Source organism: Chaetodon trifascialis, chromosome 18 (genome assembly GCF_039877785.1).
Source record: "Chaetodon trifascialis isolate fChaTrf1 chromosome 18, fChaTrf1.hap1, whole genome shotgun sequence".
NCBI classification, from domain to species: Eukaryota; Metazoa; Chordata; class Actinopteri; order Chaetodontiformes; family Chaetodontidae; genus Chaetodon; species Chaetodon trifascialis.
Genome location: NC_092073.1, coordinates 7,233,092 through 7,305,180, shown reverse-complemented (window position 1 = coordinate 7,305,180; position 72,089 = coordinate 7,233,092). Strand labels below are relative to the sequence as shown.

At 42.1% G+C, this 72,089-nt stretch overlaps 2 protein-coding genes across 3 annotated transcripts in view; both read left to right on the top strand.

Annotated features, from left to right (window-relative positions):
• Positions 1-27,350, top strand: part of col11a1a (collagen, type XI, alpha 1a) — a 76,645-nt gene extending 49,295 nt beyond the window's left edge. For both annotated transcript variants that reach the window (XM_070986415.1, XM_070986414.1), the window contains exons 40-67: positions 1,094-1,183; positions 2,390-2,443; positions 4,624-4,731; positions 4,826-4,933; positions 5,448-5,501; positions 5,643-5,696; positions 6,276-6,383; positions 9,319-9,372; positions 9,454-9,507; positions 9,690-9,743; positions 10,284-10,337; positions 12,477-12,584; positions 12,984-13,037; positions 13,199-13,252; positions 14,279-14,332; positions 16,715-16,768; positions 17,996-18,103; positions 18,406-18,459; positions 18,865-18,918; positions 19,740-19,847; positions 21,039-21,092; positions 21,188-21,223; positions 21,312-21,365; positions 21,481-21,721; positions 22,317-22,429; positions 22,897-22,965; positions 24,802-25,035; positions 25,873-27,350. In XM_070986415.1, coding sequence (XP_070842516.1) covers positions 1,094-1,183; positions 2,390-2,443; positions 4,624-4,731; positions 4,826-4,933; positions 5,448-5,501; positions 5,643-5,696; positions 6,276-6,383; positions 9,319-9,372; positions 9,454-9,507; positions 9,690-9,743; positions 10,284-10,337; positions 12,477-12,584; positions 12,984-13,037; positions 13,199-13,252; positions 14,279-14,332; positions 16,715-16,768; positions 17,996-18,103; positions 18,406-18,459; positions 18,865-18,918; positions 19,740-19,847; positions 21,039-21,092; positions 21,188-21,223; positions 21,312-21,365; positions 21,481-21,721; positions 22,317-22,429; positions 22,897-22,965; positions 24,802-25,035; positions 25,873-26,019 — 2,388 coding nt within the window. In that variant the 3' untranslated portion in view covers positions 26,020-27,350. The remainder of the gene's footprint in view (positions 1-1,093; positions 1,184-2,389; positions 2,444-4,623; positions 4,732-4,825; positions 4,934-5,447; positions 5,502-5,642; positions 5,697-6,275; positions 6,384-9,318; positions 9,373-9,453; positions 9,508-9,689; positions 9,744-10,283; positions 10,338-12,476; positions 12,585-12,983; positions 13,038-13,198; positions 13,253-14,278; positions 14,333-16,714; positions 16,769-17,995; positions 18,104-18,405; positions 18,460-18,864; positions 18,919-19,739; positions 19,848-21,038; positions 21,093-21,187; positions 21,224-21,311; positions 21,366-21,480; positions 21,722-22,316; positions 22,430-22,896; positions 22,966-24,801; positions 25,036-25,872) is intronic.
• A 21,413-nt stretch (positions 27,351-48,763) lies between these two features.
• Positions 48,764-71,514, top strand: olfm3a (olfactomedin 3a). The gene is made up of 6 exons (XM_070985980.1): positions 48,764-49,332; positions 66,530-66,673; positions 67,136-67,291; positions 68,405-68,624; positions 69,811-69,917; positions 70,198-71,514. Exons 1-6 carry the CDS (start codon positions 49,264-49,266, stop codon positions 70,873-70,875), a joined length of 1,374 nt encoding a protein of 457 aa, XP_070842081.1. The 5' UTR covers positions 48,764-49,263; the 3' UTR covers positions 70,876-71,514.
• Positions 71,515-72,089: the final 575 nt, after the last annotated feature.

Below are 72,089 nucleotides of genomic sequence, written 5' to 3'. Positions count from 1 at the left end.
TTCACTTTTTTTTTTTTTTTTTTTTTTTGGGGGGGGAATTTAGAGTTCTCTCTCGCTCAGCTGCAGGCTGTGCAGTGTGGTACTTTATTTTAATATATAAGTCCAGACATAACTGCATGTGCACATTTCACCAGAGGGCTCAGAGGAAGAGGATGTTAAGCATCTTTAAGTAGGATGACCATTTCTTAAGTCCTCATTTACAAGTGCAGTGCAGTTCTCAAACACAAGATTTAGCTGTCATGTGCTTTGCATCCTCAAACCGATCTCGACAGCATCCCAACCCCAATTCGACACTTCACAAGCAGCATTAGAAGTTGTCTATGTGGATAACTCAGTGTTAGATAAATAAGAAAGTCATCTTAATTGGTTTCCAAAAAAAAAGTTCCGAGCTCTCAGTTTGTTGTTGCTAAGACGATGACACCATGAGGCATCACTGCTGCTGCAGCAGATTGACACAGTGTAAGGAGAGGCTAAACTGAAGCTTACGTTTACTTTGTTGTTTTCTGTGTCGAGGAGTGATTTTAAGAGTAACAGCTGCTCTCTGGAATCTCTTTAACTGCGATTTGTAGCAGCATATGAAAACATCAAAGGTTAAACCTTGTTCAGTTAAACTCATCATCCACCATTTTTCTGTATAAAAAAGTTGATGTGGATACCTCAACTCTGTACCAACCCACTGGCACAGCAAAAACTTTATGTTGGCAGTCTGGCATTGCCTCCAATCTTTGCTCATTGTCTGGGCATTTTGCTTGGATGTACATCGTGTAGACGACAGTTTTCTCCTTCACAAAGACACTCTTCTTACACCTGCTTGGAAGAATGCACCACTTGTTGGGCTCTTATTAATCTTGGCTTCTAATTTTCACACTAGAATACACACCAGCTGTTCTAGAAACGCCGTCAGATTTCCCAAACAGTGTAACTAAAATATCGAAAAATCCGAGGCGCAGCATCGCGCTTGCTGTTGTTCAACAGATTTGGGAATTTAGGCCTGTCATTGGAAAGAAATGATTCAAAAATGACAACGCTGTGTTGATGAACATATTATGAACCAAGCTTATTCTAACACAAACATTTGGGATTGTGTGTGTAGGGAGACCCTGGACCACAGGGATCGCCTGGCAAAGACGGTCCCCCCGGCCTCCGAGGCTTCCCTGGAGAAAGAGGTCTACCTGGTGCCACGGTAAGAGCCCCACTCCAGCTGCGCCCATTCATCATAGCTTCCCTTAACATGTGTTTGCTAGTGGAAAGTGACAGAACATTGTTACATAACAAATGGACCAGCGTCTATCTAGAGCTACTCACTTCATTAGAGACACCAGCCATGGAATTCAGTCCTAGCAATCAGTCCGGCGCGGCGGAAATCTAAAGCGACATCTTACAAATGAATAGGCGTGCCTCTGCATCGCTCTGCTGCCACTGACAGCACTGTTTTAACTGCCGCAATGCATCATGGGCCTCTTGTATAGAAGTAAGAAATTGTTGGTTAGGGATTCATTTGTGAGGTCATTCCCTGGTTTAACTCAAGGAATTATTTTTCATATTTCAGCAGTGGAATTTTTTGGGGGGGGGTGCAGCAAAGTTATTCTCTATATGCATTATTTACTCAATGAATTATTAAGTGGGAAATGTTGGCAATTAGACTGTGGTGGCTGGGAATGGATATACTATAGGGAGGGGAAGTGTTTTGCTGCCTGCATCCTCAAGGTCAGTCAGGCTCTGCAGGCCAGCAGCACCACTGATTGTTTTCTGCCATTGTGATTTAGCCCAGCACACAGCCAGAGCCAGCAGAGACTCATTACCCATACTGCCATGTGTTCTTTTGTAGCCCACTAGGGAGCTGCACACACACGCACATGCACACAACACACACATTTTTTGGGCATTAACAAACATACAGGAAAGCACACCTACATGCAGCATATTATACATGAAAACACATGTACATGTACACACCTTCACACACAGTGTACGCGCGACTTGTGTGTCCATATACAGTATGTGCACCACTCTCATGCTGCAGCATCCACAAGAGCACATTTAGAAAGGAAACGATATCTTCTTTAGATGTGCCACATGGTACTGAGCTATCGATGTAGGATTTTTTGGCCTTGGATTCATGCTGGTGGTCCACCAGGATTAAAAAATGCCAATAGCAATGATATTTCTTTAAGCAGTGGTCTGAGGTTAAAAGCACTTTTCTAGTGGTGTCTCGCTGGAGTGACAAACCATTAAAAGATGGCGGACGGTCCCGGCCGGATTGGCACCTGATGATGGAGCTGTTGAAATGCAGGCCTGGGGAGCGAATGCAAAGGCTGATTTAAAGTTGCGCAGGGTTTAACAGCAATGTCAAGGAAGTCCTCATGTGTTCTTTTCTTCTTCTCCTCAGGGCCCAGCAGGTCTGAAGGGAGGAGAAGGGCCCCAAGGTCCACCTGGTCCTGTCGTAAGTATGCTGCCACCTGTGATCAAAGTACCATTGGGTAATAGATGGTTTCTTTCCTCCCTGTGTTGGCATTTTAGATTTGATTTGTGTTACTGATTAGCGCGGAGGCTTGTACAGTATATTTCATGTTTTAGTGGAAAGCACCAGAGGGCAGTTTGGACCATTCGGAGAGGAAAAGCTTTAAAAAATGGCTTCAATTTACCCTTACTAACTGCTAGGCCATCTTTGTACTGGCTTTCCTTTTCATATCACCACCAGGGAAGATTTAGGCAACACTCTCAAACTTATGAGAGACAGTTAACATTTATTTATTTGTTTTAACTTTTATTGCCCCAGGTAAGGTTTGGTGAGCAGCATGCTCTTATTCAGCTTTGTAGTGCAGCTCATTCGTGAAATTATACACACTCAAACAATCCAGTGATGTGTACACCCACTGGAGCAGCTAGGTTATAAGTGCCTGGCTCAAGGACATCACAACTGTAGCTACAGAGGAAGGAGAGCAGAGATTTTAGGAATTAGAAGGTAAATAAGAACAGTTGAACTGCAGTCACAGTGACATTATAGGCAGACATGAGAGGAAATCTGACATAGTTAATTATTTAAAAGCACATATATAATACTTATAAACTCATTAAGCCATCACGGTCACATCATCTGTGTTTCATTTTTTAATTTTCCAATGAAAGCGTCACCAAATTTCCTCCCGTCCCGCTGCGCACAGCGATTTGTCACGGGAGCGATCAAGCGATAGAGTAGCCGGGTATCAAGACGGTTTGCTCCATTGCCTCCTGGCACACGGAGACAGACCTAATAAACAAACACACACACAGAACAAAGCCACACAGCCAGGAGAGCATCCATATGGTGAGTCACAGCGTGCAGTCTTTCTGGGCGATGCTCCTACACATCCCTCATCTGCCCCCGAGGTTGCATCCCGCCACTCTACGCCTCCAGTGTTCCTCCCACAGCCCTGTCAGACTGTCACAGAGACTCTAGAGCCTCTTCATAAGATTCAGTAATAAGGTCAGCATGATGTGATGGGCTGCTGCTGTCACAAGAGCTTTCTTTTTGCACCTAATCATGACTTTTATGTGTTTTTTCAATGTGCACACGCACATATTAAGGCAATAAAATCACAAAATACGAGCTGCTCAAAAATTCAACATGTTAGATCATCTAATAGGCCCTTATCATTGTCTCTAGACATACATTGTTGAAGTTGCAAATGTTTTGTGTCAGTGAGAGCAATATGAAGTGAATACATTTACTTCTACTTTTTCTTTTAAATGTTATCTTCTTCTCAGGTGATTTAAGTTGTAATTACAGCCCTGGGAAATGAATACATTCATAACATCCTAGTAACCTCCACACAAACTTTAGTTTGACTAATTTCTTTGGATTTAAGTGTCACTTCACTTAAAAGGGTAGAAAAACCACCAACATTTGGCATCAGCAACTACTATTCGAACTGTTTTAGGGATAGCAGTGAAAATTTACCCTGTAAATAACAACGCAAACAGCCTTCGGATAAGAATAAAAGTGCAATTGATTTAAAAAGAAATAAATAGAAAAAATAAAACCCCACAATGAAACATGATAAAGTCCAAAATCAGCACAAAATATCAACAAATCAGCCGCATTTGTATTTTGGCTGTACATTGACAGTTGTCTGGTAAGTCCATGTTCATGCAAGCACGCCATCAGTTAATTCACTGCAGCAGAGATATAAAAAACTAACTGTGAATGTCATTCACCATCATGTTTTATGGATCTACATGAGCACTGAGTTCCTGTATCTGAGTATTGATACACAGCAGCAGCCTCTTTCATTCAGAAATGCATTTTCAGCAGCAGGAATGAGATGCTCAGAGCGTAGAGAGTCACCAAGACGTCAGTTCCCCGACAGCAGATAATGCTGGCAGCTCTGCTTTTTTACAACTTAAAAGCCACCTGCTGCTGTGTTACTTCAGATTTCCTCTTAAAAGGTGTTTGTGTATGTAGGTGTGTATGTGTGTGTTGATCTTTTTGCAGTGGAGCTCAGCTGGGCCTTGCTTTGTACGTGTCTTAATGGCACTGGTTACTGTTCGACAGGCTGACAAACCAATAGAGTCCTTCTCTCCAGAATGAACCTTCTGCCTTTCATTTTTCACTCATCATCTCTCTCTTTCTCCCACTCACAGGGTTCTCCTGGTGAGAGAGGTCCTGCCGGTGCTGCTGGTCCAATTGGCCTGTCTGGTAGACCTGGCCCTCAGGGTCCTCCAGGCCCTGCTGGAGAGAAGGGAGCACCTGTAAGTATTTTTCTAGTTTTCCTTCCTTCAACCTTCAGTTCTACCCTTTTTAGTTTTCAAAATATAATTAAAACAAATATTTTTGTTCCCCTAGGGTGAGAAAGGGCCTCAGGGTCCTGCTGGTCGTGATGGTGTCCAGGGCCCTGTTGGCTTGCCTGGGCCCGCAGGACCTCAAGGTCCACCCGGAGAGGACGGCGACAAGGTCAGTCAGCCACACTCACCAACACTTGTCCCATCCTGTTGGCCCAGTAACAACTCTCCATTGCGTTTGGAGCCTGAACCAGATTGCCAATCAATCTTCATTCCCACGTTCACACTGAAGCCATCTGCATCAAAAATATGCATCTCTCGTTTCCTCATTGTTGCCTATCCATCTTCATAACCGAATGTGCCAGCAATCGCAATTAGAGGAGGTGTAGAAGTGAAATCGTGTTGCTCGTTTCATCTCCTGCAATCATTACGCCCCTTAAGGCCACTATCGGGGATTCTACCGAGCTGCCAAACATATGTCACTGCAGAGGTTTGCTATTCAATGGGCTAGATCCTACACCTCCTTTGTGTATCCATATAGTGCTGTGTGAAGATTAGACCTGCAAATAATGGTTGTTTGTGTTGAGCTCAGGGTTTTCAATGATTTTCATAAGCTGTTAAGAATAAGCTAAGCAGAGCTGAGGTGGCTGACTGTTTGTGTGTGTGTGCGTGTTTCTCTTTCCTAGGGAGAGGTCGGAGAGCCCGGTCAGAAAGGAAGCAAAGCCGACAAGGGAGAACAGGTGCGTTATGGTGATGCTGCGTGTTTTCTAAAAGGGGTTCCCACTTACAGAATCACACGCTAGCACCATTATCGCAATACGAGTGAGCTGTGTTTGTGCTTTTAAGGGATATTGTGGCAACTTGTTCTTGTTTGTGTTCAGGGTCCTCCTGGCCCAGCTGGTCTCCAAGGTCCCATAGGTGCTCCAGGTCCTGCTGTAAGTACAGCTTTCCTAAAAAGCATGGATGAAACATATCTAATGGACTACATGTGAATTTGTGATATCTGTAGCATCACAAAACAGATAGGCAGCTAGATATCCTGATTCATGAATGGTAGAAAATGCCATGGTGGAGTTGTTGTCTGCATGTCCCCTAAAATCCTTAATTTTGAATGAATCACAGGATTATTCCTCACAAAGACGTGCAGTACCAAACACTCGGCATTCAAAATTGAAAAACTATCTCACTTCAAGTGGAATCTCCTCTGTTACATCAGTAAACAATACAAACATTTATATGAATATTTCAGACATTGCACAACAGAACACTGTTTTTGCTCACAGAGCCTTGCAAGCTTGTAAGAATAAACATAACAGGAACATGCACTCAGTTAAAGTGTTAAACTCAAAAGGAAGGTCACTGTTTTTGTACGTACATGTATGGTTTTGATGGAATTTATTGTTGGCTGCACTGTGAATGTTTTAACTTAATTGTTTATTGCATGAAGTGAATGTGCAAACATTATTTATTTGAATATAGACCCCAGGAAGAGTAAGATAAGTGTCTTTTCTCAGGGAGCTGATGGAGAGCCTGGTCCCAGAGGTCAGCAGGGTATGTTCGGACAGAAGGGAGATGAAGGTTCCAGAGGTTTCCCTGGACCTCCCGGTCCCATTGGTCTGCAGGTTAGTACCATCTGCGCACACAATGAGCTGCATGGTGTCACAATCTTACAGTCATCCGGTTTGCGTCATCTAAACATCTACCAAAAACAGCTAAATACAAACAGTAAGTAAACAGCTTATACATGCGTTTATGTTACAGCAGTGCTACACAGTTACAGAGACCTTCAGTCAGTTAACATTTTCATAGACATATGTACGAGGAGGCAGCACCGATTATGTGTATGTATAAAAATGAATGGAACTCCACTGTACTGCCGCTGTACCTTGACTGTTTCACTTGTCAGATGATGGCATTTTTCTTCTGAGGTCTGAAGTGGTATAAGACATCCAGCCCTCTATGAGCTACAGTCACAAAGATAATGTTCAAAAAGACATTTCCTGGTGAGCCATATATGGCTGGAGAGATTAGCTCCTCAGGTGAGGGATCGCTTGAAGTTACACACAGTGCCATCCTAAATCCAGGGCATCAGTTCATATTCGCTCTATGTGCTTCATATTTTCATATTCTGCATGCTCCTGCGTGTGTCATATGTTTTGGACTCTGAAGTGACATTGTAATCTAAAAGCATTAGAAGGGCCGTTCAATTAGCGGCTTTGCTAATCCCACACTCTGCAATAATCACATGTTGCTGAGGAGGGAAGAGCTGATTAAGCATGCACAAGAGGTGGGAAGAAGAAAAATGCAATTAGTTTGTCAAACTGAATAGAAAAGAATTAGGATTCATCTTTTAATTTTTTATTTTTAGAGTATGCATAACCACTCACTGTATATATTTATTGTCAAATATCTTATTCATACACTGTATTTGATCTTATACAGTTTATTGCTAGGGACTAGAAGTCTGCAATAAAGTGAAGTAAATTCTGTTTTTTCAGTCGTTTACTCACTCATTCAGCCTGCAGCAGCAGCTGCATTGTCTAGTCATGACATACATAAGAATCAGTGTCATTGAGTTACTCTCTAAGCTGCGTGGGGTTACAGTACTGTGTGGCATTCATCCCACACCGAGCTCCAGTGCAAACACACAAACTCACACAGCTGCCCGTGTCGTACACTCTGCTTTAATTGGATCTGTGATATGTATTATGTGTTGGCTGAGCTTTTGGCCTTCCATAATTCCACCTTCCCTCGCTGACAGCAGCCTTCCTCCAGCACCACCTGGGTTAAGGAGGGCCAGCAAGGATTCTTTCTCAGACCAGCAAAGAATATCTGTGTGTATAAAAAGGCATTGTCATCACTGCTATATTTTATCTTGGTATGAAAATGATTCATAGGAGTGTAGAGGTGTAGGTTTTAAAGAAGGATTTAGTGTTAGCCGAATAATTTAAAGGGCAGATCAGCTTGATGCAAAAACATACATGTTGACTAATCTACACTACAACCAGGCTTAATGATGTTTTGCATCCCTGTGATAATACTGTAACGAGGTAGGACCTTCACCTCAGTACTAGCTCATTTGTTAGTAATTATGTGTTTTATTAGGAATCAACTTCTCAAGCTAAACACGTTAAGAGTTTACTGCAGAGATTGGGGTCATTGTCTTGATGAAATTACATAGACGGCCGCTCATCATTCCAAGGTACCATCCTATCTCTGCAGGATTATATCCAATGGACTTTTAATTGGGAGTAATTCGCATCCCATTGCGATTCCATTAATTGTGTAGACTGACCTGCTCCCATAGTCAGTTCCTCATCGAGCTCATTTACCATGCTGCATAATTAGAAGCACCTCTAACGATGTCAGACTCGAGGAGACCTTTACACAGATGAGATTTCTCAGCACGGCAGGAATCAGCATGCAGCTGCACGCACTTTTTAATACCTACGAAAAACACAGGGGCATGAACACATGCGCTTAGATGTAGGGCAATGCGCGCATACACAAACTAACAGTCAGCAAAGAGTCTTTTTTTTCCCTTTGCCCTGGTTGTGAGTATTAGAGGTTGGTGTAAGCGCGTGTAGAAGACGTAATTCTTTGATCTCCTCTTTTGCAAACGTTACGCCGATGACACACCGCCTCTGCATCAAGAACAGACACACACGCACAAAAAGAAAGCGGGGGGACAGCTATTTAACCACAGCAATTACTGGTAGAAGTGTCAGGGACCAAACACGCATACGAGGTCTTGACCAAGCTGCTCATTTAACATGCATGAGCGAGCTGGATCTGTGTGTGCACCTTTGAGTGAAGATGAACAAGCCGCCGGCAGCAAAAGGGAAAGCATTGGGTATTGTCTTGCCAGAATTGTACAATGAAAACATTTCACCTCCTCCTGAGTGTTTCTAAAGAGGCTTAAACCCCTGTTGTGCTTGGAGATACATCACTGAGTTCTTCACGACCAGCAGCCATTTCAAGAATTCCAGCTGAATTAGGCCCTTTAATACACAGCACATGTGCACGTTTTAATTCTCTTTCTCCACAATGTCTCATCCCTCATTCAAAGAGCTGTTGAAAGATTTGGCGTATTTCCTTGAAGGACTAAAATGGCTCCTGTCATCAGTTAGTAGTGCTGCTTCTGTTTCTGTTCTGCTTGTTGCGCAGTTTGTCTGCACACGAGTGGCTGTTTTTTTTTTTTTTTTTCTGTGTGTGTGTGTGAAGGTCTCCGGTTCTGACCTTGCTCAGCACATATTCATTGAATATTTCATCAAACAGATAATAGGACGAGACTGCGGTTAAAACATGAATTCAGATGATTCATTTATGCATGTTCCGGCCCACAGATATGCTTAATATTTCAGTGCATCACTACAATGTATTCTGGCAGTCAAATCAAATGTCAAATGAGATTTCAGGCAGGAACAGCTGTTGTGAAGGCACTTAACAGCACAAACAAAATGAAGTCATTAAGACCATCGTTGAGAAACAGCACAGGAACAGGGTTATTTTCTTTTCCGATAATGTCATTGTTTATTCGCTTTTTGTCATCCTCAGGGTCTTCCAGGACCTCCTGGTGAAAAAGGAGAGAACGGTGATGTTGGCCCCATGGTAAGACGTGCATCTGCTTCTTCTACGCACTCTTATTAGCAGCGTGATACACTTTAACAACACCGTGTTTCTTTTCTGCAGGGCCCTCCTGGTCCCCCTGGTCCCAGAGGTCCTCAGGGTCCTAGTGGAGCTGATGTACGTATGGCTCATTTAAATCAATGTGTATACGCAATGTTAAATTCCACGTTAAACTGTCATATAAAGTTAACTTTAGTGGCTTTACCTCGCCTATTTTACATCGCAATGCCTGGATATCATCAAATCCTCTCCCAAGGTGATGGAGGATGACTCATGTCTTTCTTAATTTCCTGCTGCAGGGTCCACAAGGCCCCCCAGGAGGAGTGGGCCCCATGGGATCTGTGGGTGAGAAGGTAAGAGTCAGAACATGGCCGTGGGTATTCTGCCCAAAGCGTGATGTTGGACTGAAATACTGCTCGCCTAGCCCTTCCAGACCGCCCAGCTGCGCCCCTTTGTTACCACCTGCAGTCTGTCCATTTCATATATCCAGGCCTTTTGTCTGAGTTAGTGCTTTGACACTATTAACGTCTATTTTACAACACTTCCAACGAGATTCGTCCATTTTACTGCCATTTGGCAGACGGCTGCATTATAAATACTTAATGCTACCATGGCTGTTAAAATGACTCTGGAATATGAAACATGAAGGGCTACCAACACTTTTAAGAGGGCACTTGGAAAACAGTAAGATTTAACACTCTTGTCTCAGCTACAGTTATAGACTTAGTTAAGTTAAATGTCTGCCTTTTGTTCATATTGATAATGTCATTAAGAGTTAGTGTGGAAGAACTGTTTTGTTAGACTAGCAGGGACTTTTCGGGGGGATTTGGAAGCTCTCCCAGTGTGAGAGTGAGGATTTATCTGTCCAGACACTGACATTTGTGTAACCACAGGGTGAACAAGGTGAGGCCGGAAACCCAGGACCATCTGGAGAGCCTGGAACTGGGGTAAGTGAGCTCGGTTTTTGTTTTGCGACTGGCATGGATAGCAGCAATGTCTCATGTTTGTTTGTCTTAACATATGTATTGGTCACCGTGTTTGTTTACACATATTCATCCTCATCAACATGCATTAGCTTCTCAGTTTTTAGCATACCACTCAGCCTTAGCGTGAATATTAGTCAGCGTATTTAAAAGTAGCTTGTCCTCATTTCACATGACTTTAATGTACATGCCACTCACTGAGGTCAGCCAAGTGTACAGCGCGGTAGGTAACAGTATCAGCATCAGCAGCAGCAGTATATATCTGTGGGTTATTCCCCGGGAAAACAGTTGCTTAATGGATAGCTTTAGGCAAATATAGTGCAAAATCCAATCTAACAAGAAGTTTATTTTCCTTCAGAGTGACACTGTGTATTCATCACAACGAAAGTAATTTAGACTGGTAGTTCAACTCAGCATGGCTCTTCTGCTTTGCACCCCATGTCCACATGGCCTGCCAAATTCAGTCTCTTCCCAGACTCTTAAGACATAATTACCAGGAGGATGCGCCTGGTGCTTCTGCCCTAAAGAACAATGATTGCAGCCTCCATGAAGCAAGTCAGCATCAAAACACCAGACACCCACTTTGCTGAGTGCAGCTTTTAGCTGTGGTTTGCTACAGTGGGGCAGTAGTGAAGGACTTTACAAGTTTTCTAACTCCTCTTCTACACTGTGTATTTAAGTTGTTCTGGTTATATTAAACTGTAGTGTTCAGATTGAATCTGAAAAGATTTTGAAAGATTGCATGTTAATTTACCATATCCATATAATTACCTGTGTTACTGCCAGACAGAGATTTATGACTCCTCTTTTACTTTTACCAAACACCCATCATTGATAGCTCTATTAGCTCTACTGCCTCATTTATCATTATTGAGGTGCAACAGCAGATTGAAAAGACGGCCTTTCCCCGGTGGGAGTGGCAGAGGAGCATGATTACAAGCATTCATAATATCCCCTGCTAGTTCCCCATCATGCTGCTGGTGTCATTGACATTTCCAAAGTCAGTGTGCAGCTTAAGTCCCCGTCATGAGCAGAGCCCAGCCCAATGTCTTTCACTTAGTTCTTGCCTTTTTGCATCAAAGTGAAACGTTTAGATCTGATGACACCCATCATCTCTACAATATAGTATTTAGACGTCATTATGCATATACATAGATACACGTGCAAAAATGATTTTACTTCATTATATTTAACACATTTACATTTAAATGTCATTAAAAGCTCATCTTTATCTTTATCCATCATCCATTTGAAAAGGAGCATACAATAATGATACACATTAAACAAACAGACCAGAAATAAATGATTAAAACACCACCAAGATGTGGATGTGACCAGACTGTGAAAAGTGTGTGTAGCACAAACATTAAATATAAAATGCATGAACAGTGATTAAACATTCGCTGTTGCCCGCATGTTTAAGGTGGTTTTAAAGCCGTACAGTAGATGAAGCTGCGGTTCTTTATCGTCTGGTAAAGAGTCCACTGAATGAACAGAAAGAGCTGACTGCCCAAATGCAAACCAGCAAACGGGGACATACAACAATCTCTTCTTTGAATCATCAGCAGATTTGCCACCAATTCACAATTCAGAGAATCTGCTGAATTCCTTCGAGCCACAAAGCAAAAAAAGTGTTGCGCCATTCTATCAGCACAAATAGAGCTACAGAAGCTGGAGGTTTCAAAGTCTCTTGCAGTGACAGATGGTGAAGGGGAGGAAAGGCAGATATGAAAATCATGTCCAGCATATTTATTCTCATTAGGGAGCGCGCTGCTTCTAGGAAACATTGTCTTATGAAACATTTTATCCATGCTTGAAATGCTCCACATTGCACCTGTGAGATTACTGGAAGTTGTCCCTGATATAAATCAGGACTGTGGAGGTGCAGTAGCACCATATCTGAGAGCTCATGGTGTTGAAAATGAGACCATTTCACACTGACACTGTTGACCATCTCTGCACCCTGAGATCAGCTCTGGACCCAATTTTTCTCAGCAGCTTCTGACCACAAGTCAGTTTTTAGACGTCATTCAATTCAGTGTAGACTCTTCCTCCTGTGCTACTGATGTAATAAATGCCCTCCCCGACCCCCCACTACTATAGGGACCTAAAGGCGAGAGAGGAGAGAAAGGAGAGGCTGGCCCCCCTGGAGCTGCTGGACCTGCTGGTGCCAAAGGACCCCCTGGAGATGACGGTCCAAAGGGCAACCCTGTAAGTCAGCCAGACACTCTCAGAATGTGCAGCGTTTTCCAGCACTCAGTCTAACAGGCTCAAATGTACCGCTTTAAAGGAGACCCCCACCAGCCCTGAGGCAGGCAATTTTATCCCAGAACATATTCAAGAGCTAAAAAGCCTTTTTATTGAGGGAGATGATATTTTATGCTTGCATGGTAATGGAATGCACCAAGGCCTTTTCTCATGGATTTGCAACATCATCATTAAGTCCATCAAATTGCCTTCAGTGGTTGTAACCAGGTACACCAGAACTGAATCACCATCCAAATTACTAACCATGTCCTTAACACCTGTATCCAGGGAAAATTCTGCTTCAGCTGCACTGCCTCAGCTTTCTTTTGCAACACTGATATATCACATTTCTCTCCCTTAAAGGGTCCTGTCGGATTCCCCGGAGACCCTGGCCCTCCTGGAGAGCCGGGAGTTGGTGTAAGTATGAAATCTTTAAGCAATATTTACCTCATAGACAGTTGATCATATAGATCTGTGAGTCATGTTGAATCCATAAATGAAACAGTGTGGTAGTTATTGTATAGGATAGATATTTTCAATGGCAGACGTTATCCAACCTGTACACCTCTGGTTTACAGGGCACTGATGGAGAACCAGGAGAGAAGGGAGAGGATGGTGAGAGCGGTCAGCCGGTAAGTCGCTGTCATTTCACAGAATTTGGGCCGAACAGATGATGCATGAGTATATATCAGATGCTGCATCCATAAGTGTGTAATATAACTGAAATATCTTCACAATCAACGATTTTGTCATGTACATGAGTGATCATGAGTATCTCTAGTTTATGCTGGTTTTATATCACACTAGTCCAGCACAAGTTTGCCTGCAGTAAAAGCTGTAATTATATCTAGTCAGTAAATAATTTAGTGCAGAATTTAAATTCATAATATTTACTCCATCCTCTTGGGTGTACGGTAACTGGACTTATCTGCTTTGCAGATTCATTAAGTATGATTAGAAATAAAAGCCAAACACTAATGTGCTGGCCCTGTGTAAAGTGCAACAAATCACAAGACTTATTAATATTTATGCATGTAAATGAGCCTTTATCATTGCCAAAGAAAATCACACAAAGTATTTTATTTACTCCATGAATGTTACATATTAGATTTTGTATTTATGAACTGTGATTGCATGCTCCTATGCCAGAGCAATACAGAGTTGAGAGGATATATTAAAATATGCTAAACTGTATGACAGCTCACTGTTCTTTGAGAGGAAACATGTATATGCTTCTATTATTCATATTTACATCTAACTTTCTAACTGTGAATAACTCTGCTTTCACTTTTGAGGACTGCAAAATGTTTACCAATGCAAATGATGAAAAAATTGCTTTGATTGCTTGCAATTAACTCAGAGATAATTGGATGAAAGTGTCTCAGGGAACACAGTATGTGTCATTTCAGGCAGTGCAGAGCCTCATCCAACTTTGGGATTTGGCATTACATGTCTTCTGGACTATCCTGAGCTCGAATATTCCCTAAATGTCAATGTGCTCTCTCTGTTATTGTCCTTTTGGCAGACATAACGAGCGATTTAGTGAGGCACGCTGTGCTCATCAGAATTCACATGAGCACTGACTCATTTGTTAATACAACTTGTTTTATTGTCTTTTAATGGTTTCCTCCATCTCCTGTTTGCTTGCTTGTTTTCAGGGACCTCCAGGCCCATCAGGAGAAGCCGGCCCGCCTGGACCACCTGGCAAGAGAGTAAGTCTGCGGCCATTAAAGCTAAAATTACTACAGTATTTTATTTATGTGTGCATCACTGCAATAATCCAGGATAGTGTGAGGAGCCTCTTGCTGGCATGTCATCTTTGTCTGTGAACTGTTTTGATGTGAAATCTCTTGCTGACCAAAGTTTTTGTCCATTTTAAAACCACAATCCCATGTACGTCTTAGCCCTCTTCTAAAATAGATGGAGTGCAGCTCTGGCTGCAACAGACCGGTGTCCCGCTTCACTGTGAAACAACTCCTCAGCAACTCAATCTTGGCAGCAAAGCAGGAGAGATTCATTTTCATTAAAAGTAGAGTGGGGAAAACAAAGTGGGAGATTTAAGGGGTCAAGCCGTTGCGCTGTCTCTGTAGAAATCCACCTCAAAGCCTATTGAGAAATGAATGGCAAGATGTAAAAATCATTCTTTTTTTGTCTTAGCAAGAAATTGGAAAGGCTTACCAAAAAAAAAAAAAAAAAGGAGCCGTCTATTCCAAACTCATTTACGACTTTGTGGCAGCGGGAAGAAGGCGAGAGAGATATAGGAAGGATGACACATTATTGATCCACAGCTGCTTGACTGACAGCCAGAGCAAAACAAAAGCATAACACGGACATGGAGGAGCTGTTATGAGGTTATGAGAGGAGAGGGGCTGCACCCCTCACGATCATCACCGAGACTTTTGTCAGCCTTTACAAGAGGAACCGCTCTACTCTGAGACCTTCTTCATGCTGCCTACAGCGGGAGGTCGGCTGAAGCCACTAAGCTGCTTTCTGAACGCGCACCTCCGAGATGCAACATTAACATATTTCCAGTGTGATGTGAATCTTGAAGGCCACATGAAAAGGAGGAGCTATTCGCCTGAATTTGAAAGAAAACTCACAATCTCAAGTGACTCACTGCATTTCAAAGAACGACTCGGAGGCTCGGTCCATCGGGGGGAAAAAAAAAAAAACATGTCATGCATTTTTAAACCCGGCTTGATTGCTTTCCTAATATACAGGATGAAATTTACATTCTGAGTATTTAGCATGGTATCAGCACATGGCGCACCTAAATGGCCGAGGGATTATGGCGAGGAAAAGGGCTATTTTATCACACACAGGTCTTTAATCACTTAGAAATACAAACGGGACCTGAGATGATCCCTGCTGCTCCCGGACAGGTTGCTCCTTTGAATGCATAATTCCACAGCGAGAGTTGTTTGGGATCTGCTGGCCCCCTTTGTGTCTCCTCAGCATTTTGCCTGCAGAAATTTGCAACAGTCCGTAAATCTCTCTCTAGCACAGCCGCTGATTTTGAATAAGTCAATTTAGCATGGCAGCAAATCATCAGATTTGCTTAATGCCTTAATACTGGAAATGTATTCAACATTGCCTCTTGAAGAAAGAAATATGAAAAAGTAATTAACCTTATCTAGCTTTAACTCTTTTTTTAATTAGGTTCAGGTCACTACTCTTTTTTTTCCCTTTGTCAGTAACTTGTGGCAATCTTATTCAATTAAGGAGAGTAATAATCTGTGTCTCATACACCTATGGCTGCAGAGCCAACGAAAAGGCAACCGTGACTGAAAGAACACACCTGCACTTCGCCGCCATATGTCGTGCCACAAACGAAAAGGCTCTTTGTGCCGAGAGAGCCTGCCACTTCGCTGCCAGTCAGAGGTACACATCAGGAGAAGATGAAAGCTCCAAGACAGGAGGCAAGCTCACATTATAGGCTCTCAGTCAATAGCACTTAGGCCTCAGTCGGCCAGATGAGAGTGGAATTTGGATGGAGAGCATTTTTGAAGAGGGACGACTGGAGGTGGAGTTGAAACAAATCATTGTGGGCCTGAGAGATCCTGACTAGAAAGAAAAGATGACCTGCCAACCCTTGGCGCGACTCAAGAAGGCTGTGTGAGTGTTCTCTGTGTGTTTCTACACGGCTGCACGATTGTATGTTTTGGTGGGCAGACAAAGGCATGCCCGAGCCATTCAAATAGATCCTGACGGCGCTGAAGTGCACGTTCAAGGGCATTGGATTATCACCCCTGTTCAGAGACAGCACCCACCCAGTATTCATCAAGTGAGACAACTGTTCAATATGATCCAATCTAATAAAGGTAAACTGAAATGCCAGGAGGCCCGTGAACCTGATCAAACCTCTAGTGCTGATGATTGTTCCGGTTTCAAGACCAACGCTTTTATACTGCATACACATGCAGAAAAATGAGCCAACATGCAGACGCGTTTTTACTGTGCTGATCTGCAAAGCCTCACAAGCAGTGTGAACGCTCAGTGATGAAGATCCGCTTGTTTGTACGCTCCCGTTGAACAGCTACTGTGTGTTGATGCTGTGTTGAAATGCTAAAGCAGTGTCCTGTCATCCTCCTCAGGGACCTCCGGGGGCTGCTGGTGCAGAGGGCAGGCAAGGAGAGAAGGGCGCGAAGGTAACGAAATCAATTCATCCTTTGCACAGTAGAGCCGTCTCAGCAAGTCCCTCAGCCCCCCACCCCGCACTCCCTCCCCCCTCACCGTACCCCCATTGTTCCCTGTCTTGAATTAAAAACATAAAAAAAAACACAGAAGTAATTTAATTTCCATCACAAATTAGATGGAAATTTATGGACGCAGCCTATTTGAGCAAAACTAAGATTCACTTGTTTCCTGCATTGTGCTGTGGCTTCATTTCAAGCCCGACAAAAGGAGTAAACGCTATTTATGTCTAGCCCTCAGGTTTTCAGACTTATCGTGCTTCTCCCTTTTTAGCGAGCACCAAGGCCTGATGAAGTTCTCTGAGATGGCATTTGTTTTCCACCAATCTCCTGGTTCGATCACTATCTAAGTCTATCCATATGATCTGTTGCTCTGTGCACAGCAGGAATCAGGTACCATCTAGTGCACATTGAATAGAAATTTACAACAGAAAGATAGCTCTCCTCTCTTCTCAGTGAATCCACTGGTTACTTCCCAGTGCACTGTCGTACTACACTATGTTGTGGTTCATTAGTATTATGAGCTGTTTGTATACTAATGCATGATCATCTTTAATGAAACACTTCAAATGTTTAACCATGAACTGCAGCTGTCTGACACTGTGGTTGGAACATTCAGTGAAGTAGCTCTGACTGCTTCGTATCAGGCCTGTAGTCTGTAAATACCATGTTTCCTACAGCTCTGTCTAGTCTCTGTGCACAGTGATGTATTATCAGATAACACCTGGTCAGCTGTGGCACACTTTGATCTTACGGTCATAATCATTCTCTCATGACCTCCCGATAGAAACCTAGCAGGACATAGCGCCATCTATCGCTGTGCCTGTGCTGAACCTCGTGTGGAGAAGCAGGAACACTTCATAACTGTTGTTTACACGTCCGCGTTTATCCCGTCAGCACGCTGCATTCTGTCTCAGCATAATCTAAAGCTAAAAGCCGCCCGCAGCTGAATTCTGGTGAAACTACTCTGAGATACTGAGAGACTCCAGAAAAAAACCTGACAGCAAGATATCAAATGTTGCTGCAGAGTTTGGAAGTAGAATTTTTTATTTTATACCATTGCCAACATTCACTTCAGGGGAACGCTACTTTCAGCCATCTACAGTAAGCTTAAATTCCCAAATTGTGTCACATTCTTCAGGCTGAGTCATGCTTTTACAATACTTGTATGTCTGCACACAGGGTGAGGCAGGTTCCGAGGGTCCAGCAGGTAAAACAGGACCGGTCGGACCCCAGGGACCTGCAGGAAAGCCTGGTCCGGAGGGTCTGCGTGGAATCCCCGGCCCCGTCGTAAGTCCAAGTCTTTCCCTATGAAACACTGCATTTACATTCAGCTGACATGCATGCTCAAACACAGACACACACCCGCAGTGTAAACTCATAAAAAGGTACAGCAAAGGCATGATGATAGACTTCATGGAATAATCAATACATCCATTTGGCTTATACTTTAGTTTCGCTTGTTTATTCCAGCACGCTTTTTTCCCCCTGTTTGGGCTATTAATCATCGTGCTGAGCACAGAAAATCAATGGCAGGCCAGAGAAAATACAGCAGGCTATAATGCTCACTACTATTGAATGGCTTTTCACAGGGTGAACAAGGGCTGCCCGGATCCCCAGGACAAGATGGTCCACCTGGTCCCATGGTTAGTATGCACAACATCTCCCTCTCTCTCGCTATTTATCTGTCTAGCTAGAGGACAGAGCTAGGCAAGAAGTTTTCCGTCTCTTCCAGTCTTTCATTTCAGTCACGTTAAACTTACTCCAAACCTACAGTCTCCACTGTGCTGAGCACACACGGCTGCTGTTAAATATCTCACCTGACCTGGATTTGCGTATTTTCCATGAAGGTGGAGTGTCCCCATAAGACACATCTGTAGTGCGTGGATGGTTTTCATCTGCTCTGCAGTTTTTCCTTCTGCTTTTCTCTCAATATACAGTAATTGAAGCCTTTCCTGCCTCTTTATTTGTTCCCTTTGCTTCTGTCTCTTCTTACCTTTTTTCTGTTCTCTCTGCGAAATTGATTTTTAACTTCTGCTATTGTTATTTAGGGTCCTCCTGGGTTACCTGGTCTGAAGGGTGACCCCGGCTCTAAAGGTGAAAAGGTGAGTGGAGACCTTTTTCTTGTGTCTGTGCCTGCAAGCTGGTTTCATTTCCCAGCCTCTAAATAGGCTGAAAGATAAACCTGAAAACAGTGAGGGGAACCTTTGGACAGCGATCTTGGCTCAGACATCAGTCGAGACTGCTCGCCACTTGCACAAAGCTTCCACGACTTTTGCGACTGATCAAAAGCAGCACATCTTTTTGAATTTCAAAGCAGCATTAATACTAATGTAGGCTTATGTTAACATTTCGGAAACAAAATTAATTTTTGGCAACTGCAGCTGCTGCAAGAGAAAAACTCTTTCGGGATTGAAAATGCAGCTGAATGTGATGTATCACTCTAATCTCTCTAATCGTGCTCTTTTCTTCGCTGCCACTGTCAAATTTGCTGGTGAAATATAACTACAAAGGATATTAAGACAGCACACATTGCTCCATCTAATTTGCCTCCCACACGCTGGCATGATGGCTTGAGAGGGAGCGGTGTTAAAGCACACAATCGAGACACGGAGGTCTTGCGTGTTGTGCGTTTTTGAACGCTGTCAAATCAGCGGGCCCGTTTAGAGCTAACCTATTTCAGATTCATCATCTTCGCATTGTGAAGGGTTGTTTTTGTCTGGTGCAGGAGAGACATTTCAATTACAATTTCCCCGGATTTGTATTCTCATGAAACACGTGCGTTTGAGTTTCGTGTATGAAAGCCGTTACAGTTCTGCCCTTGTCACACATGCGTGCACTACCTTGAAAGTTTGAGTGCACAAAGCGACATTGCTGTTATCTTTGACTGTTCTTTCGTGTGTGCACATTTGTTTTCGCCCCCCAGGGTCACCCAGGTTTGATTGGCTTGATCGGACCCCCTGGTGAGCAAGGAGAGAAGGGAGACAGAGGTTTGCCCGGGCCCCAAGGTTCCCCCGGTAGCAAGGGCGACGGTGTAAGTAATTGATGACTCCATCCGCACATTGGTCCTGGGGGCCATTTGCCCTCCACCCCTTGCCATTTTTTATCCCCTTTGCTGTTCCTCTGTGGCCACAGGTCTTGCCACAGTCACTTGCTGTTGATTAAAAACCACCGAAAGAGCCGCTGCTGTGCAGCTGGGCCCTGCACTGCAATATACACCTCTTCACTCACTATCTCCGCACACCAGCTCCTGACAGACTGTACTCATTCACATTGCTCAAAAGATGTTTGAAAAAGCCTCTGTTAATGTGACTTTGACAGATCTTATTTAAAGGTATTTAACTCTGTACACTTTAAACACTGTTTTTGGTGTCTAGTTTTCTGCTGAATTAGCAGGTGTTAGCAACATAGCATCCTCAACGCCTTGACCTGTACACTACAGATTTCCTTTTTACCACTTGTTTCCATTGTTGCCAGTTTCAGTCTATACAATGTCTACTGTGGTGATAGAATATTCTGCATTTTGGGAAACACTGCTAGGAGTTCTTCTCAGAACACCAAGGGATTAAAATACTTTTTTCAACCAGTGAGCCCCCCTCTTAAACACGAAGCAGTACTGAAAGGAGTTTCGAGCTCAGGCTCGATAAAGGATTGATGACAGCCTTCATCCATTTTTAAATAAACACTGCAGCATGACTGAATATGCTGTTCTGTCCTACTGTGGCCCTCAGCCTGCCCCGGTTTTGTGATTTAAGGTGATGAGTTGGATTAAGTATCTGGAGATTAAGCCTAATAAAATCGTAATGTCCCCTTTTGTCAAAGCACAAGAGCTTCTAAAAAGTTTTCACTCAGTTTACCCTTTCTATTTTCAGGCCTAGAAATAGGCCTTATATTGTGTGGCTTCATTTCCTGACAAAATTGAGCTATGCGATTGTGAATGGCTGGCTTCAGAGAAACAGCATCCCAGCAGGGCAGTGTTTGGTCTGCTCTCGATGGCTAAAGTAAAGACTTTGTCTCTCTCACTTAATAAAAATCTCCATAAGTCCGTGTGAAAGCTTCTTCCCATTATGCATCTGTTCAGCTCATAAACTAAGTATTCATTCCATGTTTCTGGTCCTTTGCCGTTATATTATAGCTTTTTCATTTTACTCCCTATTCAAGCCTCACAATAATACTTCTCTCTCCAGTCGTCCTTTAATATATATCTGCTTTCATCTTATCACAGGGTATCAGTGGATCTGCCGGTCCTCTCGGTCCCCCAGGTCCTCCTGGTCTGCCTGTAAGTCCTCTTCTGGTTCAGTCATTCATTTAGATTCTACACTGATGACAGAATGACTTTGCCAAATTGCTCTGCTTATGTTCTGTCTCACGCAGGGTCCTCAAGGCCCCAAGGGATCCAAGGGTTCAAGTGTGAGTACTCTTGGTGTGTTTAAAGGCATATTGTCACCGTGTGTAGAGGCATCTTGGATAATATGTTTTTTTCGTGATTCGATTCCAGGGTCCCGCTGGTCCAAAGGGAGACACTGGTTCAGTTGGTCCCCCTGGTCCTCCTGTGAGTATTTAAGACCATGCCTGTTTTCCTGTTCAGTGACAGTACTGTAGCCTTATGCAACATCTAAGGTCAGCCTTCTTGTGTGGAGTCTAAATCAGTTTTTCCCACCCTACAGGGCCCACCAGGTGAAGTAATCCAGCCCCTGCCCATCCAGTCACCCAAGAAGACCAAGCGCTCCAGTGACATGCAGTCAGACGCCGCCATAATGGACTACGGCGATGGCATGGAGGACATCTTCGGCTCGCTCAACAACCTCAAACAGGACATCGAACGCATGAAATACCCCATGGGCACGCAAAACAACCCGGCCAGAACATGCAAAGATCTGCAGCTCTGCCACCCAGAGTTCCCCGATGGTAAGCTGAACCAAATCCCAGGCGTTAAGCTTGAAAGTAAAGAATTTATCTGGAAACACACCTGTCCCATCAGCGGAAATCACAAAGTCTGGCCGCAGCAGAGAAGAGCCTCATAACACACAGTTCCTCTCATTTTCTTTTTTGGTCAAGACACTTGTTTTTCTGACAAACTGATGCTCAGGGGAGAAAAATAACTTTGTGTTGAAAACAGTGATAGAGAACATCGCCCACACAAAATTGGCCTGATCAGAGCTAGAACTTTATTCCTTTGCTATCTTTTGGTCCGTCTGGTTTGGTAAATATGTGCCCCCACTACTATTAGAGTCTAACAACATGCATAGTTGTCATTTACAGCAGTATGGATTGTTTTAGGTTCATCTGTGCTCAATTTTCTTCTGTTGAGGAAAAATATTTAGTCAAAATTGCTGCATGTAAATTCTACCTTGATAACATTTTCTATAGCAGCGTATAAGCCATGAAAATAAGCAGTAAATTACTCTGAAGCACAATTTCACATAGGATCGAGGAGCACAGCACACCATTTTCTGTGGACGCTGGTAGAACAGGATGTTTGAGTGTGCTTGGTTCTCCTCAGGCGAATACTGGATTGATCCGAACCAGGGCTGCTCTGGGGATTCTTTTAAAGTCTACTGTAACTTCACCGCCGGGGGCGAAACCTGCATCTATCCAGATAAGAAGTCTAATGGAGTAAGTGACTTTGGATTTGTACCCATGAGATTCATAACGGCCTGTTTCTAATCACCATTTCTCATCAGATATTAAGCCATCATGTTCCACCAAGGCGTCGACAAACAGCGCAGCAGCGGGCTGAAGTTGTCAAAAGGAGCCATTTGATTTGCTTTAGGGCGCAGCTTGTACCGACTAAATATTCAGTTTTGTGCAAACAACTCGAAAAGCACCAAAAGGCAAATGCTATAGAATGACGTGACTCTACCAAGTTTGTGAAAACAATATTTCAAAGATATTGAAATAACAAACAGGTTTATCTTCTGCTCCCAGATTATAAACTTTGATGCTACCCTTGAGGCTGTGCTTTATACAGAAAGATTTTGGGGCTTTTTTTTCTCCTTGTTTACTGCATGATTCCTAACAAAAAGTAATGCCCATGATAACGTCTGCTATTAATGTGCTCTGTCTGGTTTTGTTTCCTATAGGTCAGAATATCTTCATGGCCCAAAGAAGTCCCTGGGTCATGGTTCAGTGAATTTAAACGTGGTAAAATAGTAAGTCTGCAGTGCTTTACTCGATGGATCGCTCTATTTTTCCTGTTTTTCCACGCACCTGTGCGGAGGCTCCAGCCGCCAATAACCTCAAATAGCAGCACCACCCATGGAATTGCAACGCAGTGACCCAAAGTTGCTCCTCATAAAGAAATCCCAAAGTGCCTAATGGTTTTAGTGTTCATGTTTTAGGCAAAGCCACAGCAGAGAGAGTTCAGAGTGAACAATATGCACTTTTATCATGAACACATTGGCTTTTACTCAAAATATTCGCCATCCTTTTGAACGCATGCCTCATTTTCATTGTCGGAACATTGCAATTCTTAGACTGCAGCGTACACAGAACAGAGCATCAATAAAACATTACAGAGGATTCAGGCAGTATGCCTCAAAGCTTAGCATTCAGTAGTCCCCGCTCTGTCCTTGAACAGTTAAAAATTGTCTCGGTAAACATCAGCTACTGTTTTCTTGTACTCGGAAATGAAAGAAATAAGTTTGTCCTGCTCCATCAAACTGGTGTCATGCTTATGTATTTCCACAGATGTAGACTTTAAAAGACTGACTGTGACAGAGCGTTCAGGGCTGAAAGTGCAGTACATCTGGTGACGAAGGGCTCCTTTGATGCGCGTGTTCAGACAAGGTTCACTCAAAGTTAATGTTCACGTCAGCGTCATGTGTGCTCTGAAAACCTCTCGTTTCTCTAGATTCGAGTTTTCTCGGGGACTAAAAAAGGGTCATAACATTAAACTGAGGCTCAGACTACAGTATGTTGTTCAATTTGTAGACAAAGTTACATACAAATACAAAGTACTGCACATGTGCTTTTTAATTAGCACACACACTAATACAATGACGAATGCAATGTGATTATTATTAAATATACTAACACACAGTAGAATTCCCATGTTTCCTATGCTGCAAGGTAACAATGATAAAGAGTCAACGCAGTAATTAGATCACATTGGAATGGAAGTACTGTCAGGCTAATTGATGCCTCAGTGCAGAAATCCTGGTGTGGCTGAGGAACAGTACTCTCTTCAGGGTTTGGGGAAGCTGACATGAGCCTTGAATCCATCTGAGCAAAACTCAGACTGGCTGGGGGCTTTTAGGTGATGCAGCATGTCCTCTAATGGCCGTGTTTGAACTCCTCAGCAGTTATTGGGATGAAAGTAATGTGGCTCCATTCAGTAATGGTGAAAGTAATCGTGACAGAGCAACTGGTGTTAGTGTTAACTATTTGCTAGCAGCCTTGTAAAAGCCCTTCTGGGAATTAGAGAGAGCAGTGGTTACTGTATATCAACTGAAACCACTGTCTAATTGGTCTTTTTACACAAGCCAGTTCTATTCTATGCTTATTATATTCTAATTATTCCTATCCTAACTGCCTTCAGTATCATACGGGTCAGTACTCTTTGTGTTAAAAGAAATTAGTGACTTTTCAGCTGCCTCTTCTTACAGAAATGAGACTGAGATGTTCTCAGTGCCTTCAGCCTGTCAGTGTTCAGCATAGATAAACTACAGACTTAATCTTATTTACAGAATTCTATTTTAATTCCCCCCGGCAGCCAAACTTTTTCAGAATTTATTTTACACATATTCAGTTCTTCACGTACAGTCTCCCAGGCGCTCTGGCTTTATGTTTCAGTAGTGATATACAGTAAAGCTGTCTGTTGGAGATGAGTCATCTGTCATCTTTGTCGATGGATCAAAACATGTTAAACAAGCTCTGGTTATTATTTAGCTTTTTTTTTTTTAGAAACAAATACATAATCAGACTGTTTGGTGAAACTCTTGCTTCTTAATTTTGAACTGTCTTTCTCTCTGTTTGCCCACCGACAGCTTTCCTATGTTGACGCAGAAGGAAGCACAATAAACATGGTACAGATGACCTTCCTCAGACTACTGACAGCCTCGGCCAGGCAAAACTTCACCTACAGCTGCCACCAGTCTGTGGCATGGCACGACGCCACCAGCGACAGCTATGACAAGGCGCTGCGCTTCCTGGGCGCCAACGACGAGGAGATGTCCTATGACAATAACCCTTACATCAAGGCCCTCTCAGACGGATGCGCGGTAAGCCCTGTCCATAAATACTGTTTGACCAAGTGAGCCGGGAGTCTGAAGAGTTCAGTCTGTCGCTGGCATCATTTGAATGTTTTAGTGCAAATGATGTGAGCGCTGTTGTGTTGTGCCTCAAATTTGTCTTTCAAGCTAGAGCTTTTCAGATGAGTTATGCCACAATTCTGATTCCAATGGGACGCTGTGTAAAACTTAAATAAAAGCAGACACAGACAAGTGTTCCTGAGTCCATGAAGTAAAATCCTTCATCCAATCATGTGTTCACAAAGTGGTGAACCTCTCTCAATTCTCGCTTGTGAAAGACTGAGCCTTTCAGGATGCCCCTTTCATACCCAATCATGATGCTATCACCTGTTATCAATCAACCTGTTTACCTGTGGAATGGCTTATTTATGTTTTACACAGTGTCCAAACTTTTTTGGAATCAGGCATGTAGCTATCTGTGGCTGCTAAGAACAAAAACTCACTTACAGGTTATTTTCCAGCAAAACTCAAGCGTGATTCTGACACATTTACTCCCGCGGCGTTTGTGCCAGGCTTTGAATGGTTGTAATCAGTTTCTCATCCATTTGGCACTCCATTTTTGGACTATTGCTCCTAAAATGAAATCATATTAGTGGTGAAACAAGAAAAAGTGGAAAGCTATGGTTGTAGCTGATGACAGCGGATGACTGTGAAAACTCATCTCAGACACGCATTAGCAAAGTTTTCCCACTGGCCTGGCGAACATGAGCACGCAGGGCTTCGAGGAGGGAGAGACGGGACAGAATGCGTGTAGTTTTCTGGGACTTATTCGTCTAATTCTCTGCTTCTGTGTCTCTCTTGCTGCAGACGAGGAAGGGCTACGGAAAGACTGTGATGGAGATAAATACTCCCAAAATCGATCAGGTTCCAATCATCGACGTCATGTTGACTGACTTTGGGGACCCGAACCAGAAGTTTGGGTTTGAAGTTGGGCCCGTCTGCTTCCTTGGCTAAATAAAAACGGAAAAGAAAAAAAAGGACTTGATGGGGCCAGCAAAGAAAGTCAAGTTGAGACGTTTTGGGTACCACCAAACCCCATTTCTAGCCCCCCACCCTTTTCTATGCCACATGCAAGTTTTGAATAAGAGATGGTGTAGCAAACATGTCTTTCCATGTATGTACGTGTAACCCAGGAAAATACTTGTTGCCCTTGTAGGGCTCGAACCACATGACTTAACCACGTTATGGAGCAGAGGTGAAGGACATTCGAACGCGTGGCAGAGGAGGGTGAATCGGAGGTAACCAAGAGAGGGGGTCAGGCGACACGAGGGGACACGGACCTCCTCTCTGGACTCTCCAGGTGCTGTATGAAAACGACTACAATGGTGCTTGTTCAAAAAAACACAAAAGTATAAAGAGGTGCTAAGAAAGAAGGTGTATTTTGATAATTATAAAAAAAAACTGTAATTATTATTTTGTACAATACTGTTATTTCTGAATCCACTTTCAAAACTTGCATGTGTATCAGATTCTGCTTCCAGCTCTTTAATTTCAATGTCGGTTAGATATGCAGTGTAAGTTAAAGACGTCATTCAATCAAATAAATTTATAATTCTGGATTATTTTTTTTTGTTTGTTTGTTTTGAACACATACTGTGTACCTGTCATGAAGCAAATAAAGTGAGCATTCAAACAATTCTCTATTGCTAAATTAGACTGTATGCCCTTTGTATATATTGACAGTCCAAAGCTTGAGGTTATTTGCTGTTTCGCCCTTGTGAGCGTAGGTGAAACAATTGGAAGTATCACACCAGCACGTATACGGCAACATCTCCCACTAATGTTGTGATCCTGTGCTAGTAGGAAGCAATCATGGCATTCATTTTTCCTTTATTTAATTCTATTTGTTGTTTTTTTCTGTTTTGTTTCCTGACAGGCTTTTTATTTTGGTTGTATACCTCAAACTTTCTTGATAACCTGTAAGATGCAAGGATGTAATGCCCTGTATATACCTTGGTTAAGCAATTAAGTTTATATATTTTGGGTGGGGATTTTTTTTTTAAGAGAGAAATACGGTAACAGTTAGACATCCACTGTTCAACTCCTTCTGTGAATGCAATGAGAAGCCCTTTAGGTGACCCATTTTTGTAACTAAAATGAGAATATGTTTTAATGTGCTTTTTATAGTTCATTTAAATATTAAAAACTGGATTCTAAACAACAGTGAGCCGAATGTCTCGGTGGTTTGTGTAAAATGACTTTGGAGTAGATCTGTGAATGTCAAATGCTTTAAGTCAAAGATATGTTAATTCGACTAAGACTCTGGGCCGGTGCAATTCCATCTCTCTTGAAACCAATAAAGTACCATCTTACAATAATTCCCTTTCATTCTGAGTACATGAATGGAAACGTGAATAAAATGTCTCCTCTGTTTGTCACAGGAAGAATGAAAAAAATTCAATATATTTGCTGCTTATTTCCATGTGCCTCTGAGAAGGAGGCTATATTTCAGTATGCATCCGAGTGCAGTGTTTGCTTCTTCAAGAGGCTCACAAACACGTACAACTCCACAGGATGAGTGGTTTTTTTTATTCATTCACATAGAAGGACACATCAAGCCTCGTTATACACAATGGATTTAAACGCTCCAATAGAGTGAGGAATAGAGTGCAGGAACTTCAGCATATGTTTTACATAGCTTCATGTTAATTAATTTCAATTTGGGCTCTCTCTCCTCTTTATCGCCTTGGAATTACAGCAAGTCGACAAAGACGAGCTGTGCGTGTGACAACTGACAAAGTTTGGAAATTGTGTGTGACAGTTTTGCTTGGCTTTGTGGATGAAAAGAGGTTGTTGTCTCCAGCAGAGCACAGGAATGGAGATGTGTTGCAGTCTGTACTGTGGTGATTACATACTGATGTGATCTAGCTCTCACATCTATACAGTAACTGTGAATCTGGAGCTAGCAGCCGGTTAGCTTAGCTTAGCAAAAAACAAAGGAAACATGGCAAAAAACTAGGCCGGATAACAAAATCTCCCTTCGAGCACCTCTAAAGCTTACTGACTGACACATGTTTGTTTAGTCTGAAGGGAAGGTGTTGCAACACTTTTCATCTTTACAGGAGATTTTGCAGGTTTCTTGGCTCTTTCCAGTTTTAGTGGGGGGTTAATCCACACAGGCCATCTCAAACATTAGTTTCAAGGAGTCTCAGGAAGACTACTAATTGTGCCTGTTTTTTCTTCTTGACAGGAGTAGCAGGAGACATCTGGTTGAAACAATGACCAATGTGTGAAACTTTCAGGATAAATTCAATGCAGATTTAAGGGTAAAGGAGCAGAAATGAAAGCTTTAAGAAATCATTTGACATTTTGTCAGATGAGGAAACCTTCACCACTCTCATATCTGTTCAGTATTATGAAGCTGCAGTCAGTGGTTAGCTTAGCTAACAGCTAGCCTGTCCAAAGGGTCACAAAAGCCAGCAGATTTTCGTCTAGCTGTTTGCCTGTTCTCAGTCCTCAGGTCTTGGTGCACACATTAGCAGCATCATTCTTTCCATCGGATTCTCAGCAAGAAAGCCAATAAGCGCATTTCCAAAATGGCAAACTGCTCCTTTAAGTTTTTTTCTGCTCCTTTATCTTGAAATTGTAATTGAATTCATCCTCAAAGTGTCCACAGTCTTTCTAATTAGGATTCTGTTACAGTTGTGCAAATTGTTTCAGTCAGATCGCTGTAATCCTGCTGCTCCTCTCCTTGAAAGTCTGAGGGGGAAAAAACAGACCTAATTAGTATTCAGTCCTCCTGAGCCTCCTTGAAACAAATGTTAGTGATGGCCTGTGTCACTTCAAAGGATTGACCACTGCTGAACCTTTTATTTTCTTCTCGAAGAGTGCAAAAGAAATCCACATAATAACAACTGACAAGTCTGTGCCGAGCTGCAAAAGAAATAGACTTTGTATTCTCTTTTTATCTTACTTTCTTTGGAGAGGGGGGGTCTTTGTAGAGAAGTGACCAAAGAGAATACTCATGTGGAACCGCACACACAAGAAAAACAATCAAGAAATGCTCCCCCGTAGCTTCAGAGGAGAACTCGGCTCCACACTCATGTTCCTTTCAACTCGCTTTTGAGTCCTTTAGCAAATACTGTGTGTGTCTCTGATTCCTTGCATCCTTAACAGGTCTTTTTACATATTCAAGATGCACAGTTCATTTAAATGAAGTAATCAAACTTCTTTGAGTTGTTGTGGATGAGCATAGTAATAATCTCCTACATTATCATATAAATGTCAGTTTTGCTATTCTCAATCACTGATTGACAAAACACAGTTGTGATTTAAAGTATATTCACTTCCTGAGAGCCTCTGTGTTTGCTGTTGTAAACACTGTGGGGTAGGAAAAAACGCTCTGGCTCGCAGGAAGTAGTGTATTTACCGTTCTGGATTGTTGGAAATAAAGAGAGGAACAAAGCAAGAGAAAGCGAGGATGATTGAACCAAGGAACACATTCTTTATTAACGGGAAATCAATGGAAGAAGTCATCAAACTAGCATGGCACTGTTTGACTAAACGATGATTGCTGAGAAGTGCGGTGCAGAAATAGCCTGTTAGTAACAAAGAGAAGATATGCCGCTTGAGAGATGCTACATTGAAATGTCAAGTGGCAAAAAAGCCACTTTAAAATCCCATCTCAAGAGATTTCTTTTGCTTGGCCTTAACTCTGTGTGGTGTCTCCAGCCCCCTTTTGTGTTTTTTGCAAGAAGGTTCTTTACACCAGGTGTATGGACTGTATTTGTATAGCGCTTTTCTAGTCTGACAACCACTCAAAGCACTTTTTAAAACAAAAGTCAGCATTGTTTAATGTTTTTGCTTTACTACGATTAACTAGAAAATGCTCTGCGCCAAGGAGGCAGTCAGCGCTTAAAACAAAACTCACAGTTCAACTGCTAATCTCAACAAAAACCCCTCTTCAGGATCCCAGGAAGCGAACAAAAATACTCAGTTTGATACACAAGTCAACAGTTTACGTGATGCCTCGTGTGTCTAATAGACAGTGTTGGAGAAACGCATTCCAATGTAACATCGGACTGTAATTCCACTACTTTTGGCAGTAATTAGAAATGTAACCTACCTTACAGGCAGGCTCACTGCTAGATGCCACTAAATCCTACACACTGCTCCTTTTTTTTCAAAGTTTTCAAACACTTGCACTTATCCAGCTCTGTTACATTGACTGTAGCCAGTGACCGTTTGTTTTAGCTGAGTGTACGTAATTACAAGGACATCATTAACATCAACCATTTAGTCTTCAGCAACACTCCCAGTTTCCCCAACATGGATGAGAGAAAAACCATTTGCGGCAGTCCAAAGTGCACCTCAATTCCTCTGCATGAGAGGATGTGAAGAGATTGCACAGCACCCCTGGGATCACACAGGGACCTGACAGTCGCAGTGGCCTTTAAGGGAAGCCGAAATACTCATCTGAGACAAGAGAACAGCTGTCCTCCATTTGGACCCAGCAAGGAACAATCAAACTCACCTTACATCACCTTGAGACACAGCAGGAGGCCTCTTTTTTTAATATGTTGAGCTGTAGATGTGTACAGTCCAAGTCACATCTGGGGACCATGTCTGAACAATATTTCATGAGATCCATCTAACAGCTGACATTCACCTTCTTCACTTATTCTAGAGTATGGACAATAGCTAGTTAAATAAAACTAAGCATGCACTGTTTCCTATGCAGAATACCTATATAGATATTTAGCTTTAAGTCAGTGTTATTATGGTTTGCATGTGTGGGCCCTTTAACTCTGTCTATGCATCTTACTTTTTGGGTAGAGATAGACAGAGAGGGAGAGAGGCAACAATTTCAGAGCTTTTTGTTGAGCATGTGTGGGTGCCTTTGCTGGCACAAACAGGTTAATAATTTACATTCTGCAGCAAGAAGTTTTCCTGGGCCTTTTAGGTCTTCTCTTTCTGGTTTAATATTTCCAGCATGCTATGTTGGCAGTGGTGACATCATTAACTTCTAGCTGAAAAATCCCCTCTGTCACATCCTGCCAACTACATAATGACTCAAATTGCATTTGTCTCTGATATTATTAGCATTTCAGTATTCTAATGTCACCTGTGCAAGAGGTAATTTTGGCCATTTGCAATTTGTGATAAAGACAGGCTGAAAAAAGGCCTAAGTATCCCCAGCAAATACACACAGCCCACAGCGCTTGATGTTGGGGTTTGATGGCTTACTGCGTCGCACTAGGAACGTGTATTGGAAAATTAATTAAATGTTGTGTATTAGTCAATTATCATAATTTCATTTTCAAGTAGAATTAGAATAATGTTCTTCATGTTGTTCCCCAAATAAATGCAGTTTAGTTAAAAGGGCTTTAATTGGACACATTTGGAAGAGTCACAATAGTGTGCTCTGATCGGTCAAAAGCAGCAGTGGCTCCTCTGGTTCAAGTCGGGTAAAGGCTTTCCAGCTTTAATGCAAACTACATTCTCTAGAGGCAAACTGGACCAATGTTAAATTGCAATGCTGCTGACCAGAACAAGTCTGAAAATGCCCAGAATAATGCTGAATGTGTGATGCAAAGCATTGTCTTTGTCCAACATTATAATGGACTAATGGACCCCTAATGCTGCCTAAAACACCCTAACCCCCCACCCCTTTCCCCATCTCCCAAATACTAAAGAATAAAACAAATAAAATCCTCTCACAGATGCACTGATGTACAATATGCCTGTCCCTGTACCAAATTTCAAATCATCCATATACATTTGAAAGACTGATTCCAGCTCCAGAACATATACAGTAGGGAGCATCTCTACATGACAAATGGGTTGGCACCACATGTACACTTCATTTTTACTATTCCTAGACGACCCACCAATCCAAAGCAGTGCATTAAGCATGCAGGCTGAGTGCTCCGTCAGCACAAATAAGGATCGAGTGGCAATCATTTGAGAGCGGGATCCTGGCTCTCAGCTCCAAACAGTCCTCAGCAAGGAACCTGGGAAATCTGCTCAATACACTGACTGACTGGGAAACCCAAGAGACTGATCTCCAACCACCCTGTCACCATCACATCAATTCTTAGTGAACTTTGTGTATGGGTGCACCGTGCTCTAAGCTATTTCTGTGATTCAGTTAATAAGCAGCCTGATGTTACTGTATTCTCTACAGAGGAGATAAAGGGGTTGATCAGTGACTGTGGGGAGCCAGAGAGCTGAAATTACTTTCATAACAACTGACAATTACATGTGTATATGCCAATGCCACAAACTGTATCTGGTCTGGGACTGTGCGGAACTGCTGCTGTTCAGGGTCTGTCAATGCAATTACTTCAGAGACATGTCAGAGCAGGGCTCTGATCAGGCCAATGATTTATTTACGTCTCTGATGAAACCTTTAAAGATTCCAAACAAGCAAAAAACTCCTGCGAGGCGAGACAGAAATGCGAAATAGACGCCTGAAACACTGTTATTGTCACCTGAACATCCTCAGCAGCAGCAAAATAGAAGCCAAACACAACCGTTCTTGAGATTTTCTAGGATTTAAGTGGATGTGCTAATTTCCAAGAACAATTTCCCTCTGAGTAAATCAGCTACCTGATATGCAAACAGGTGACTGTTTGTTTTAAATGGAAAGGAAAATTTGACTTCAAACACCATTAAGCTTCAGCTAAACACAAATGAAATGGGAAAATGTCAACATGCCAAAGATGTAATGTGTGTGATTATCAGTGATTGGACATTTAGAAAAAGATCTACATGCTGTTAAGTATGATCTGTGTAAATTCTGTGTATATCCATCACATTTCAGCAGTTTGTCACCAAACCCAAATTTCTCATCCCAAATCAGCTGCTGTATTTGATTTCACTGTGCGGTTCTTTGTGCCTCTTAGTTTGAGCACTCTTAAAGGGACTGTAGGGACAGACAGTCATTAAAGGAGTACTTTGATATTATGGGGAAACAGGCTTATTTGCTGTCTTGATGAGCGTTAGATGAGGAGATCACAATGGGAACTGCGAGTGGGATTGCAGTAGGAAACAGCTAATAAAAAACAAAACCTGCGAGCCTCTCAAAAGCTCACATTATATCAGTTAAAAACCCATCTTTGAACTAAGCTTCAAGACTTCATGGAGCCTCCTCTGACATAACCTCCTGTAAAACACAGTTTGTTATTGTCACACTCTGGTTTTTCTAAAGATAGCCCAACGAGATGTAACGTGCTGATTAGTGGCCTTTACATATGCTAGCTTCTGCATCTGTTTTTACCTTTGACAGAGCCATACCAGCTGTTACATGTCTGCATGCTAAGCTAAGCTAACTGCCTCCTCTAGCTTCATATATAACGGACAGACATGAGAGTGGTGTCAGTCTCCTCTTATTCTTAAGTTAATAAGTGTATTTCCCTATGAAGAAAGAAATCCTTGTCATTCTACTTATACAATAAAGAGTCCCTGATTGGTAATCATTGATAGCATGTCTTCCTGCAGCACATCAAGTGCTAATATTAATATCCTGGTCCCTGCAGTGGTAATCATGTGGTAGACAGTGACTGGACTCCAGGCATCAGTCACTCTCAGACCATCCTTAGAGGAAAACTTCAGCCTGCTATTAATGATTCAGTGGACAAAATGACACTCCTGTGGTAGCCCTGAACCGGTACCTGGAGTATATGGCCGTGTTCTGTGTTTGCCTTTCAAAATCCTCCAGCGTACTTCAAGGCCGTATTTAAAAGGAGAGATAAAGAAGCGGAGGGAGTGATCAGAGAGGCACAGCAAGTGATTGTGAACAAGCCCTAAGGCACATGCCAAGGCTCCCCTCGTTAGAAAACCTGAGAGAGCGTCAACAGGCGATCCGCTGGGACCCATAACAAAGCTCACCACATGCAATGCTTCAAAGACACGCTCTCATTTGAATAAGTTCAGATGAGCCCTGCTCTGCACTCTCCCATCCTGCGCACGAGGTATCGTATCCGCGCGTGGCGATGAATCCCGAACAGGACAACAGGCACCCTGACCTCCCCACCAATAAATTCTGGTGCATATCCCTGGAGGTAGTGAGCCAGTGCGCTCTTAAATAGCAGGTAAGGGACAAGCGTGAAGATTGTGTTTACCAGCCAAGGACAAGGGAGGCAAATCTCACAGGGTGGGGAAGACACTGCAGAATAGATCTTGGCAGTAGCTGTTAAAACATTTAGCAGCTAGACTTTTCAAAAGCCACATCTTTACTTGAAAGGGTAAGAGTAGATCTCAAGAAAATGAAAGCAGAGGAGGATGGAGGGGAAAGGGGAGGAGGTCTCTATGTTCATCTTTAATGAATAATGTTGGAATAAAGATTAAGTGAGACAGCATCTTGCTAAAACAACAGCTTAAAGTCATCCCCTTAATAATTCAATGAGACTGGTTTGGCTCAACTGACACCTGCCTTGCGTGGGTGTATTATAAGCAAACTATGTTGAAGGAAGGTTGTTGTGGACTTTAAAGCAGACCTGCTTGTGTCAATGCGAGTGGCTGCATAATTGATTGTGTGAATAATTAATTCTCTGAAAATACTGCGGTTACTTGGTCAGGCAATTACCACTGTATGTGTGTGTATAATGCGTATATGTGTGTTTTTTTTCAGTTGCTCTCTCTATTTTTGTTTCACAGTGTTAGAAAAGATAAAGCCAGGATTTAATTAGTAAAGACTTTATAAGCAGTGAAACTTCATTCTGGTTAGTTTGAACACCAATTTAGAGATTTAACTGCCCCTTTAGGTGCTCATTCAGTTTCTCCTGCACTCTGCTTATCGCATTATAATGGAACTGTTTGAAACCGTGCTGCTTGTTATTTACTCATTCTCACACTACACTACTGACATTATCAGTTCCAACCGTTCAGACTGCAGCACTTTTCAGCCTGAGGGAATCTTTTATTCACAGGTCCTAAAGTGCTTATGGTTAAGTTAATGTGCTCTCTTTGGTTTTTGAACGTCTCATGCTATATCGATGTACACAATAAGTGTGTTTGAATCCACCTGATCCGCCTGTTATCGTGAGCATTTTCAATTTGTACATATATATATAGAAAAAATAGTGGTGACGCCAGAACTGTGTTTAATGTTTAAGCAACAGGGTTAGGTTTAGATAAAGGCTTGAAGCGAGAGAGGGCACAGTAAAACACACTAAAAATTGCAGAGGAAATCTGTCAGGGTTAGGGTTAGGGGGGATATGGGTTAGGGTTAGGGTTAGGGTTAGGGTTAGTGGATAGAGACAAATGAATTTACATTTGCATTTTCTCGAGAAATGCAGTTAAAATTGAAGCTTGACTAGTTTTTCTGATCAAAAATAAACTAGGCATGAACATGAATCAGCAGTGGTGGAAAAGTATGTCACTGTACTCAAGTACAATTTTGGGTACTTGTACTTTAACTGACTATTTATAGTTTGTATGTTACTTTAAACTTGTAGGAAAAATACTGTGCTTTTAACATTAATTTGACAGTTGCAGCTAGTTATTTTTTGTTTTTCAAATTAATAAAATAAAATAAACATCATCAGCTTGGGACAACTTAAATACCTGTGTCAAGGGGCTCCTTGTCACGCTTAAGATGTCCATGAGGTTTACTAGGAGAGATTTAAAAAAATGAATGAATACAAATGTGTGTAGCAGTGCTTTGTTTGTTCTTTCCTACCCTTGTAATCCTCTCATGACTCCTCAGATTTAACTTGTGACCCTTTGGAGGTGCCCCAACTAGGGCCAGGGCTTGTGGACAGGCAAGCCAGGCAGTTGTTTTGAGCCCCCAGCCACTAGGGGGGCCCCGGTCACTTATTTACAACAATTGATAGGCCTGGGCTTTCAGGGACCTCTGTTGGTCTCTGGACCTCACTTTGAGAAGCACTAATCTATTTTTTTAGTATTCATCTCAAATATCCCAGAAATTGTGCATTTATGTGTGCAAAAAACAAATTTTTGTGGTGCACACAGGTGGGGTGGGGGCCCCAGGGATTTCTTGCTTGGAGCCCCAAGAGACCCAAGCAATGCCACTGACCCCAACCCTAAGCTGGGCACCACTGGACTGAAGTGCAGTAATATCAGTGTGAGGGTCATTCCATTATGATTACTTTTATACTACTACTACTACCTTTTATACTCTCACTGCATTTGTCTAATAATAGTAAGGTTTTTTTTTTTTACTCAAGCAAACAATCTGAATACTTTTTATACCACTGACCAATAAGAATAAGGGAAAGCCATAAAAATCTACAAGCAATATGTCCCATCCACTGTTTTGTCCTAAAACGATGCTCCTCTGTTGTCACAGTTATGAGAAATTTGTTCCCTCTGAGACAAGCTGAGAAGAATGTTCCTTACAAGGTCACACCTATCGACCTGCCTCTGATGGATTTGATATTTAGCCCACATCTCACCCATACAGCCTTATTCACATTGCAGTCATCTGAAGTCCTGTCACACTCAGGGAGGGAAAATATTCTACCTGAAAGACTGGCATTTTCATTTGGAAATCAACTATAGCAAAGTGCTGGCGTCAATATGGAGCTCTTTCATTGTGTCCAGACCCTTTTTTTATTTTTCACGACTGTTGAAAATGATTAGAATTTCTGTTTCCCATTACCATTTTTTCTCTTTATTGAAATTGCGTTGATCTGCAGGACAGGCTGCCATCCCATCAAATTCTGAAATAATAACATACTTGAAGTTCAGCTTCAGTTTGCACTTTCAAAAGTGGCTCACATACATCTGACTCACATTAAGACCACATACTAAATCCATAGATCTACACAAAGCCATCAGTACTGGCATCAGACGTAGTTAGAGGCAATTTTTGGACAATTCTATTTGACCACTTACTTGTGCTGAAAACTGATGATGTCCTGCATCAGTTGAAAAAGCCTCCAAGGCAGCACAGTATGATCTGTATCGCAGGCTGCCTGATTGCACATTATTCCTTAATGTATATGTGGCCTGTGTAGATGTCAGTCTGCTGGAAGTTCAGCTGCCTGCTATCAACCACTATGAGTTACTGTGCTGCAAGAAACAATTGCTCCAAGACTAACAGGTTGCTCTTTTTAATTTGCAATGCCCACAGTGCACGATGAAATGATATGAAGTAATCTAATGTCTATCATCCTCAGCCTCACTCCCTCACATAACAAATAATCTATCCAGAACATAAAGCACAGTACTTATGTTTATGCCACGAGAAAAACCCTTTAATGTTCTGGAATATGGAGACATTTTTGTCTTCAAGTACTCGGAGAACTATCTTATATCCATCCAAAGTTCAAAAGTGAAGACATAAAGCTTCTTCACACGTTGTAAATTTCATTGAACAGGCTCATCTCTTCAGGACATGTTGATTAAAGTCAGTTGTAAAGATAGGCAAAACCCTTTTCCCTTGGCTGTTGGTGTGTTTATTGACAATAAATTCCAGTAACCGCAGACCGCAGTAGCTGAGAATACAGTAATTCTGCATTCAAATTTAAAAAAACAGGAAGCCAATTTCCCATTGAGACAGGAAATGAGAACAGTCAGGGCCGGTGGTGAACTGAAAGCTTCTGCTGCAGACAGATAAATGCACTATTATTGAGCATTTGACCACGAGCCAGCTGAGGTGACATTTTAATGACACATCTCTTGGGTAATTTTACATTTGTGCGGTTTGGTCAAAGAAGGAGTCGCAGCACTTCTGTCCTCAGGTTTTTGAGATACCCTCACCTTCTCAGACACACACACACACACACACACACACACACACACACACACACACACATACAGAAAGAATGTGTGTGCTCAAAGCCTTGAGATAATGAACAGATGACAAGTATGGCATTCTGCATCCTCCAGAAGTAAATGTGCATTGTGTGTATCAGTTTGGGGGGGGGGGGGGAGTCACGGGGAGACATGGGACAGGACATACAGGGAAAATGATGAGTCACTGTCCTGAATTAAGCTGCATCAGGGAGGGGACAGGACAGGCCATCAGACCCTGACGACACTAATGAGAATCTCTGAGAATTTCATTCAATTGTCCCTCTGCAGAATGAGGTAAGTGCCAGGGCGCTAATCCCCACCATCATTAGTTACCATTCCTGTCCCCGTCAAGCTTTTCCTTCTCACACAGTGGCCTGCGTCGCTGGTCAGATTCAACGTTATCACTCTAATTCTTTAATTTCTTTTTAAGCCAGTGGGTGATTGATTTTTACGCAAGAGGTGAGCAAGAGCAGGTTTCTCATTTCTTGCCAGCAACCTTTGATTTTGTCAGCTAAAATGACAACACAATGATGTTGCGGGCTCATGCAGCTTAACTAATTGAGCTAATGATGGGTTCATGAGCTGGTTGAAAAGCACTATCCCTGGCTGACGTACTCATGCTTCCAGCAACCCACAGGTCTTAAATGTGCAGTTGATGGCTACATACATGGCTGTTACATGACACTGTTACATGAGGCATTGTGCTAAAAGACTGAGGCTAAAGCTAACAGGCTCCAGTTCATACAAAAGACATGGAAGTAAAGGAAAAACACTGATCTTTTATAGCAGAGCTAGTTATACCTAGCAGGGATATAAACGGCTAACCACTACGATAATATTTGACAGGTTACGCATGTCAATGTATTGGTTAATTTGCACACACACACAGTGTGTGTGTGTACCACATGAAGAACAAGCACCTGGCTGCCACCTCCAACAATGGCTCGCAGCCAAGGACCACATTGCTGCTGGGAGAAAGTGTGATGCACGCTGGTCCGAGGCCATCGCACAGTTTGTGTGCCAATTTTCAGTGTTTTAAAGTTTCTGTGTCTTACTGTCTGATTTCTTCTTTGACAAGAATTGAACGAAAGGAAACATGGAGTTCATGAAAACTGGCCTTTTCTCTCGTTAGTGAATAACAGAAAATTAGAAAGTTCAGGTGGTGCTGCTGTGCATATCAAAGACTCACAAACACTATTTGCAAGTGTGGACTCAAGAAACTCAAAATCCATAAAATCCAAAAGAGTCAGAAAAAATATTCAGCAGAGAGAGTTTTGATTAACATGGTGAGAAGCTGTTTAAAATAATTTGATATTCACCTAATTGACCTTATTCTCAACAGTTCCAGCCTGACCTCCATTTGGAAGATGAAACAAATTGTAAATTCATTCATATATGTTGAGCCTTAATAGAAAACATCCATCAGTGAATAACCTGGGGCTTTGAAATTTGATCAGCATGTGATAATCAATACAGTCTTTGAGATGAAATACAGCCTTTCTATCTACTGACTTCTGCTAATGATGTCCTTTGGTTTCCCAGAAGGACTCGACAATCCCTGCTGAACAGGCCTCAGCTTGGTGGATTCAGCTTTTGATGAGAAGTGTAGATGGGGAGAAGGACTGCTGGCAATAGCTGAACACAAGTAAATGAGAGTTTTGCTGGGTGACTTGTGCTTCTTCTCCTTGACACCTTTACTGGATCCAGATGTTTCTGAGAAACATCGCTTAGGGTTTGCATTAGAGGTAAGAATTGGATTGGTGTTCGACTAATATATTGGACCATTAACTGCTCCCTCTGAGTCACTTACTCAGAGTCACCAGTGAGTGTCATTGAAGGCATTCGACACAAAAATGTTTGTAATTTCAAAAATATGAACTTTTGCTGAACCTTATAATGCTCAAGTATTAGGATTCAGCTGTGGCTCAGCATGGGCAAGCTGACATTTCCTCAAGTATTCTCAGTCATGCAAGGAGGTAGTACGATTGCTTGTCCGCACACCTCTGCAGAATAAGTATATCATGGGAAAAAACAGCATTATGAAGAGATATGTGACCTGGGGAGAAGACAAACCAGCAAAGAGAGAAGACTGAAGGAGGACAAGGCTCTTACAATTGCTGCAAGTATTCAGTCTGTTATGAATCATGCAGCACCATTGTTGAGCCAGTTAGTGGTAAAATCAGCAGAATAATTCCCTCTTGTCATCACCAGTGTGTTCTTAGAGCATGGTGTTACTGTTGGTTTGTTTGGCACGAGAGATTGGACGGCTGAGTCTCAGGCTCACCAATATTTTGTAAATTGTCGTGCAGGTTTAGGTGTTTGTCAGCAGCCCTCCTTGTTCTTGTTTTCACATTAAAACCCGGGGCTCTCCATTGCTCCAAACAGAGCAGTGCTTCACACCCGGACAGAAGTAACAAGTGTCTCATGGGTGTCATCGCTGTTTCAACTGGAGGCTGTAGTTACTGGTGAGGCTGGATCCTATGGGCGCCATGCAATCATCACCTCTCTGATCCAGAGCCAGCTGTGTGGACGAAGCCATCCTGGAAGTGTCCCTCATGTCAGATCCCCTAATCAGCATGCTTGCCTGCCTTTTTTGAGCTTCTTATTGACAGGGTCAGCCCAGGTCGACTGGTTGCTTGGACATTATTCAAATTTCAGTGTGTCAACATCCTGAATGAGATTTCCCCCACTGAACACTTCTTACAAGGCTCTGCTGGTTTTTGCTGAGGTTAAATTCTAATATACTTTTAATATAATGCTAACACTTTAATTAAGTTCCTATATTTAGCATTTGTAAGCAGTATACAAACATTGAATAAATGTTTCATAGCACACTGTAATGTAGTTATAGATAGATATAAGGACATTTAAAGTGTTCATTAATGTGCTATATTTGTGTATTATAATTAGAACTTCTTCTATATTCTATATTATCGTTCATTGTCAGTTTATGCACCTCACACAGGTGCAGTTAACTGTTTATAAATATAATTATCAACACTACATTATATTGTGTTGTAAACCATTCATTACTAGCTAATCTACTGCTTAGCCACGAAAAATCGGATGGCTTAAAGTAAAGACATTATGTAATTGACATAATTATCATTTTCAGGTCTATCTTGTGCCATGGTTGGCTGTGCAGCTAAGATCTGATCACAATAGGACTGGGATTGTTTCCACAGCAGATGACAAAACTAAAGTAATTCATTTACTGATTGGTAAAGATTAAAGCATTAACTCTAATTAAATTGTGCTATTGCAATTATGTGCATACTTAGTGCAATGTATATCTTTTCACATGCACAGTCTCTAATGCTGTAGCAATTTATGTTCATTGTATTGTGGTCTTTATTTCCAGGAAATCCAGAGGGGGAATCCTGCATTTCCTCTCAGACAGAAATTCATTACAGTATCTTAAAGTAGAAAGGAGAAAGGCTTGTTTGGTTTTCAGTTAATTGCTCTAACCCTTTGGCTAAATTAGCATAATCTTGTAAGTGGCATGCAACAGAAGGGTGTATTAAACTCCCTTGTCAGATCACCACTTGGCTAGTACTTTCTCAGATATCAAACATGACTAATAAGCAAAGGCATATTTTATTGTGGAGCATAATAAAGAGATCTATATTTGGTTCATACTCCAGAGGCCACTCAACTTCCAGCATTCAAGAGACAATTATATAAGAGCTAATTGGTGCACTGTATTGTAATTAGCTGTGCACACTGGGATCAATGTGTTGTTGAAAGATCTTGAGCTTCATTTGAAGAAGCAACACCGTGTCAAGGAGACTATTTTATATCCCAAAGCCATCGTAAATAATCACAATATTCCTCTTAAAAGTGAAATCTGTAAAATTTTGAAATTAGCTGATTAGAGCGGAGATCCAGCAAGGCTACTATACTTCGTATAGCATGAAAAATAAATAACTGTGAAGCAATCAGCTTGTTACATAAAATGTGTTCATTTTTCCTCCATCTTTGTGTGCAGTTGAAAATCAAAAGACAGCGTTGAGGAAAGTCGCTGTTCTCCATCATGTTTCCAAAAAGTATCATAAATGTCAATGACTCACTGTCATCAGCATGCACATTACCAAGACCCTGAAACTGATGCAGCCAAAAGGAATTTAGCCATTATCAGTTAACACCTGTGCCTTTCATTGGCTAACATGCCATACAGGCTGCTGTGAAAGACACATATTGTATTTATCCTGACAGGCCGCGCACACCCATGTTCAACCCACGGCGGTGATTTTGATTATTTCAGCTGATTAGACCTCTTTTCAGAGCTGCGTGGGCAGATACAGACTTTGCTCGACTTTCATCTCCCTGACTTTTCTGTTAGCTTTGTTGCGCTTGTTTGGGAGGAACAAATTAGCCCACACCTTTATCATTGTCTCCATTTGGCCATTAAGGGGTGACGCTGCTGAAGAGAAGAGCAAGCAGCATATAAGGCAGCAGGAAAGGTGATGAATTTCTATTACTGGTCTTTACACTGTATTTTCATTCACACCTGAACTTGCTTCCTGTAACTGCTGCGCATTTTGGATATATCTTAATATATTCATGTTGTTCTCTTCATCCTCACTGTTTTTATATATCTATATATACATGTGTATATTATTCTGCACTTTGCTGCTTTTTGCCCTGCTGCCAAGATGCTAAACTTGTTTCAGTAAGTGTACAAAGACAGTAAATCTAATCACATGGAAGAGGTGCATTCTTTCCACAGCTTTTACATGTTGACTGAGAACATACCTTTTCCATATAGTCCTAACAAGCCATGTGAAATATGTGTGTATTAATCAGTGTTGCTAATGATCCTTGGAGACGTGGTATTTGGTTTACTTTACCCTTCTGCACAGGCCTACAATTAATGTTGGTAGATGCGGCATGTACCGCTGGAGGCCAGCGGCACGGTGCTGCTCGCCTATTGGAGCACAACTGTTCTTATTAGTACATGGAGTCTGGCAACATCACATAATTGCAAATCTCTGCCAACCTTCAACCTGAGCGGGTCTAATTAGCCAGAGGTGAAAACACCTGTAGGTGGGCAGGCCATTAAAGGCTTACAAAAATGCTTTCACAGCATATGACTGCCATCGGCTGCTAATGCGCACTTTAAGTACAAATGTGTGTCACTCGTGCTCATAATACGCACCTAAGTCAATGCATAATAGAATAAAAATAATGCAGGGAAACACTTCAGCACCGTACATGGTCAAAAAATTCCACAGCATTGAACAGCTCCATTTAGAGTATAATGGGTTATTTTGAAAATTACACATAGCGGAACTAGTTAGTGAATGACAGGTTTACTCTAGAAGTACTTTTCAGACCTTGCAGCTTTGCAGAATGACAAAAGACCCCTCACACTGAATGTGCTGTTTCTTCCCATCTGTTTTTTCTTCACCGCCAAACACCACTTGATGTTGCTGAGCAACTAATGCCAGAAAAGAGCAAGGGACAGAATGAAAAAGGATAACATAGCATAGGGAACGACAGAGGAAGGGCGGTACAGCAATGGCACATACGGTTTTTAGATGAGTCAAGCAAAAGGCCAGCGGGGCAATTCTGGAGCAAAATGCAAAGGAGGCAGAGAAAAGGGGATGCTGAAAGTAGAGTAAGCAGTAGTGGAACAATTCTAATAAAAATTGGATATTGGTCTGTCAGTGTTGTCAAGCTCAGGCATGAAAAACACAAAATGCATGCATATCTTTTTCTAGGAGCTATGACTAGCAAACTAATGCCAGTCTGTCCTCTGTGGGGGCAGAGGAAGCAGAGAGGAGTAACAATCAATGCTTTGGTGATTAAAACAAATGCATCTGGTATAACAGGACATACACAGTCATAAACAGGCATAGATCACTGATTTCACCCAGTTTATCATTAATGATGTGTACTGAGTCCTCAGGTTTGATCCCTGCCTGTGGCTGTTTGCTTTGAGTCTTCTCCTCTCTCTCTCCCAGCTTCCCTGCCCATCTCTTAGGGCTGTTCTGTCAAAATAAAGGCTGAAAAAAAGTCAATAAAGCATTTGAAAGAAGAAGAGAGATGATTGCTCACTGTCTCGATGCGTTTCAGTGCTTGTGCTTGATGTTGTTGTCTTATGACCTATGCGCTGTTGTGATGTGTATGTAATGACAGCTGATGTAAAATGGCCATCTGTGCACCAGTTTTATGGCTTTATTCTGCATTATCTGTGGGTGCGTGGCATGGCGTGGGGACAGAGTGGCAGGTGCAGAACAGGTAGACTTTCCTTTTTTCATCGTTTTATCTGTCCCTCGCTCTTTCTACCATGAATAAAATCGATTACTTTGGAATGTTACTCAGAGGAAAACCGCCTCTTGCCCATTGTGTTCTAAGTACAGAAGTGCTAATTTGAAACCATTTAACCAGCTTGTTCCCCGTTGGGATGCTTCATGTCACAGCAGAGGGGCACTTGGGCCACTCAAGTGCAAACCTCCAATTAAACCACCTCAAAGTCCAAGTGCCCCCTCCCCCCCAGGTACTTCTGTGGTTGCTTCAAACACCCCTCTGGTCTCCACAAGTGTTTCTCTGGTGTGACCTTTACCCAACAGCTTATGGCACACAAGACCCATCTGAAGGGGCATCCCTAATGTCATGAGGAGCATGTTTTCCCATCACATGTGTTTACAATACACTCCATCACGCATGCACACCCCCAACCCCCTTTACTATTTTTGCCCCTGCCCATTACAGACTGTGCATAACACTGTTTGCATCTTTAGTGCTAAACTTTACTTTTTCAGTGTCACAGTATACTGTGTGCTGCCAGTGTGGTTTTCCTTTTGGTTTTCATGGATGTCTTCAGTCTCTCTGTGGTTGCTTTCATGCTACTGACTGCAAATGAGAATGAAGACTTCTTCTTTTTTTCGAATATTGCACCTGTGTCACAATGAGATTTGTTTATTTATTATTATGCTGGGGGGGGGGGGGGGTGTTAAGGCATAATGTGTAAGGAGATGGCACTGCACATTAAGTCCGGCTGATCTGCTGTGTGAGGTGGATGAGTGATATCGAGTTGAATGTTGTTCAGCTGTCTGTTTGGCGTTGAGCAGATGCTTATGAAAGTGTATGGCTCTGCCACTGTGTTTCCTCAGGCGGTTAGTAATCAGATTTTCTGGGGAATTCTTCCACGTTTCCTGTTGGTGAGGAAGAGGTTTATCTGCAAGGTGATTTGATCGTGATTGGGCTTTGATGGAATAGCTCTTGTTCCGTCCCTGGCTTTTGTTGAGGATTTGTCACGTACAGTCATATTTTGTTCATTTCTCGTGCTCATGGGTAGTGGCTCTCTGTTAGGTCTGGTCTGTATTTGCAACAGTCAGGAAATTTGTAGCTGTCAGAGCAGAACAAGAAGAAAACAGATCATTTAACTAGTGAACATTACATCTCGGACTGACATTTATGACTCCAAGAGATGATGAATACAAGTCCTTAATGCGGAGGTGATGCTACAAGGACCTCTATAACTTGGACCAAAGCTGATGGAAGACAACACTGCGGACACTGACTGACCACCTCATGACACATTCCTACTCCCCAGACTACTCATTAGATAACCTCTCGTTAAATGAATGCAGATGAACATGCACATGCCACATTCACTCACTCCAACAGACACACACACACACACACACACACACACACACACACACACACACACACACACACACACACACACACACACACACACACACATGCTTGTCCCTCAGTGACGCATTAACCTTTAACCATCAGCTTGCTTCTGATAATCTGGTAAATACACAGACGCACGTGCAAACATTTCAATATGCGTGTGCCTGATCAGGTGATGGATATGCACATCTGTTTAAATGGCCGGTACATTACTCACCTCATTTCTGTCACATAGTACAGACAGTCTTTGATAAGTCTAAAAGTGCCCGATGGCTCTCAAGGACAACAAAAAATATGTGGATGAAAAGGGAAGAGAGAGTAAGAGCCTGAGCTGCTTCAAGGTGTAAAAGAGCCGAGACGAGATGGATGCTTTTAATTTGTGAAGCAAATATCACTCTGCATTAAATGGCCTCTAATGGAGTGGTGAATAATGCAGAAGCATTATATATAGATATATATGAACAGCATTACACATGACAAACAACAGAGCCTTCAGTTCACCAATGCAATCTTCTGAAAGAATATAGAAATAAGCCCACTGGTTTCCTCCACTACAAGCCCTGTTTAATTTCAATTACTCCAACCTGACCATCAGAACAAGCGCTATTAAAACCTGCTCCATTTACAATCCACTGCTGCTGTGTGAATAAGCTTTGTATCACTCTTGGATTGGTTTTTTTTTTTTCATAATCTACTTTATAGATTGGATAAATTCCTTTTATCATTTCACCCAAAACAAACTGGAGGTCAGGCTTGTCTAATTAACATGCAAACACGGGTGTAAGCCTATTTCCTTTGCAGTGTCAAAGTTTCCTCTTCAAACAAATGTGGCCAAGGATGGCTCCGGCGAGCTCATTGGTAAGCAGTGCTTAAAGTGTCGTATTGAAAAGCAGTTTCCTTCCCTGTTGCATTAAAATATGACAGGAGGTTTTTTTTTTCTGCTGTGGAGGGAACACTGTGTTGCTGTCTGAACACAGCATGCCTCCCAAAACAGACTGCTCAAACTGTATGGAATCAGAGCCAAACTATCAGCCCCGAAACTGGGGGTCGTGATAAAATGGAGATGAATAAGGACATGCAGAAAAACAATGCAGAAATGTCATGAGAGTGTGTAAAAAAAAACAACATTTTCCCTGACCCTACTGTATGTAAAGGTATGTGGATCTTACTTGAACGGTACTAGAGTTTCATATACTCCCAGAGTAGTGTGAAGACAGCTTGTTTGCAGCTTCAGTCTGCTGCTCCCACTGCAACTCTGGGTGTTTATGAGTGCAACCAGACACAAGCTGAGTATCCCCGGTGAAGCCACAGTATTTCTAAGAACAGTTAACCCGCCAGCACGCCTCCAGTTGACAGCTCAGGTACATGCCAGCAGGATTTTTGTTTCTACTCACACTTCCTATTCCTCACTCTTGGTCAACATGTTGATGTTTGCTGCTGATGCTGATGAATTAGCATTAATCACAGAGTACAGCTGAGGCGGATGGGAATGTCATAGTTCAGCAGGTACTTTGTTAAAAATCAGAGTATGGCACAGCACGGAAAGTTAAGGGGTAAAGTAAAGTATGATTGATCTTGAAACATAGCTGTGTGTACCAAATGCAATGGTTTTCCATTACACACAAGTGTGGGGTCAGAGGGGATCAGCAGAGTCTTTGGGATTCATCCTCTGGGGATCATGTACTTTACATCTGCAACAAAATTCATATTTTACAAAAGACAAACATGTCAACCTGCTGGGAGCCTGAGAGAAAAATTCAGGGGATCACCAAGGTCAGTAGCATTCATCCTTTGGGGACCATGCATGTACGTGGAAAATTTCACAGCTATCCATCCAATAGCAATTGAGATATTTCAGTCTTAGTCTCTGGTATAATTTTTACATTTACAGTACTGTTTCCATCATTGTGTCCATTCTTAGCAACATTCTGCATACGATGCATCCAGCTGCACGTCATTTAGAATGTATGAAGGTGTCAAGCTGGTCAAAGCTGTGATTTTGGATTAAAAATAGCTGCTTTCTCTCTCTCCAACAGTCTAGAGTGTATCTACAGTTGGTCTCTTACTTTCCTGTATGTAATTCTAGAGATTCCTAAAAGCCTGAGCAGAGTGAACAGTCTCACCAACATCACAAGGCCAGAAAAAACTGCAGTAAAGCAGTAATGACCTTTACTGAGAGTGCTTTGCACTTTGAAAGACGCGCCACAGAATTCAAAGAGCTGCTGTACAGACCACAAAGAGAGAATTACATTGATGGAGGGATTTTGAATACAGGCCTTAAAAACTTTCCAGTGGCACTCTTAACAGTGACATCTTGTTCTCTTGTCTGGTTTTGCAAGTCCACGAAGAAAGAGACACTCAAAACGTGAAGAGAAAGACAGTTCAAACATAACCGAAGTGAGGAGAGAATTCACACAGACAAGGAGCAGAGGATGTGCTGGAGGGCTTCTTCTTCGCGGCGCCCCCGAGCAAAGCGTCACGCAGCTGATGACCAGATTATGAAGCCTTCAGCTGCCAGCAGTGCACCTCATGACACTGTGCCGCTGCTGTTCCAGAGGCAGCATCGTCACGCTGCCGCTGCACTGCTGTGGTTTCATGAACATCTCAGGCATGAGATATTCATAAAATTATATGTGCAGAAGCCATTGCTCGACCTTGTAAATAAAAACCTCACAGCTGCAGCTCTGATTGAGAGCCATAAACACTTAGGTCTTTTATCTGTGTTGTTGTTTTGTTTTGTTTTTTGCTCAGCCTTTTCCATGGCTGCTTTTAATCCCGATGACCTTGAAGGTTAGTGTATTGCATATGAACATGAAGTGCTTAACACATCGTGTCAATTGTGAGATGCACAGTTATCCATGAGGTACTCAGCCAGCACAAAGCCCTGTGCAAGAGGCTGAGTGACAGACATTTTTTCAGTTTCTCAACACCACTTCTTACATCATTATCATCCATGCAGAGCTATTTGAGCAGACACTAAATGTCAAACTGTCACCGGTCAGTTTGCACACGCGTGTGCCCGCAAACACAATCTTGTTTCCTTTATTTTTGAATACATTAAATGGACTTGCATTTATATCCTGGAGACTTACCCTAAAACCATAACCACTACTTGCCAAACTCTAACCCTTAACCTCAACATAAACCTAAGCTTACCCCAACCTTAACCCAAGCTTCACACTGAAATTGAATTATTCATGTAACAGGGATCTGCATTTTGTCGCCATGAGAAAGGCAAGTCCCCACCACATGACAGTGTAATCAGATGTCCCCACAAAATGCATGACACACACACACACACACACACACACACACACACACACTTTTTGGCAGAAAGTACATAGTAGGCTTAGTAAGTGTGGACACTGACATAAATAAGCTTCTTTTAAAAAAAAAAAAAAAAAAGACAAAATCTGAAGGTGAATAAGAAGGTCATAGATAGATAGATAGATAGATAGATAGATAGATAGATAGATAGATAGATAGATAGATAGATAGATAGATAGATAGATAGATAGATAGATAGATAGATAGATAGATAGACTGCCTAAGGTCATCAAGTGATGTCACATCCTTGGTGCGCCTCCCCTGCAGTCTGCTGGGACTGAATATTTGAATATTGCCCCCTCGCTCCAAACTTTTCTCCTCGGCGCTGCCTTCAGTCGGAGCACCGGGGAGCGGTGGGTGTGATGCGGTTGAACGTGTGGTCGCTGTGCCGCCGTCGGAGCGCTCTCCCTGCGGTTCGACAGCAGTAGAGAGGAGCTGAGGTGAACAGCGGTGCAGGAGCTCTATGGTAAAAGACTGCACCTTGGAGAAAAGTGACTGCCTGAGCCCGTAAGCATGCGGGTCCTGTTGAGCGTTCTGTACCCCGTCCTCTCCCTCATCATCTTCGGATTATATCCCTCCATGGTGAGTTTCTTTTTCCGTATTGATTTCTGATTCAGCCGCTTGTTTCATATCAGTGAGCTGATATAATTACTGCTCACACTTAACAGCTTTGTTATACTCGGGTTTGAGGACATACTGGCTGTAGTTTCTCTACAGTAACCCCGATACGTGACAGTTTCCTTTATGGAGACTGTCACGCCAAACTTCACTCAAAAGTCCCACAATTTAATGTTGCCTTACTAAACACCAGCAACATAAACCTGCTTAGACGAGATTTAAGAGGCATTACAAAAACACATAAAACACTACACGTCGGGGAAGGTTTAATGCACCTACCTTCACTTCTTTCTGTAATTATTATTTTAAACTCTGAATAATCAGCATGCCTTCAGCTCTCCTCCACAGACGGTGGTGTGAAACAAGTAGTATGACTCAATTCTAAAACTTAGGACTTTTTGAAAATGCAGTGCTCGTTAGCAGATTATTTACAGGACGAATTTACAAACAGACCTTATTTATTCCACTAAGTGTGTGAGTGCTGTTTTATCGGAAATATGTTTATCCGATAAGCAAGAAAACATCGAAGTGGCACATTTTTAACGCAGATTTGCGCACCACATTTCTCAGAACAAAATGTGGAGTAGTGGATCAGTCATACAGTGAGCAGGCATCGTATTTTCTCTGCATGGCACTGCGTTATTTGGACTGGATTCATGCAGAAACACAGTTTTTCATGTGACTAATCACCTTTTATTATTCACCCATCTCGCCCACTTGTGGATCTTCTTCTGTTTGAAAGCTAAATGGGTCATAATGCAATTATGAGGGCAAGTGCATTAGGCAACAAAAGCATTTCAGCAGAAGCTATTGATTGTTTTCTGCCTAACACACGGTGTTGCTTAAGACCTAAAGATGCCTCCATCTGTCCCTTATCCAACTAATAGGAGCATGGCTGTGTCCCAGTGGCATAACCTCTCTCTCCTGCCTTAATTTAATACCTTGCTGCTGTTTCTGTCTGTATTGGGTTTATCTCTGTGCTTAACCTGAAGCAAATCTGAGGGAAATTGAATTGCATGGGCAGTGCTGTTCCTCGGGAAAGATGAAATAACCATGACTAAAGCTGACAAGTCAAAGTCCCCTATGATTAATGGATAAATCAATGTGTTGCTCAGGGCTCGGGGTCTCCTGGTGGCGAGGGTGAAGAGCTGTCCACTGTCTGCTGCTGAAACTTCACAGCACAAGCTATGCAACAGCCCACGGAGAAGGAGGAAATGTTATTTCAGATGCAGCTTTTCAGTTCTTTTGAGCAGAGCCTAATATGATGCTGATGAGAGAACAGTGGCAGATACTGCTTATTCACAGGGATGAGATCCTTGATCCTCTCCTAGCCGTCAAACAATTAACCAATTAGTCCGCAGACAAAAAAAGAATGACAGGATGGCAACTTTGTAATGAGTTCATCCTTTGCGTCATTTATCGAGTAGCAGTGGCAGATCATTCCTAGTTACAGTGCAGCTCCTCAAATGTGAGGATGTGCTGCTTTTCTTTCATTTCATTTCCAATGCCTTTTTTTTTGGTTGCTGGGTGGCTGTACAGGAAAGCAATTGGATGTCTTCAGTTTTGTTATTTTAAAGATCGCGTAGGTAAAGTAATTAATTGAAAAAGACCGAATGAAAAGAATGAGGCCAGTCCTAGTCTACTTAATAGAGAGCTCTGGTTATCTGTGTCACTGTCCTCATTTTAAGAAATACGTTTCTGCGCTGTTACCTCCGCTTATCTCTGACGACTATCATTCAATTCAGTTTCTTTCATCTGTTTGTGATTAAATCAATGAATACCCCACTGCCATTGAAGAATATGAGATATCGCCGGAGCTAGAGCTGCATGCAAATTGCTAGAGCAGCCCCAAAGACCTTTCCGCTTCAGTGTTTAAAAATGATCTGGGAAGGCAAAAACTTTTATGGTATTACACTAAGCTGCAAATTATTAAGCTGTCACTCACAGGCTGTCAGACCTCATACACAAGGCTTTGTTCGTTTTTGTAAGAGGTGGCAGCCTCTACCTCTTGGCATTTAGAGCTGCCTTGTGTTTTTTCCCTCTCATAGATTCAGTTTAGCAACTTAAAAATGACCTGTTACAACCCAGATCTGCTGTGGACAAAGTGGCTAAAGCTACGACTAATGGATTGGATTTTCCCTCTGTCGTGGTGTGGCATCCGGTTAGGCAGATATTATACCTCTGCAGAGTACACAATCGATCCCTAAGGAGCCTTTGTCAGAAAATGAAATATTTGCATAGCGTAGTTTTCCCTTATGGTCTGTGCCAGCCGGGTAATTACACAGTGGCTGCTAACAGCACTGTGCTACCCTCATCATCATCAAAATGATAGCTGGAATTTGTGTTTTTATGATTACACATTATATGCTGCACCTGGAGGACATATTGATTGGAGGAGAAAGAGACTTAATAGACTCCAGGAGTCTGACGTCAGACCGGCGCCCGCTTTAGATTCAGACGACATACCTTCCCTCAGTCATCACGCCTAATGGCTGTAAATTTGTTTCAAAATCCATTTTGAGATTTCAGGTGGAATCACGTTGATTTTGAATATGTTATATTTCATCTCTTTCACTATTGCCCTTCAACATAACTGAATTTATGATCTGTAATGCCAGTATTAAACAGTTTTTTTGTTTTTTTTTTCCTGCATGTCAGTGCAGCACAGTAGCTCCACTATCACAGCATCTCCACACGACTGTGCTCGTTCAGCTTTGCTAAAGCTAACAACTTGTTGGCAGGACATGGCTTTTCAGACCAAATAGTGCCATAGTGTTCCCTGGGATGTGCATTTTGGTCAAACAGGTGCAAACTATTGTGCCTTTTCTGCAAGTACATCATAAACTTTAATTCTTCTTAATGTTTGCACCTCGGTGGAGAAACAACCAATGATGTGCATGGCTGCATCGAGCAAAACCAGACTAACTGTGAATAATGCGGATGTTTATTAGCGGTTCCTCTCGGGGATTTTGTTACAACACCAGTGGGATGGAGCTTTGTGTAGGCACTTGCCCTCTGTGTCAGCCACTGTGAGTAGGCGGCTGCATGAGGAGGCGGCCGGCTTGCATGTACACACCCACACACGCAGTCACACTCACACACACAGTCTAATCCACTTGCAGTGTGAATGCCAGTTGTGCCAGTTCACAGGTTAAGAGTTTTCATCCTCAGCGTCCGTCAAGAGGCGTCCGCTTTTGATCATGAGTGATTTGATCACACGGGAAAAGTCAGAAATGCGTTCAGAGCTGCAGAGGTGGGGAAATCCTGCAGAGAAACTGTTCCATCCTCTCACCGCTACGACACCCTGTTGATCGTTAATCACAAAGGCATTCTTTGAAGTTATTGTGTGTTGCAGAGCTGAAGGGGTCGTCTGCCAGGCGCTGATGTCGTTTTTTTTTATTTTGCTTGTTTGAAATCCCTTTTCATTAGCATGTGTGCGGCTGATACGCTCAGGCTTGGTAGGAACATTTGTCTGGCGCAGATGCCATATTAAAAAGATGAGAGATGCTGTGGGGACACACCTACACATGCACACAGCCATTTAGCAATGAAAGAAAAAAAAATGCTGGAGGTTTCACATCAGTGTTTCCACCAGGGGCCAAATTAAAGATGACACCCTCTAACTATATATGTGTCAACACAAACAAAGCAAACAGCCACACGACAGCCAGCAAAGTCATTAGTTGTGACGCTGCATGTTTCATGCGTGAAGCAGGCAGCGGGGGGTGGGGGGGTGAGGGGGTGGGGGGGGGTGGGGGGGGTGTTAGAGAGGATGGACTGGAAATAAAGACAGTAAGTCCACAATGATGGATGTGAATCGTTTCGAGCAGCAGGGTAAATACGCAGTGCTAGAAGCTCGGACTCAACGTCGTGAGCCTGCGTGAGCTTCTAATGAGTTTTCTGTCGCTTTATTTGAATATGTGCTCGAGGATGTGCCAGTTGTTTGGTGTGAGGCAGCCACATTTTGTGAATAAGTCGACTGAGCTTATGTTTGTCAGGCAAATGAATTCATTCTGCTGATTAGTAGTAAGACCTGACAGTGACAGATTGCCACCAGTTACCTCTGAGCGATTTTCTGTTCTTTCTTTGGGCTGTTTTGCCCTTTTCTTGCTTCAAGTCCATATTATTTATTCCCAAAAGACATCAATAGAGGTAATAATAATATGTATAAATATGAAATGCTCAAAAAACGGCATGTTTTTACGTATGATTAGGACTATTTAAAATGACTTTCCCTTGTTTTGAGATCCTCTGTGTGAATGCATCTCAGTTAATAATAGTCTAAGCATAATTACAGGAGTTGAGACATGATGTTGAAACTACCAGGGGCATAGTTACGGCCCTCTCCCTCTGTTCCCCTTATGATTACTCTAATTACAGCCCGAGCGGTCTCCATATCAGACGCATATCAGTGGATGAGAGCTGAAAGGCTGGGCTTGAGAGGAACGGAAGACATTTGTGGTCTCAATAAATTTATACTGTATTCAATCAACCAGTGAGACGATTATGGGGTACGCTTGTTAATTTCTTACCAGCAAAGATAAAATGTAATATAACTTATTAAGTAGCTTTAAACAGAGACTGATTTAGACTGATGTTAAAGTGCTAGAGCAGATTTAGAGTTTTAGATGAGTTACCCAAGTCTTAGGTAACTTACAACTAATGTGTCTAATGTGTGTGGCAATGTGTATATTCTCTGTGTGTGTGTGTGTGTGTGTGTGTGTGTGTGTGTGTGTGTGTGTGTGTGTGTGTGTGTGTACGTGCGTGCGTGCGTGCGTGCATGCATGCGTGCATGTGTCGAACTGATCAGCTGTTCATTAAAAACCCTGTTAGTTGGTGTTCTTGCACAGTTGAAATGACAGCATTGTTTGAATCTAACATAACCCTGTTTGGCTGCTTGGCTGACATGCTTGTGTGTATTTTTAAACAGTGTGGTTTCATTTTTAATGGTGCGAGGGATCACGTTGTGTTGCTTAACACTCGAATAACATGGGAGCTGCTACAACTATGGCAGCCTGAACTCTGCTAGCATCCAGGACAGTTAATTAATGATGTGCTCCTTGGCTTTGGAAGTTAACGCTCAGTTACTGTTGGAGGATAATAAGGCGGGGTACTCTAACAATTGCAGCGTATAATCACTTGTACTCTACTGTTGTGTTTTTTCTCCTTTTTTTTATAAGGGGCAGGGAATGCAATGATTTGATTTGCTGTTCTCGCCGTCCTTTTGGGGGCTGCACCATGCATCATCATCAGAGTCAACACAAGTCATGCACCGGTCAGGCAGCTGCAACCAACCAGCCAGCAGCCACCAGAGCAGACAAGAGAGAGTAAAAAAGAATAGAAACAGAAACAGATAGCACTGTTTATCTTTAGAAAATGACAGGCTGTGATAGGGTGCTGCAGGTAACAGTATGCTGGATGCAAACAGAAGCCCAAGTATGGACTCCAGGCAGTGTCCAGAGAATCAGGTCTAGAACTGTCAGGAGCTTTCCTTTTATACAAAGAGCCTAAAACCACGCATTCCCAGCTACTGTAAATACTTCATCTGGTGTAGGCGAGGGGTGGCGGCAACCAGGCTAACCATCAACATCATCAACACGTCTACTCGCTTGCTTCACATTGGCTCAATCAGACATCAACCAGACTTTGTCCTGGGGAGCTGGAAGGGCCAATTAATATCCAATTAATGTTCAGGGTTGCAGTAATGCAAGTAATGAATTTTTAGTTGATCTTGAGATAACATGCAGATTTTTTGTCCCTCATCGACCAATCAATTGGTAGAATTTCAGCTGACCTTCCTTTTGTTGACTACATTCCTGGATCTCTTCATCAGGATGAAAGTGTCCACAAGCCACCAGCCAGCTAACTACTGTGCGTTTCCATTACATGCCCATAAATTCCACTTTTTTGAAGCACTAAGTTCAGGCCCGTTCTCCAGAAGTTGCTGAAAGGCATTCTAAGAAACAGAAAACCACCAGGAAGGAAGTTTAAGGAAAGTAGCTACAGCAAATAAATTGCAATCTAACTTCAAAGAACCTCATAGGGTGCACTGACCATACTAATGATGGTATCCCATAATTTCAATTACGGTGTATTGCCCTGCTGATTCTAAACCAGTGTGACCACATACATCCTTAAGTTATGCACAGTCTTCTTTTTGGTACATTCTTCTGCTTCACATCAGAAAGGAGGCTGAAGTGGAGAGACTTTTTCCTCAGCTTCAATATCTGCAAATCCTGACGTCGCTGTGGAGCATAATTAGGAGAAAATTCAAAGGTTGCTGAAGAGCAAGAAATAATCAGGTGAGCCACTTTGCTGCAACAGTTTGTAAAAAGTCTGCAGCTTCTGTGGCATTAATATGGCAGGACTGTCCTTTTCCACGATTGGAAAGCTGTTGAGAGTGTCTTCTGCGGCCCTAATGAGGAGGCTCTAACTTTGCAAACACTTACACTGAGACGCTGCCAAGACTTGTGCATGTTGATGGCACAGATTTGATTTGATCAATTAAAGAAGGGTTCTTATCACGGCAGACTGCTCCACTAGAATGATCAACATAATAAGCAAAAAATCCAATTACAGGGCCTCCTCGGGTAAAATTTATCCCCAAAGAGAGAGGCATTCTTAAAATGAGGGTGCTTAATTCTTTCTAAAATACACCAGACTTATTACCACGTTTTAATTTTGGCTGCATTGATTTAACATTCTGCTGTTGAGTGTGGACACCCGGATGAATAAAAGAACAAAGGTACCCATCGTCGCTTGAGACACCCTCAACCTGACTTTATTTCAGCACAGCGAGATATAGCTTTATGTCAGAACGCTGTCACGGCTGCTCAGTATTCTGCTTGTGCATGGGTGTGCCATTCAGTGTGGCCTGGAGCTGTCCACTGGTTTTACTCCACCGATAATGTTTGATGACTGTTTCATTATCATCCTCCGCGGTGCTTATGACTGACATGGCGTCTTGTTCAGTCGGAAAACTCGTTGAGGCGCACCCCAGAGAAGAAGCAGGAGGGTGTGAACAAGATAGTGCCGTAGCTCATTCAGAGACCGGCGAGGGCAGAATGTGCCGAGCTCCCGCAGAATTATCTATTCAATCTTCTCCTCGCTGGGGTCAAAAAAGGCAAGAAGGTGGCACGCCTCTAGGAAATTAATCTCCCTGCACGGCTTTCATCACAGTCACATCTGAGGGAAAAGATGGCTTTCTTTTTTTGCTGTGTCTATTCCCCCTCCCCTTCCTCTTTCCCTCCATAGTATGCTGCATCTCTGTCAGTGCACTGGAACCTTTTTGGTCTCGGGATTAGCTGCCGGGATCGCTGTTGCTGCTGTGTTTAGGGGTGTTACCATTTGTCATTGCTGTCTTGGATGTCTGCATCAGTCTGCTTACAGAGGTGGCTGCACATGCAAGTTCATCTTCCCCTGCCATTAGAGCTAAAATGTTAACTCATTTAAGCGATATGATCATCAGTTACAGTACTGACATGCACATTCCACTTCACTTGCCTCCAATACCCTGGTGGGTTTTTGTTTGGACAGGTTGATAGATGACTGGATAGATAGCATCTGTTTAGGTCTCTGTCTTGTGGCAGGCAGGATGGCACTGTGCTATGAGATCTAGCCTTATTGGCATATCTGGCACCTGGATTTGTTTCTGCAGTTATTAACAGGACTGTTTTTTTTACTTTTAATATCACGCAATGCCGATTTAAACCTGCTCATACAAGTTTAAAAAACATGTCGCAAACCAAAGCAGATGCAGATGGTCTGTCATGTCGTCTGATACCTGCTGTAAAGAGCTAAACAAACAATCTAAGGGAGACGTAAGCGCAGTGAAAAGCACAGTTCTGATGTTCTGCTATGTAACACACACAGATATCCAGTAGTCTAGTAAAGGCATGTGTGACATTTGAGAGCTGTTTCCAGTCTATCACCTGAACCCTCCTTATTGTCAAAGATTATGGCTACTTAAACTGTTCGTGTCCACTTGTGGCCTCTCTTTCGCTCCAGCTGATGCTGTTGAAGGATACCTCTCACGCTGTTTATCTAGTCTCTAACAGATTGATTTCTGCCATTGCCACTGGCAGTCTTTTTTTTAGTGCCCTCAGGGGAGTTCCTCACATTGCCAGAGGTATACTGCTGCAGCTGTAACATCCCACTAATCTTTGCATATTGTATTTCCTGTTTTATTTCGAAAGACTGTCGTCTCTGGTCATTTCAGTTCCCTCCCCCTTGGTCATTCGCACCTGCTCCCAGTTGCTCACCTGTCTCCTGGTCTTACTGTCATCCAACCCCATCCACATACTCGCCTGCCAGATTGCCTTTGTTTATCCTCATGTGTTAATTCATTTCCAGCATTCTCTCTCGTCTCTGCCTGGTTTTGTTAGCTTGTGTTGGTCTGACCACTTGTGCATGACCGCCTGGTTTAGTAACTTCACCTCGTGTGACTTGTCTGTCTCTGTGCTTGAGTCTCTGATTTGCTCAGGAGCATCACAGCAGCTTAGCAAATGGAATCAGCCGTGAGACTGGCAGAAGAAATTAGATCAAGAGACCAAGGCTATACTCATCAGAGTGGAGACAGTTTACGGTGCAGACAGTTGGCTGAAGTACAGTATATGAGCCGAGAGGAGTGTCTAGTTGCTACAAAAGATCCACTAGATTTACGGGAAATTAAATCTATGAAAAATTACTGAGATAGAAGCTAGAATATAAAGCAAGTCATTTTGAATATCCACAGAAGAAAACCTACTAATCAATCTAAAATCAATGATAATACAAGAGAAAACGAAGGACAAAACAACAAAAAGACAGAGACAAAACAAGGTTACTTCACTGGAATTGAATAACACGCATGAAAAAATAAAAGCAGGAAGCAACACAAACTAATATCCCTCTCTATTCAGCAGTGTTTTCAGAACTCTACTTGTAAATTGCTCACGGACACGGATGAGGGCACAGGAAGTGATTCAGATCTGATGACAGTGGGTTACTCTCCTTGACTTCATTTACTAACTCAGTCCTAACCACATTACCCATATTAACCTATTCATTCACTTTCACCCCCTCATCAACCCCCTGTGTCTTTCCCTTAGCCACACAAAAAGGTTGATGAGGACAAAGTTAATGGTAAGTGTAAAGTAGCCCAAGTAAAATACACATTGATGACAGAATATTAAAGAGAAAATGGATTCAATTAGGTGTGTAATTGGCAGGATACCTTTCTGCTGTGACGAGCATGAATCATAGCTTCCACAAGGAGGAATTCATTACCATCATTGTTTGTGCTTCGGAGGTGCACTGTTGACTTCTGAAAGTCAGGCCCACCTTTGTGCAGCAGGCCAGCTGTGAGCAAAGAAAGTTGTCCAGGTGAACACCGACAGCGGTGGTGACTGACGGCTTGTGATGGAAGTCTACAAACAGAATTGTCTTGACAAATGGCAAGAGGATAGGTATTGCCACTCAACCGATACTCTTACTAACATATATCTACTATTTCAACTGAACATCTTCAACAAATGGATTTACTATGCCAATCTTATTTTGTTAAAAACGTGGAATTTCTTCTACTTTTCCAAATGGTTCCAGAAACAAATTTAAGTAAACAAATGTCAAAAGAACTAAGGGCTCAATGAGGGCATGCCAAACACACTTTTGGTAATTTCCTGCCCAGGTTCAATGGTGCATCTAGGGCGCATTTGGATATGAGGTGCTGACACGCAAGCCTGCTCACAATGACAGTGCTAACATGTTGATTTTCAGGTGTAATGTTTATTGTGTTAGTATGCTGAGTGCTTATTAGCGGGTACATTTGAGGCTCAAGGGACTGTCATCGCTTTAAACAAAGTACTTGCGATGGCACAAAATAAAAGTTATTGCCACTCATCCTTGTACAGACATAGATGTCTGTACGAAATTCTATTGCAATCCATCCACTGGTTGTTGAGGCATTTTGCTTGAAAACCACATCAACCTCATGGTGATGGCGGAGTGAAAGTCAGCCTGTCACCAAAATCATTAAGCTACATTGTCTGGGAACCATAACCGTCCGTATAACATTTTGTTCCAACCCATTAAGTAAATGCAGAAATTTTAAAACATTGATGTGCTGGTGACACTACAAGACTGCAATCTCTTATAGCTGTTGAGACATTACACTAAAAAACATAAATGTCAACTTCATTGGGACACCAAAGGTAAAATCAGAGGATCACCAAAGTCAGTTGCGTCTGTCCTCTGGGGACCACAAAGGTCTGTCCGAATTTTCATGGCAATCTATCCAACCGATGTTGAGGTATTTTAGTCTGGACCGAAGTGGTGATCCAATGAACCACCTGACACCACATATATCAATTTTAAAATGCACCTAATCAATATGGCAGCTTGAAGCTTTTAGGCTAAATCAACAGATAACACCAAACAAGGGCCACAAGGTAATAATTCTAAAACAGAGCAGTTCATGTCATATCATGCTATTAATACCTCCATTCCTTTCCTGTCATCTGGTTAAACTTTGGCCATATGACAGATACAGTCATAATACACAGTCCTGAAAATGTCACTCTTGGCTTCACTGAAGCATGAGAAGTTTGAGGGCTGATTCACAGTTCAATCAGGTCGCCTCATAAAACTGCAGCACTAATAGACGGTGGAGCGAGACCGACCTTGTGCGCAGCAATAAAAGTAATAAAGTCGTGATCGTCCATTATTAGTGGCGACTGGACTGTCTGCTAATCTTTGAGTGTGTAAGTCATATTAGATCATTCAATAATAGAGGCCTGTTTTTCAAATAAAAGGTCAGTGTTAGATAACACTGTGGCATGTTGGGTGGGTGCTGTAAAGTGACAGATTAGACCTGTCTGAAGATTATTGGGTTTTATTTTTGGTGAAACTGTCATAGAAATGTAGAGTCAAAGGTCATTTTGCAGGCCATAATTCTTGATATTGTTGTATCATACTGTGTTGTATTCTAAGGTGTTATATGGTTGTTTGTGGAAAACAGAGCACTGCATAATGTCATCCTCAAAAAGCTTGTCATGTTCAAAGGAGTCTTCATGGGTGAAAAGGATATAAAGAAAATCAAGTGAGTTCAGTAAGGTGTAAAAATGAGATGAGATTGTTCTTGTTGATAAAGAATGTAGGAACAAACATAATAGAGAGAGAGAGAGACTTGCCGTTCTTGTCCAGGAGACAGAAAGAGGTAAGAGTGGTAAACCAGGTAAACATGTAGAAACCAATTTCAGAGGCAATGTAAGATAAAAAATCTCAGATATAAAATCTGTCTTAGTTTTAAACCGTGGTGCACTTTGTTGCGCTGAAACGTCCTTGTCTGTAAACTGCTGAGCGTGAATAGAAACTTTTGATTAACATAATAAATTGATGTGCTTTTGCGGGGTTTTATAAATGACACGATCTCTATTTTACAAGTGTTGGTTCCAATGTGCATTCAGCGTTATTAGCTAATGTGCGAGTATTTTCTAAGGTTTTATGCACTCTGCCTGACAGCAGGAGGTCGTGGAGGCAGTGTACTGTACTGTTTAAGAGCTGGGGGGTGGTAGGAAATCCTCCAAAAGTCAGAAAATGATTAACGAGAGGTTAACAGGTGGTGTGCTCATAGTACACTTTTTTTAAATGGAGCGATTTAGTGATTGTAAAGATAGAGCATTTGGATTTTTAGAAAGGGTTTGTGCATCTTAGTGCTGATTGGGAGTGAAGTTGTGTGAAACATGAAAACGCATGGCCTCACTGGATCCCTTTTTATGATGAAACACGGAGGAGTGAAACATCTTGCTGCTGTTTTCTGGTTTGGACCGTAAACATAGTGAATGCTGGCAGAAAATATCGTCTGTTGGCAACTTTGCTGGCAAAATATTGATGACTGCTGTATATCAGCCTTCAAAAAGCCATGAGTCAAACCCTGGCAAAGAAAGATCAAGAATTCAAACTACAGAGGAAACATGAATGTGTCTTTGCAACCTGTTATGTTTTTGTGTGTGCAGTAGATACTGCATGTAACAACTTATGCGTGCGCTTGTTTGCATGTGTGTGTGTGTGCACACGCCCGTCTGTGTGTGTGTATGTGTGTGTGTGATGCCCGCACACAGAACAACACTCTGCTGGGAGAGCTTTGAGCTGCTGGATGCTGTTTTGTGAGGATGATTAATGACGAGACTTTGGTGCGCAGCTCTGTGAAACCGCTGTAGCCTTGAAGCTTGATCTTCTTCTCTCAAACGTGGTGAGAGATAGAAAACACTGAAAAATTATCTTCATCAACAAGACAGTTTCATAAGTGAAATACAATGTTATTGAACTACACAAGGTAAGACATGCTGTTCCTCACGTGAGACGCAGTCATACTTCGGCCTAATCGAATAAGTCATGCGCCATTGCTTGTATACAACCAGGCTTCATGTCTGTGCTGTCATGCATGAGTGAGGGATTTTTAATCAATGGATAAACATCAGTGAGATGGATTGTACTGCCGATCCCATCAATCAGCCTAACCCTGTTTTACTTGACTTCTTTGTGTGTTTTTTCTCCACAGTGCCCATCGGTGCCCTCCTTGTTTATCCCTCACCTCATCTCATCATCTTATGCTTGCTGTCTTTGCACTTCTCTGATACAGTACATCTGCCTGCATACTTTCTCTCCCACCTCGATGGCTTTCCCTCTAATTGACAGTCAAGTCCTCTTTCTTGGTCTTTGTCAGCATTGTCCTCTGTGTTTTTTTTTTTTTCTCAGCTACTTACCTACCTAATAACCACCTCTTCAACTCTTCTGTTTGCTCATAACCTCCACATTTTCTGATATGCCACTGGGATTATAGTGGATGACAAGGTGTACCAGCAGAGTCTTTGGTGGCAAAGTACATGAATATTTATATGGTTACAAAGGCGTCTCCAGGCTTGCTCGCCTGTTGTTGCTCGATGAAGTGTCAGCTAAATTTCTGTATCGCTACAGAGTGCATGGCCACAGGTTCAATGAATAATTGAGGAAATAATACTCGCTGTCACCTGAAGTTGCTCAAAGTTTCCGTCTTTAGTTTTCAAATTCTACAAACACTAGTTATTTTTGACCCTTATCTACTGTGAGCCATGCGGTTATGAAACATAATGAAACCCCATGTTACGGTACGTGTGGCAATAAGCACGGCCAGGACCCAGGTAGCAGAGACAGAGTAACAAAGTTTTATTTCTCCTGTGCAAACAAAAGAGCAACGAAAATCACCACTAGGGGGAAAAGGCAATGTGGGCTGCGAAAAACTAAACTAAAAAATGCAATGCTGCAAGCCTAAATGAGAAACTGTAGAAAAACTCAAAATTACCAAAATGGGGAAAACTAGAAATTCTCTAGAAACAAATTATCACCTTTGCAGGGAAAATGGTACGATGAACAATAACTAAGCAAACTCGAGAATACACTGGAGCTGGAAGCGAGGAAGGAGGCGAGGCGAACGGCGTGGCGAGACACGTGAGAGCAGAGCAAGGAAATCTTCCTGCACTGAGCAGGTGGAAGAGCTGGCTGAAGTAGCCAGCGGTTGATGAGCTGATGCCGCTCAGGTGTGTCTCCAAAGTGGCCAGGAGATCGTCCCCGCCTCCTTCCACGCTCCAGCGCTGCAGAGGAGGAGAGCGAGAGGGGAAGGGAGAAACAGAGGGAGGAGGGAAAATACCGCACAAAATCGAGACCGCAACACCCCACACAGTGCGTTATTTGTCTAAAACCTACTGATTGTTTAATCATAGCTTTGCAACCACAACCAGGCACTGCAGGCTCGTCAAGCCTCAGATTTCACTGCATGTTGAAGCTGTGTCGCGATACTCTGTATATAAAGAGTGTGAAGGTTGGTGTCTCTTTGTTAGCCAAAAATGTTGGCATGTTATATTAACTATCTTACTACATGCACAAACAGCCCAGCGTTAACGTGACTTCCAAGGCCAAGGAGCATTTAATACCCTGTGGAGTTATGTTTAAAATAAGCTTGGTTCATGATAGTACATCCACTGTGTACTATTTTCTCACTAATCAAGATAATAAACCATAACAAATCTCTGTCTTGCTTGTCCATATTTCCATATTATATTATTATATTGGAATAAAATGCATCTAGAATCTTCCATTTGAGTGTACAAGCTCCACACTGCAATACAAGAGCAGTGCTCTTTGTTGATGGCCATGTCTTCTACATGGATCATCAGCAGGTGAACATGCTGTTTTTTTTGGCATGAGACATGCAGCTTTGTCTCTTTGACTGTCTGCTAGCATGATACTATAAGACAGTTTAACCATCAAGTGCATATTTAAGTCAGATCTGACAGGGATCTCATTTTAAAAGAGGTCAACATTAAAAAGTCAGCTGGAGTTGGCAGATTTAACCAGCTGGCATAACTCACTACAGCTGAAACCTGTCAGTCATAATCAACAGTTGCTTGACTTAAAATGAAATCTGAAATCAAGAACCTGTTCCTTGAACGACAAAAAATTCAGATTGGTAAATCTGCCACCATTACTGTAAGCTTGCCAGGCATAGCAACACTAGATTTATTTGTGCAGTACCTTTCATAGAAGAAATGCAGCTCAGAGTGCTTTATAATACCGTAATGACATGCACCAAGTGCTTCCCATAAAAACGGAGATAGAATGAGCTTAAAAACAGGGATAGAAAAAGAATCCATTATAAGATGGAGAATAAAACCCACCTGATAATAGCAGTAAAAATAAAGATTTAAATAGAATAGGGAATGCGTAAGATAAGATGGAAAGGAAAAGCCACTGAATAATAATGCTAAAATACATTAAGTGAGCTGGCTTCCCTGATGTCTGTATGTAGTGTGTGCCATTGATTTAGGGTGTAATAGTAACTCAAGGTGCAACAGCAACAATAAATGTGTCTGTTTCAGGTCTGCATGATTCTATAGATAAGCACACAGCTTGCTGTGAATTAGATGTTATGTAGTCATGCCAGAGAGAACAGCTGTAAGTTATAGTTATATATGAATGAATGTGGGAGTGAGATTCTGTCTGGATCCATGAGGTGCTTCATATCTAGCTTTACAGTCCACTGTATGGATGAGGACTTTGACAACAAAGACATACCATTATCAGCTCCTTCTAATGGAGAGAGACAACCAGTTTCCCTACAACATACAATGCTGAGCTCCTGTTTACAATATTAAGTACAACACCCAGATAACAAAATGAATCCAGCCCATACATGGGCCACATGTTTATGCTTCTTCTGGCCCAGTATACACCCGGTCCCATGGCCTGAGTCTGGCCAATACATTGTCAGATCAAACATAAATGAGCCTGATCTGGCGCAGTGTGTTTGGCCCGGTAGTAAAAGGTCCAGTTCTGGCCCACATGCTGAAACATTCTCATTTTAATAGTCAGGTCCAGCTCTGGCCCATACACTGTGTACGGATTTCAAATTAAAAATGTACTGTTGGCTGAAACTTGGCCCATGAAGGGCTGTTGTTACCATAGAGATCCAAAGTCATGGCCCACTTCAGGGCGAGCCCCTGTATTGTATTTTTGAGTCTGTGTTATTTTCAGTGTTTCTAAAAATCAGAAAAATAGCATTTGACTGATGGGAACTATGAGTCAGATTAGATAGATAGATAGATAGATAGATAGATAGATAGATAGATAGATAGATAGATAGATAGATAGATAGATAGATAGATAGATAGATAGATAGATGCCTGAACACACTTACATGGAAATTCGTTGCATAGTTGTGGAGACATGACAGGACGACAACTTATAAATTCAATGTGGCCTGACAACTGAAAATGATTCCATATGATGTGCACAGAATGGATGTGTTTGTGTATGAACTATGCATGTGCATACATTGCAGTGGGAGTGTGAATGTGAATGAGTGTACATGTGTATATATGTGCCAGATGTGTGTCTGTATGCGTGCTATATAGTATTTTGAATACATTTTATTGTGACTTTAATATGGACTCTCTGAAGTCTAGCCTTGAGCTAAAGGAGATCCAGAACAAGCAATTAATTATGAGCGAATATGGACACTAAAAAAATGAAACCTTTTCAGACACCTACTACTCACGAGCTGCAATTTTCGAGAGTGCGAAGGCCATGCTACTCCTTTAATGGCAGAACACCCTCATTGATTTCATACTGAGACACATGTCGTTGTCTGCTTGCAGAATGTGTAGGATGTGCATCTGCTGCTCTTCAATCATTTCTGGTTTCATGAGCATTTCATGCATTAGTGATGAAAAACAAAGAGAAATTGACTGCTTTTAGATGCAAAATAACCCATAAACTTTTCTTGGTTTTATGAGATTCCTGACATGGTAACAGTAATAAATGAAAGCAACTTTATAACAAGGTGACTGTGAGTGGTTGTCCCCGTCTGGGAATCCGTCTTATTTATTTTTAATTACTGAAATGTGTACAAGTTTTAGCAATTAGCATGCAAAACATTTAATAATTGGATTCCTATAATCCCAAGTAGAACAGTGGGAAATGCTGAGAGCTGTGCATCAGTTTTAAATTGCGTCCAATAATTTGGATTGTTCTTAAAACTCATTTTTCAAGCGTTTAAGCTACTTTTGTGTTTATTTTGCTTATAGGCCATTTGTGTTAAGCTGAAGGGCAGACAGCCCCCAGTCATTTTAGAGTGAAGGCAGCCACATGGCTTCAAGTTAAGTTTCCCCGCACATTTTATTGAAACATATTTATACGTACTTTAAAGGACAAATTTTCAGCAATCCAGGTAACCAGGTGCATGCACAGGGATTATCTTATTTTTGTCATAGTAACAGTGTGTTTGTTTAATGTTCATCTTAACAACATCAAAAACAAAGGCATTTTGCATACGTTTAATTGCCGCTTCAGAACGTGCATCACAGATGAATGTCATTGTAAAAGCACCACTAACAAACAGTAAAAGAAAGTGGACTCAGTGTTGAACCTTGAGGTACACCTTTGCCTGTGCTTTGAAATCATTCACTATACACACTGAACCTGTCATCCATCCAATTTATGGACCAGTAATTACAATATTAGGAGAGGAGTGTGTACTTTTTAGTGTGCTGCTAAGCTTAAAATAACTTAACAGCTTTCCAAAGAGAACCAACCTATAAATATAAAATCATTGACCCTAATGTGTACATGTATTTGTTTTTACTTGCAGACTATCGGCCCAAAGGAGGGCTGGCAGGTTTACAGCTCAGCCCAGGATGCTGATGGGCGCTGTATCTGCACAGTGGTGGCACCAGAACAGAGCCTGTGCTCCAGAGATGCCAAGAGCAGACAGCTCCGCCAGCTACTAGAAAAGGTAAGCACATGTAATAGAGGGATATTTACTACCCCAGTGCAGCATGCACACACACAAACACCCACAGTCTCCTGTTAAAGATGGGAGCGATGAGGAAACAAATCTCTACAAGCTTTACTGTCCTTTTGAGGAGCTTAATCTCCTAATACTACTGTAGGTGGTTTATCATGTGCAGTTAGCTCAGGTACGCTGCTGCTAGGCTTTGCCACGTTTGCTCTTTTTCAACAATAGCCTTTTAGACATTCAGGCACACACGCAGGGTCACCAGGGAGAATCCATCAAAGTGCCTTTCAATTAGCTGCAGTGACAGGAAAGAAGGAGTCAAGAGAAAGGCATCATCTATTCACTTGTAGAGATAACTAAACTACACTATGTATACTATACTGCACAATATGACCAAATTTTCCATTTGTGAATGCCAGTGTTTTATGTTATTGTTTATAATGCCTTGTATTATTCTAGGTGCAGAACATGTCTCAGTCCATTGAGGTGCTGAACCTGCGGACTCAGAGGGATTTCCAATATGTCATGAAGATGGAGAACCAAATGAAAGGCCTCCGGACCAAGTTCAGACAGATTGAAGATGACAGGAAATCCATCATGGCCAGAAACTTCCAAGTAATCTACAGCCTCACTTAATCATAGCCTGGTTTTATCAGATGTTCAATGGATCTTTTGTATTTAGTTTGATATATACAGTATGTACCTGAACGGTTTTTATGCAGCATTGATTTCTCAAACATCACTGACAGCAGAAACATGCTTTCAACTGTGTCATTTTTCATCTTTTTTACAGAAAGTTTTTAGTTTATTTTATGTCAAAGCAGAGAGATACAGAAAGACTGGAAACATATGGGAATGACTGGCCCAGTGTTAGATTCAAACACAGGAAATTCTGTTACATTTGAGTCCTGCAAGTTAGATTTTTTAGCATTCTTTGACCTTTATACAGCCACTAATAGTGTACTGAATTTTTTTAGCATCAGCAAGTATTGTACTATCTCTATGAGTGTGGCATTCTTCGCTTTGATAACACGTCCAACTGGCAAACGGGTCCTTTTCCCTTCATTTCCAGAGCTGAGGAGCCTATGTGCATGTTTTTTTCAGTGTGCAGACCTTTTGTGTGTCCATGAAAATGAAGAATACATACAGAACAAAATATGCAGAAGCTCCCTAATTCAGAAAGCGCTTACATCTTTACTTGCTTCAGAGGCTGTTTTGCTGCTGCAGTTGCCCTGTGTGGAGTGCACTGGACAGCTGGTATGGGAGTAGGAATATCTCTGGTGTTGCAAGTTGCAAGACACTGAATGAGTTGGGAGAATAAGTGCATGGAACAACCACTAGCATGGCGAAAACGTCAGAAATGAAGCCATTGTATAAAAGGAGAAAGCTGACTACTAACAAATCTGAATATCACATGGAAATTGGAGGTAAATACAATGATAGCGATACAGTTTGTTAACAGAAATTCACTCCTTTTCAGTTACCCTGGCTTCATGGTTGGCTAATGGATAATAAGACTGGTCACACGTTAGCATGAGCACTGGAGCGACAAGGGATATGTGTATGATTCCTTACCAGTTAGCAGCGGTCCAGCCTCCCAGACCTTGCTCCTCTGTCAAACTGTATATCTTTACATCTATTTTGTTTGTCTCTGACCATTGCACCTATCCGCAATCTTCCACCTCTCTCTGTTTTCCATTTCTGCTGCTGTCACTGTCACTTCTGCAGGAGCTTAAAGACAAGATGGACGAGCTGAAGCCGTTGATCCCTGTGCTGGAGCAGTACAAGATGGATGCTGCACTCATCTCCCAGTTCAAGGAGGAAATCAGGAACCTGTCGGCCGTGCTGACAGGCATCCAGGAGGAGCTCGGGGCCTATGACTACGATGAGCTCTATCAGCGGGTGCTGCGACTGGACAACAGGCTCCGCAGCTGCATGGGCAAACTCAGTAAGTGGTGAATGCATGTGCAGATATGGAGTGTCTTAAACTGACTTGTTAGAGGTGGTGTCAGCTATGGTACTAGTAAATAAATGGTACCAGCCTAAATGGCTTTACATTACTGGATTTGCATATCATACATTGCCAGCGCCATATCTTTTTGAGTCTTTTTGTACTCATTGTATACTGTTGTTGTGTTGCTGCTGAAGAAAATAACTACAAGGGAAATGTCGCTTTAAAGAACAGACCAGTACTCTATAGCCTGATTGATGTTGGAGAATAAGACCGCAAACAAGTGTGTTCATTAAAAGGCGCATACAGAAAGCAGGTTACTTTTAGAAGCTCACTGTCAGTTGCTTTAATGTTTCTCTTTGTTGTTTTGCCCTTACGCCCCTCAACGATTTTTTTTATTTAAAAAATAATGTGTCTTCACCTTCACTGTCTCATACCAGTGTGGATAAAATTTTGTTTCTTTGTAAACCCTTTGGTCTATTTGGAGCCTTCAGTCCTTGAAACACTGAAATGTTCCAGAGTCTTTTGAAAAAGGCTTTTGAAAGTAACATATAATGGCTAATTGCCTCCGAGTGGGCTGAGGCAGGTGTCTGTGGACTTAATATCTACAGCCGCAGCATCCACTAATTCTACAGTCGTCTGTGTGAACTATGTGTTTCCTGCTTGATCATTTTCTTCATACTGGCTAAATAAGACCAAACATGGAAGACAAAATAAAGAGATTATTTTATTGTATCTTGCATTTATGAATGCTACAGATGGGGGGACTGGGTGAAAGCTGCAGCTTTCGTTAGATACACTGTTGCTGCATTACATTTTCATTTTATTGCTGTTAAAGACCAAATAATTTCTAATTGTGCTCAAACCAAATCTGTTGTCCTTTACCAAAATAATCAGCCCATAGCTAAAGACTCTGATGATGCATGAGGTCTGTATGGGCATAGTCTAGGCATGGCCAAAGAAAAAATATGGACTAGTCATGAGAGAGCTGAATTTCCTTTGGTTGCATTTGCATTTGCACCATTATGCTTCAAGTTAAATAAAGCAGCTCGCTTCCAGTCCTATCTTAGTATGCACAGAGGGCACACTCTCTAGTGGCACAGGCATGAAATTGGCTTGAGAAATCTAGTTAGAGACAAAAACCACCACAGCACATCTTATCACTGCATTTCTTTATTAACAGCGTGTGGGAAATTAATGAAAATCACTGGACCTGTTACAATAAAGACATCTGGAACCCGGTTTGGGGCATGGATGACTGATCCCCTGGCATCGACCAGAAACAACAGGGTGAGTTATGAAAGCAGGGGAGTGCTTTCCGAGGGATGTGCAGTGTGTACAGTGGTATATCTGTGTTGTGTTTTCAGAGTGGGCAGAATATGACAACAGCTGAAGATGGGACTAACTGTTATCATGGAGTGGGTTTCGATTTTAGCTCTGCTTTTTTGGATGAATTATATATTCTAAGTTATTTAAAGGCTATTACATGTATATTTAATGGTTTACTTGTTTCAGCTATATCAGGTCAACTGCCTCTTACTACCAATGCTCTTCGTCCTCTCTGATGTAGGTCTGGTATATGGACAGTTACACCAACAGCAAGATTGTGCGCGAGTACAAGACAATCGATGACTTTGTAGCAGGAGTGGTTTCCCGAACCTACAGCCTCCCATTTAAATGGGAGGGAACCAATCACATTGTCTACAATGGATCACTTTTTTACAACAAGTACCAGAGTAACATTATTGTCAAGTACAGCTTCGAGACCGGCAGCGTGCTGGCCCAGCGAGCGCTGGAGTTCGCCGGCTTCCACAACATGTACCCGTATACGTGGGGCGGGTACTCTGACATCGACGTCATGGCTGACGAACTGGGAATGTGGGTTGTGTACGCGACCAATCAAAATGCAGGGAACGTGGTCATCTCCCAGATCGACCCCGACACCCTGCAGGTCCTGAAGACTTGGAACACCGAATACTCCAAAAGGAACGCGGGTGAATCATTCATGATCTGTGGGACGCTCTATATCACCAACTCTCACCTGTCAGGAGCAAAGGTCTACTACGCTTACTCGACCAAGACTTCAACTTATGAATACATAGACATTCCTTTCCACAACCAGTACTTCCATATCTCCATGCTTGACTACAACGCCAAAGAGAGAGCGCTGTATGCCTGGAATAATGGACACCAGGTAATATTTAATGTCACCTTATTCCACGTCATAAAAACTGATGATGACTCTTAAACATACTTTTATAATCACAACGAAAGCACCATCATTTGTGATACAAGGACCTGCTAATTAGTCATGTTTTTTTTGTTGTTTTTTTTTGGACTCTGGTATCTTTACTTGCCACATGCTGGAACTTTTCTGATTTGTGGCCCTGGATTCTTGGCTGAGCTGAGCATGGACGTCCGTGACTTGAGACCTTACTGGAAAACATGTTAAACATTTTTTTTTACACTTTTCCTTTGCTGCTGATCAGACTGGTATGCCTTATTTGCTCTGTGTGGGGTCTGCTAGCCGAAGACTTTTGATAGCTTCTGCATGAATGTCCACATTCTGTCTGCAGTGATTTCCTATACTATAGCCGTGTTTTCGTTCTTTCGTTATCCGTTTTGCTGACAGTGTTTGCATTTTTGTCTATTTAAAAGTCTATTTAAAAGTATTTAAACCTTAAAGGCAGCCGCTCCTGCACATTTGCTACCATGTAAAGCTATCTGATTCTAAAACATAGTAGCCTTTCTTTTAAAGATGGGCCTGTAAAATATTGCTGTTATGTGAGTCTCTGTGGAAGAAGAACATTTGTATTTTTTATAAAACAAAACCACTGAAGAATATCTGTGCATTTTCATTAAAATTAAAATATTGTACATTTCATTCAAATGGTTTTGCCTGGTAAAATTGATACCTGCCATGATGATGGAAAAACATTCAGCTCTCCGGGAGTCGTTCTATGATTTTAGCCTACTCCAATCATTAAACTATCATTCCCACAGCCTGTCGCATGAATCCAAAAGAACGGACTTGGCTCTGTGGCTTGTACATAGACAGAGTGCTGTGGAAGTACTAATAAGCTTTCAGAGCTTTTCATCTACCACACACTGCTGAATCTTGCGGGGCTGGTTCAGTGAAAGGAATAACCGAATGTCACTCCCATAATTCATTCAAGGTACAGTATCACAGGGCTAAGAATAATGTGCATATACATCATAAAAAGCCCTCGTCTTTGTATTAAGTAAAGAAGGGCAAGGATGAATAAATATTGGAAACTGATGATGATGATGGGACGGCAGTATCTCTCACAGAGGAAGGGATTCAATATAGGCTTTCTGATGGCTTGGAAGTCATCCTTTGGCATTTCAATCAGCACGAAGTGGCAATGAACCGCTGAGATGATTCACAGCATTCACCATAATTTCCTTCTCCTCGCCATCGTGTCTCTATCTCCAATAACA

What these genes read in the sequence shown, in the direction of transcription:
- olfm3a (XM_070985980.1), top strand. Translation starts at nt 49,264, where the DNA reads ATGCGGGTCCTGTTGAGCGTTCTGTACCCCGTCCTCTCCCTCATCATC. An exon ending in TCATGGCCAGAAACTTCCAA is followed by an intron (nt 67,292 to 68,404) that starts GTAATCTACAGC and finishes TCACTTCTGCAG; the next exon opens with GAGCTTAAAGACAAGATGGA. An exon ending in CATCGACCAGAAACAACAGG is followed by an intron (nt 69,918 to 70,197) that starts GTGAGTTATGAA and finishes TCTCTGATGTAG; the next exon opens with GTCTGGTATATGGACAGTTA.